This window comes from Nesoenas mayeri (genome assembly GCF_963082525.1).
Source record: "Nesoenas mayeri genome assembly, chromosome: 5".
In the NCBI taxonomy this organism is placed as follows: Eukaryota; Metazoa; Chordata; class Aves; order Columbiformes; family Columbidae; genus Nesoenas; species Nesoenas mayeri.
The window spans coordinates 24,942,072-25,011,038 of record NC_137548.1 but is presented as its reverse complement, the minus strand read 5'-3'; the positions used below and the strand labels follow the sequence as shown (position 1 = coordinate 25,011,038).

Genomic DNA, 68,967 nt, shown 5'->3' with positions numbered 1-68,967 from the left:
TAATAGAAAAGTTTAATGTAGTAGTTTTGTGTCTGACTAGACTTGTAGGCTTTCCTTGGCTCTGTGTCCAGCCCTTGGTGTGGAGAGTTGAGAAGGTGAATGGTGGTGTTGTTGCCTTCTCTCTGTGCTGGGGATGCTGGGCATGAGCAAGCCCTTACGCACAATCCATCATCCATGCTGTCCGCACCTACACACTGGGGCTTTAAGGCTCAATTCAGCAGAGCCAAAAATGCTCCTCTGTCCCACAGCTGAGTGCGCAAGATGCGGCAATTGTCAGGGTGTGCAAGGGGGATATGGCATCTCCTGGCATGGCTGTGCTCAGCCAGGGACCTGCTGTTCCTCACTTCTGCCTCCTGCCCCACTGAGCCGGCAGCTCCTTCTCTGCCTGAATGCAAACTCCTTCTCAGTGCCTTCTCAGCCAAGCTCCTTCTCTGCCTGAATGCAAACTTGAGGCACATGTTCCAAATTGCAGCTGAACTGCAAATCATCTCCCAGCACTGGCAATTACCCACTCTCCACATGCCTGCTGAATTGTATGCCTGAGCCCAGGACCATGCTGGAGCTTGGGCAGCTGCAACTGGCGAGACAGGGTGTAGCAAGATCTGAGCCCATTTAGCTTATCCTCATTAGTTTTTCTGAGCCCCCTCGGTGTGTTATAGTCACTCCCCTTTTCAGAGTACACCCTTCCACCTTCTCTGCGGATGAGCGAGATATTCTTGTGAGCAGCCCTTGTTTTTCTCCCGCTCAGGAGGAAGGCCATTACTGCAGCAGTCAGAGCAATCGAGACATTTGCTTCTGACTGTGAGGGATGCTCGGAGGAGTAGGACAGGTAAAGTCCCTCCAGCATCACTAGAGGTCTCTCTTCATCTGTATGTGCTTGTCTGCAGGGCAATGGGAGAAAAATACACTTGCTCAGAATAATTTCTTCATCTACTTCTTGACATGTCACAGCCTCATAGAGCACGCAAGCCCAGCAAAGTCATAGGGCTGAGTTGCGCTGACTTAGTTTCTTTGGATGTCAACTGCTCGAGAGTGTCTGTGTGGGACCTGCTTTCTGCTGCTTGGCCCTCCCAAGCTCCCATCTCCTCCCAGCACCCTGTTCAGCACTGCAGGGCTCTGTGGCTGCGTGGCATTGATGGCCCTTTGCCCTCAGCCTGCACAGGAACCTTCTCAGAAAGTGTCTTGCCAAAACCATGGCCTGAGCTTTTTAGGAGCTGGTCCTCTCCTGACTCCTTGTCCTCTGGCCAGGCTGTTGGCTGTGGGCCCCAGCTTGCCGCTCTGTGCCCATGCCTCTGCAACTCCTGTGTGCTTGATGGGTGGTGCAAAGTCCTCCAGCATCCCAGCAAAGAGCACCAGCAGCAAAACATTGATGCTGCTTTGGAGCTGACAGCAGTGGAAGGAGAGGAATGGTGTTACTGGTGCTAAGATTTTTGGAGGATTGGTTGTCTGTTCTCCCATGTGTCTCACTTCACTGGAGCAATGATTCTCAAGCAAAATCTTTCTCTGCAGGCTACCTGGAGCACAAGACCAGCTCAGGAGTTGGAGTATCCACATTTATGAGAAAGGCTTTTCCCAGGATATTGTGGCATCTTTTCCTCTTATGTTTTCCAGTGACAGGCAATGAGCCATAGCCTGGTGACTCCAGGCACAAGCACTTTCCTTTGATGTGAAGGCCTGGGCCCAGTGGCATGGTAGATGAAGCTTCACCTGCTTTTTCAACAGGACGAGGCAAGTTTGTTTCTGTACTGTGCTTTCTTTTCCCAATATGGTAGTACGCAGCAGCCATCACCACTGTGCATGCAATGTATCGCTGTCAGGACCCATCCAGCAGCCTCTGGCCTCAGGAGTGGTCCTGCAGGGTGGTTTTGTCCAGGAATGGAACTACCCAGCTCCTGTAGCTGGTCTGGCCTTGCAGGCACTGGAGCGGCCAGGAACAGCCTTGGGAGTGGGCAAGTGGACTCTGCATGGCTTCCACCTCATCCTGGCTGCCATGTTGAGCTTGCCATCCCTTGTGTAATAGCATTAGTAGCTGTAGCAAAGAGTGTTCTTCAACTTTTCCTAGCTCTGCCTGGCTCCTGTGCTCAGCTTCTTATGCAGGATTGGCCATTATTTTCTTCTATTCTGATGTATATTTATTTTTATAAGGTGAGAAGTGGGTGACATGTTTGTGATTATTAAGTAAGGCACTGATAGGAAGAGAGAGACTGAAAAGCCAGGCTGCTCCTCAGAGCTCTGACGATGCTCTCCCAGTCTCCTCTGAGCTATTTTCTGCTGCTGTAGCCCTCTCCACCAACACAGGCGTGCAGCTCTGAAATCCTAGGCTGAGCAGCCTCACCAGCAGCTGCCAACCTGACCTGCAGCCCTTGGTGACAGTGATTCAGTAAGGTGTGCCATGTGGATCTGGAAATCTAGTCCTGGTGATTGGAAGTGGTTTTTGAAGCATCCCTGCCAGGGCCTGGGAAGGTGGAAGTACCATTGACAAGAGGTCGTGTAGTCAGTTTGTACATAGCCAGAGGTACTTGGTCTGGGACACTGCTGACCTTTTGGAAGTCTTTTAGAGTAGATCCTTCTCTGGTTTTGCATTCATCAACTGCTCTCCCCTGATATATCCTTGCTAATCTTCCACTGAGCAGAAAGACGGGCAGTTCAGGACATGGCATATGAATGACTTGGGAAATGTGAATAAACAGCATGTCTGCAGCTTTCTTGTGATGCATCTGACTTCTGACCCCAGGAAGTCACTGGCTAAAAAGGCTGGTTCATTTGTCTGTTATTTCATTTTTTTCTATCTGCTCTGCTGTACTTGTCTCTCTTGCTGTACTAAACAACCAGCAAAACCAGTGAGGTTGTAATATCCCACACCAGGACTATTTTCTAAGAAGAGCTTACAGATGCCAGTCTCTCACAGATAATAATGGCGGTTGTACCTCATTCTGGTCATTCATGGTGAGGTCCTGCCAACTGCTTCTCCTGGCTACACAAGAATTATTTTTTTTCTTCTACCCCACTGCTAAATTTGCTAAATTGCCTGCCGCTGGCTTTGCTGCCTGCTGTGGGCTCTTCTGTGAAGAGCACTGCAAGATGAGATGGAGTTAGGTGTTCCTGAAAGCTGGAGTCCTGCGAGGGTGTGAACTGTTTGGGGTCCGATGATGACAGTGGTTTTAAAACCTGAAGGTGTGGAGAAATAATGCAATAGCTGAGGAGTGCTCCTCTGTGCTTGCTCCTGGAACAGTGGGGTGCAGTGGACCAGATTTGATCTTGCTGGGTCTCTGCAGCCCAGAGAACTGCTCTGAGACAGCAGCAGAGTGGATGTTGGGATGTGCTACTGTCATTTGTCTTTCTGTTATTTTTTTTTTTTCCTTGTATAATCTCTGTTTGAGGGAACTCCAAAGGAAGAAAGTGCTTCCCAGTGCAGCTTTTCTTCCACATATGTGTAGCCTTAGGTCAACGCTGGGCACATTTGCAGAACCAGCCAGCTTATTAAATGCTGAGAAAATAAACTAAATTGGCAGAACAGGGGGACATTGGTTTTGCAGGGCAAGAAATGTGAATAGAGGCTACTGCATCATTGCCAGTCTAAACATACCTCCAAAAGAACCACTGGCAAGCATCATGTCAGATTGTTTCCTTCCCTGTCTCAGAAATCCCACGCTTGGTGTTTGGCAACAGCAATGCAGGGTGAAAGACCGTACTTGGGATACAGAGATTATCTGAATTAGGTGCTTGGGAAACGGACAGCTTCTCCATGGCACAAAACCCAATACATACATTAACTGAGATCCAAAACCCAGAAAGGGGGGACACAAGGGATGCCACATCAGCTATTTTCAATGTGTTGCACTGGTATGCAAAACCTGAAATACATTTATCCTGTGACACTCATTGACCAGGGAACAGGAAAAAAGGAACAGATACATTATGAGCTGGTGGAGGAGGGGATTCTCACCCACAGACCAAGCATTTGCCTTCCTCCACCTGCTTTCAGTGCAGTGTGGTTTATGCACACGTGTGTTAATATACCTGTTACGCACAACAGAAGCAGAAAGAGTAACACCAGCTGTTGCTACTTGTTTCCATGGGGTTTAGGATTCCTAAAAGCCTGGCTGTGGATACATTTAACCCTACCTTTACATGTCTGCACATCTCAGAGATTATTGTAGAAGTTTGCAGGCACACAAGTATTTTATCTGCCTGCATTTCTGTCTGCTCATGTAAAATTGGTAGGTGCCTTGGTCTGTCCATGTACCTGTGTCTCTGCCTGGGGGTACAGTACAGTGCCATAACCAGGAATGTCCTGGAGCTGAAGATGCTGTAGTAATTACAGCAGATAAACTGCTCTGCTTGAGGGTTGCTCTCCCCACCGGGCTGCAAGGCAGGCAGCCTGGCTTCACCACCGAAGTCTATTCATTTTAATAAGAGGGACACCCTGTGTTATTAAGAAGAGTGTTTATTACTGTCGCTGCATGCTGACAGCAGCTTCCATCATCGTTAAAAGGCAGATGGGAGGAGGAGGTAGGGAGCTGTGTGCTCCTGTCTGGGAGGCAGGTGAGGAGGCAGGGGGCTGTGGGGCTTCCTCCTCAGCCCAGAGAGAAGCCACCTGTGGAGAGGAGGCCTTTGGGAAGGACGGAGAGGGACATGTGGTCCCTGCTCGCTCTCTTCTCCAAGGCTGAACAGCTTTACCTCTGGGTCCTGGTCTAGCTGAAGTCTCTTCTATGTGGAAGGCAGCCTTCTCTGCCTTGTGCTGTGCAGGGGCTGGGGGGCTGCAGGTGGAAATGGCGAAAAAAGAGGAGGGCACTTGCTGGAGGAGAAAGTATCAGGTACACGTGGGATGCTGCTGTGGCTGCGCTGAGCCCTGTGCTTGGTCCAAGAGCTGGTCTCAGCATCTCTTTTCTCCCCCTTGTTTAGCTGTAACAGCAGCACTGAGCTGTATGGGTTGTACAGTCCTACCTGGGGCACCTCACCTGGGACATGACTGGGGTCTCTTGGTGTACAAGAACAGGCCATGGGCCCAGTGCGTGGCACAGGCAGACATTCACCCACCACTGCCTGGACATGCCTCTCACTTTAGAAACTGGCATTTCTTAAAAATGAGGGGATATCTTCTGCAGCGTTGCAAGTTCTGTGAGTTTGTAGGTCTCAGGGTAGTGCAAGAGGAGATGGTCAAAGGTGATCCTTACAGCCAACATCAGTAGCTGGCCTTGCTGGTATTTTTGCTATGCAGATGAGACCTGAAGTCTAGAGGACACACTGCCAACACAGGACAGGAACAAAGCACCAGTAGAACTGTGCACAGTGCCTTCCTGCTCTGCCCACAGTGCTTTCACATTTCTGAGCACCTAAGACACGGTGGTTCCTAGATAAAGGTGTTTATGGAGCCAAATTCCCCCTCGTTACTGGGCTTCACCTTTCATGTGTTCAGTCAGAAACAACAGCACCCAAAGATGGAAATGGGCTTTACTACTTTGCTCCTTGAAGCACTAGGGAAAGTGATGTTTTCAGCTTTCAGCTGGATATCTGCAATTTCAGATATCGCCTGCAGTTTTTTAGACAAATGAAAGAAAATTTGCTCAAAATTTCAGTCTTCCTCCTTTCCCCTCTCCCTAATTTCTCCTCCAGTATATTCAAAACTGCCCCCAGTCCTTGCCTCTGAGCTTCCTTCTCCTTCCTACACCTTCTAGGTTAAAGCTTCTAGACTTGTCTGAGGGTGCAGTACTAGAGGAGTTATGGCACTACTGAGGACATGAGCTCTACCTTGCCACTTTCCCTCCTGAGAAATATACAGCTCAGGGGGACAAGATGACCTCTGGGGACTCTGGGTGGTGACTGTCATAGGATGGAGTTCATGACCCAGATGGGTCCTTTTGGTGCCCTTTGCCCACTGCAGCACCCACCATAGCAGGTATTAGTGGACCACACTCCTTCTTTTGCCCTGTACAGAAATAAAAGGTCTCTGCAGTCCCAAGAAGAGCAATTCTGTTGTAGTAGAGGAGTGATGGGGGACTGCTTCTTGGTGGAAACCCCAGGTGTTCTGTATCTTTATAATGGCATCACCTGACTAATGTACCAGTGATTTCATCGTACTAAGCAACATGTGAGTGCAAGGGAGCAGGTAGGAAGGAAATGTATGGCAGGGGAGTCTGTGAATGAGCAGAGGACTAGTGGAGAGCTTGGAGGAATGTGCCACCAGGGGAGAAACCTGTGTCTTGAACCAGCGGTGGGTACTCTGATGTGCAAATCCTGCCGCAGCCATGTTCACTCGAGATGGAGAAGTACAACACTGGGGTCCCCTGTCCTTGTTTTGTGTGACTTAGTGCTTTGCTCTGATGCCTCTGGTGGCTGGGGACTGCTCTGGCTGCTCCCCTGGCCCTAGCCCACCTCGTTGAGGCTCTCCAGCCATGCGTGACATTAAGGCTCCTCTAGGTCCCTGCAGGTTTCACAAGGTTGATTGGGACCAGCGCGTGTCACTCTCGGCCACTTCCTCATCACCATAACTCTGGGCTGAATAACAAGAGGCCAAGAATCTGCTAACGCAGGCCCCGGCAGAGTGCCCCATCACTCTCTTTTATTCGCCCTGGAGATTTATGCTGCCTATCTCCCTTCCCTTTGTCCACCAGCCTGGCCCTATAAGTCATGTCCCTGGGCTGACAGGTCACGTGGCCTGTGCCGCTGCCCTGTCAGGGTGACTGATGCCAGGGGGTGATTAAAAGAGAGGAGGGGTGAGAGGTCAGCAGCAGGCGGCATGATGCGAGTGGGGGATGCAATTATCACTCCCGTGACATACTGCTGGGGGCTTTCATGGATCGTCACCCGGGCTGGAGGTGTGGAGGGAGGTGCTGAAGCAGGGAAGGGGAGTGGATGGACACAAGGCAAGAGCGGGCAGTGAGGTTATGGGAGGCGAGGGCTTTCTGATTTTGAGAGAAACCAGTAAGTGTAAAGCCCAGTCTGGTGTCCAAACTAAACTTCTAGCCTTCAGAAAGCAAGAAGGGGCATTTGGAAAGATGCAGGGATCTGTGCTGGGATGAGGAAGCAGCCCTCTGGAGAGGCTTTTAGCCACTTTATAGTGTTACAAGTTCACTCTGCTGCTGCATCCCAACACTGACGACACAACACTGTCAAGAGTGCCTTCAGATATTAAAAAATGAGATAGGTATGTGTGCTCTGCTGGCGGTGATTTGACAGAGAAGTTGGCAATTTGAGAAGCTGGCAGGCTTAGTCACCCTGTGCTCTGTGCTGGCATTGCCTATTTCCCTCTGCAGTTCCCCTCTCTGGAGTTTTCTGTGACAAGATGAGGCTGCCTGGGTAAATATTCTGCCAGATACAGCTTGCATGGTGTATCTTTGAGTTTCCCCTTTCTGGCTGAAGGTGGAGGTGGGACGTTCAGTAGAGCAAAGAATGAGGAAAAAGTAAATGAAGACAGATTGAGAGGTAAATATCTGTATCCTGGAGAAGAGGATTTTGGATGGAACAGGAGGACAGCTGTCATATAGCCATATAAATGAGAGAAATAATTTAGATTCTGACAATGGGAAGATGAAGAATCCTGGCTGGCAGATAGGGGCTGGAGAGGCTAAGATGGTGTTGAGAAATATCTTAGCAGTGAGTGTAGTCATGAATCTGGTCAGGCTCCAGTGCTGCTGAGCCTTGGGGCAAGAGCTGAGGAGCTCCATGAAAACATTTGAGAGTTCACTGTTTCTGTGTCTGCTCTGACTTACCTAATTCCAGGGTATTAGAGTTTTCCCATGGATTCTGTTTGTGCCTTCCTAAGGCTTCGTTGCTTAAACTTGAATTTTCAGCTTACTGCTCTTGTAACTGGGAACCACTTCTTGAAGCTGTTCCCTAGGCTAGGACTAAGAGTGCCCAACCTCCAGTTTCCATGAGTATACATGGGAGCATTTCCAGTCCCTGTGTTTTCGGTGAGACACACATAGCATGGACCTTGGATGTGTGGGAAGGTGGTGAAGAACATGCAGTCCTGTGCTATTGTGCCCTCAGAATTGAGTGATGCAGGAATACCCCTCTAGAAAAGACAAGTGGTTCATCTAGTTCAATATCCAGCCTCTAACAGTGGCTGTCATGTGTCACAGGGCAAGTTAATGAAAAAGACAGATGTGTCCCACCACTAAGGTCTTCAAGGTCTTCCCCTGAACTTTTGTGGATGGAGGATGATGTGGACAGCTGTACCTAGTGCTACTTTGAGCTTTTGACAGTGCAGGGAACAGCAGCACTTCAGGTTCAAGGAGTAAATATGTAAGTCAGAGGAAGAGATGGAGCTTCTTGGTGATGCGTAGGCCAGGGATATACCTTGCTCATGGTCCCTCCTGGTTTTACTGAGAATGAATGATTGCATATAGCTGTCAGAGAACAAAAGCTACCTGAAATAAACAAAATGAAGCCAACCCAAAACAGACTAAACAAGAAGGAACCAGCCAACCTCAGTAGCTTCCCATATCATTACTATTTCCACACTGGTATGGCTCTAAGGGCAGCCAGAGAAATAATTTGTGGTTAAAGGAAAAATATCACTGAATAAACTAGAGCGAATATTATTCATGCATTCTGAATTAAAGGACAAGTGTATTCTAAACATTGTCTTTCTTACCAGCCCTGGACACAACTACTGTCACACCTCACTGAAGCTCAAGAGCTCAGAAGTTAGTTTATTATTAAAATACATAAACTTAAAAGGAATAGCAAAATTCAACAATATCTGCAGCAGACAATCTTCAGCCTCTAAATTATGCATCCTGGCCTTTAATGAAGAGAGAAAAGGACACACTCCTTTAAATTCTCAGCAGTGTCATGGTATGTGTATAATGGCTCTTCTCCTCTCTTCATTTTGTCATAGCCATGCTGGGAAGCATAGACAGAACTTAGCTAATGTCTCATACTGTCATTCACAAGCTAGTGTGGCCCCACTGCAGATTTTCAGCTAGCTCTTAATTTCTGGAAGGGACTAGGTGTTATGGGTAGTTCCTGTCATGTTAGCAGAATGTCATCAATGTATTTGCAGATTCAGAGAAAATACAGCAGGAAGTAAAGCTGAAAATTCATCTAATCCAGCCCAAAGATACCTATGTGATTCCTTTCAAATGATTGCCTAACTCAGTCCTTAAGAAAAATCATGGTGCTACCACAACCTGTATAATCAGATTACTTCAAGACTTTACTACACATAGAGCTAAAAAGCTGTCCAAGCTTTCTAAATTTCTCTTGATCCAGCTTAAGGTTACAATTTCTCCTCCTCTCCAAAGACCTTGACTCTTCAAAGCAGCCTGTATTTGAACATTGTTATCATGTCCTCTTCAGTCGTCTTCTTTTTTTTTTTTTTTTTTTTTTCCCGCTGTAGTCTAAACTAACTCAGTTACAGCCTTTTCCCTGCAGCCAGGTTTTTTTAGATCTCCAGTCATTCTTGCTTAACTTCCCTAGGTCTTTCTGGCTCATCCACTTTTTTTTCTCGAACTTCAGTGTCCAGAGAGGAACAACAAAGGGCCAAGAAGTCCATCTCAGGTCTTATTAATACTAAGGAGAATGCAAGGATTAGTTCTTGTGCCTTACAGGCTGTTCTCTTGTTTGTACAGCCCAGTATGCCGTTTGCCTTTTCACAACAGCTTGGCATGGGGATTTGTCTTGTAACTGACTGTTTCTCCCTACATCCATTTCTATAGTGCTACTACACACCTGATTCCTCTCCAGACCTGTGATTGTTCAGTCGATTATTCAGGCTCAGTTATACTGGACAGTATGCTGAGGGAGCTCTAGCCCATCTCAGTTATCACTTCTAAATGCAACACTTATGTGATGTGTCCCATGCCTCACTGGGAATCAGCCACAAAAGTTATTGAAAATTAGAAGGATGGGAACTGAAAAGGATGAACCTAACAAACACATTGTCCACTGAGTTACATCCTATTTGGTGATGCTGGAACTGTTGCCTTTTTTAAGTGTGGCTTTAAAATCTTGTCACTTGAAGTACTAGGGACTAAAACTGAATGTGATTGGGAAGACCAAGAGTGATGCAGAGTAGTAAGTTACTTGGATTAAAGAGAGCCGTGAGAATACATCCAAGATTTTTTGCAACTATTATCTCTAACAAAAAGTGGGATTCTTTTCCCTTGTATTCCTTTTTCATAAGGGTTATAATTAGTGGGTATTGGCAGAAAATGGTCAATGAACTGGAAATTTTAAATCAAGGATGAGTTCCAGGTGTGAAATCTGAGCATTTGTGTCACAAACCTTGATTGTAGAGCTGTTCTAGGATATTACAGCATATGGGCTGCAAAGAGCCCTTCGACGCCAAACAATTCAGTTATAATCTTCCACATGAAGTGCAAAATTCCTCTTTTCTTCTGTCTTCAAGTGCAGATTTATTCCTCAAAAATGTTTGGTGAATTCCAAACAGCAAATACACTTTAGAGAATTCAACTTGAACAAACAACCCACCAATGGAGAAACAGGCTAAATTTGGCAAATAGAGTATTTGCTAGATACTGCTTGCTTAATTTTGCAGGGGATTGGAAAGGACAAGCCAAAACAGCTGTTCGCAGTCTCTGCATGAGAGAAGCTTCCTTGAAGAAAGCATTAGGAGCTTGTTAATCTGGGACAGAAAATAGAAGAGAAAGGGAAGAATTTACTGATAAGCTCTGGCAGTGGTGATGGGAAGCAGGAGGATTTGGTGGTAAACAGAGGGACTGGATGAGGATGGGCAGGGAGAACAAGAGCAACAGATGGGAGTCAGAGATACCAGAGGGATGGGGAGCATGGGGGAGGGGAGTGAGTCAGGAGAAGACAGCGTGACTGTGTCTGATCTACACTGACGAGTACCAATGTTAACTGTCACCTCTCATCTCCAAACTAAATCACACCTGGAATTGGAGGCAGCGACGAGCTGATAGAGTCAGCCTTAGAGAGCCGACAAGTCAATCAGAGCGGAGACACGCGGAGGGGCCCCAGCTTTATAGGGCTTGGTGCCTTCATTCATCGTGGGATTTACACCTGTCAGGGTCCCTGCGGGGGGAGTGCACTGGGACTCACTTCAGCACCACTTAAAATGGGACAACAGACATGTTACTGCAATCACCCCCTGCTCTCTTTCCCTCCAGAGGGTGCGCTTTATATTACAGGGAGCTCAGCTGCCTTTGCTAGTAGCTTCTGAGGCTGAATGCACCTCCTGCCATGAGGGAAAGGACTGCCTGCTTTTCAGGACCAGGAGGGCTATTCCTCACACAACTGCAATGCCCCAGACCCAAGCATGAGTGAGGGCTGTGCAGTGCAGGGGGAAACGACAGGCTAACTGCTCACTAACCAAAAGGCTTCAGGAGCTATGTAGGCTGTGCAAACCCATCTCGTTATCTGAATCTGTCATGATATTTAATAGAAGAGGTCAGTGGAAGCCAGACCAAGAGATCAGCCTCCCTGTCTTCTACCCAGTTCTTCTCAAATACCTGCAGTGCTCTGTACAGACCCTCCTCTCCTTTCAAAAGAGCCCCCAGATCAGAACTCTTCCCTGCTGGCTAAATCCTGGGTACCAAAGCTTGTGATACAGGCTTTGAGCTGCCTGATCTCTTAATCCAGCTGTGTGTATTCATTTGAAACTGAAAGCAGCTCCTTTTTGTTGTGTGCTTCTCAGCATTAACTTCTCTTTGATGTAATTCTTGCTTCCCATGCTCTCTCCCTTCATGGGGAAGATTAGTGTGAAATTGGCCTGCTTCTCCAGAGACTGCAGTGTTAAGCCTCCAACATTTGGTCCTTATTGGAAATCCTTAACCCGCATTGAGAGGAGGGGGAGGAAGGGAAAGTGTAAGAGTCCCAGACTCAACTCTGCCAGGGTTTTGTTGCCTCCATTCCCTTCATTGTTTCGGGAGTGGGGACCATGAATGTTGAAGGAGGTAGGGATGTGCTCAGAGTATTTTAAAGCAGGCATAAAGGTAGCATACTAGCCACTAGGCGTATATCCACTTGGGTTGAGAAGAGAGGATGGCATTGTAGGGGTAATCAGAGGGGACTGTGAGCATTCAAATAGTATGCCCAGGCTGGTCAGAATTAAGCCATAAAATTGGTCATTGCTAATCTTCTTTGAAGAAATAGACTTGGAGATGGATTGCCTATGCCCATGTGGCAGGGATGGAGTGCAGAAGACAGAACTTCTTTCTTCTCCTGGGACAGATGTGGCTGCAGGGTTGCCCTGTGCTTTATCTGGAGTTTTTTCCCTCATGAGAAGAGTGATGGGCTCAGTGGGAATGAACTTCAGTGAGGTCCAGAACTGTAGTGCCTTAGACAACTTGCTTGTGAGGGTCACCCTTCCCCACAGTGCCAGAACAACATCCCTTGCTCTCCTTTTCACCCTGCTGCTTGTGTGCGCCCTTCCCAACATGTCTGCTCTCTGCTTGTCTTCTGTCATCCCACCATTATATGTTCTTCAACTTTACTCCACCAACCACTTCCACCAGCCCTTGAACCAGCTCCTGCTGTGTTCTCCTCTGCCAGCCTCTCCTGCCCACACTGTTCTTTCTGGTGGTTCTTCCCTATGTCCCGCACCCTTAGGTTCTGACACGTGCTGCATGCAAGCCCCACCATCCCCTCCTGTTTGGGCCTGCTCCATTGCCCTCCCCACAAACACAGTGCCGTTATCTCAGGGAAGGGACTTGAGCATCCCCCTTGGTTTAGCCTTGTGCTTCCTCTCGCTTGGTCACCCCCCTCCCTTACTCAGGTCTGCAAATCACTCCTTCCCGTGTCAGCCAGCAAATTGGTTTATCCTCCCCCCATCCCAGCTTTCATTACCTTGCCGAAATGAAGCGATATCTCCTCGACGGAGGCTTCCCGTCGCTGCAGCCAGTACCCAAATCATGAGAGCTGGCATAATAAATGAAGACAAAGTGCTGGCGGCCTGGGCCATCTCTCCCACTGCGCCACTAGCCGCTGCCAGCTTCATTATTCGCTTAAGTTGCCGGAGAAAATTACTTAACCCTGACCCGTGTATTAGGGCCCTGTATTAATGCTGCGACAGGCGTCTCTTACAGCAAAGAACAATTTATTAGAGCCGAAACAGGCTGCTTTTCTCTGTCATTTTTCCAATCTGAGCTTTGAACACACATCATTAAACTTGTCTGACTCTCTCCCCTTCTCCATCATTCCTTTTCTATTTTTTTAAACAGAAAGCGCTGTAGAGAATGGAGATTGTTCTGAACTCGCTGGGTGCCTCAGACTTTGTCCCCTCCTTTTTCCACCTATGCTCTTTCCTCCAAACGCACCCTGTGTTTCCAACTCTCTCTAATTCAGCCTTACTCTCCTTTTTTTTGTAGTCATGTTTCTGTTTTTTAAATACTTCCTCCTGAAATTCTCTCATATTCTCTCCCTGCAGCTCTGTTTGTTTGCTTGTCCCTCTTTGTACAGGTGTCATGCTCTCTTTCACTCTGAGTTTGGCTAATTTCCTCACTTTCTCTGTGCTGAACTGGGGGAGAGATGCTGGAAGTGCATGCTCCCTATGCCAGCACAGGGTCTGTCCCACCTTGCCCTGCACTGGGACTCCCTGGGACACCAGAGATTATCAGAGCATCTTGGAGTTGCCCTATGAACTGATTTTAAGCACTTTCACCCTCATGCCGTTCTCTTCAAGGGCTCCACCTAACCACTGTTTGGTGCTCTAGATCACCCAGCAGTGCCCAAGCACTGTGAGCAGCAGGAAGGGCTTCAGTGGGACTGACTGTTTGTGTGAGGGGGTTTTCTTCTTACTTGCTGAAATGCTCCCACATGCTTTGGTGGGGTTCAGTTATGGTCTTTTTTTATAGCTGACTCACTATAAGATCTACAGTAATATATGATAATACAGAAAGAGGTGGTCAAAATAATCATGCTGCCCCTTTTGAATCCCGTGCTGATGAACCAAAGATGTAGAGGCAAAGAGAAGTTAGATACAGGGTGATGGCCAAGAAAGTAATAATAAATAGGAACATCAGTCAGCTCAGTAACACTGAAGCCACATGTACTGTCTTGTTTGCTTTCCCACCTTCCCTTTGCTAATTTGCCTTTTTTCTCTCTCTGTTTGTATACCATCTATCAACTTCCATGTTGTTTTCTCACTGACCCATTTAATGAAGTGATTGTGTAGATCTTATATCACTGTAATATTTAAGTTCTGTCTCTTTCCCTTTTTCAGTGCTTTCCCTTGTTTGAAAAAACTAATCCTTTCTTCTCTTTCCCATCCGTCTTCTTGTGTTATCTCAGTCACTGTCCTTGGTTCACTGTCACTGCTTGGCTCTTTTTCCCCAAACACCTCCTCTTTCTGTTCCTTTTACATATTCCAGTTGTCCCCTTTCCCAGTCTCATTCCACTCTAGTCATTATAATTGACACCTCAGAGCCATCATTTGGGCTGGCTTTAGCGGGACACCGAGCACACAGCCTCTCCCCTTGTCTGCTTCCTGATGGGCTGCAGAGAGAGGGCAGGAGAAGCAGCCAGACAAGCTCTTCCTCAGACCTCATTGCTGCAGCCTTGCAAAGTTGGTGTCAGAGTACTGTCTGAGGAAGAAAATATAATAGCTAGTAGCAGAGACTTTTGCAAATGCCTGATCATTTTTGGTTTGAGAAGCAAGGCCTAGACTTCCCCACCTGGAAGTAATCTGGGCTGAGTGCAGAGCAGCAGCTCAGACTGGATATCCAAAGCTGGAGGCCATCACCTTACAGTAGCCTCTATGGAATCCAAGCTGCTTAAGGCTTGGTGAGAGGGTGTTTGTGTCCAGCTGCCCAGGACTGAGTGCTTAGTTCCTGGGTCAGGCTGCCTATCATGCTACTGTTTTTTTTTTCTCCAGAGCCCCTCTGAGCAGAGGTCAGATTAGCTGAAGGGTTGGCATGAAACCTATGTTGGCCTTACTGTCAATTAGATTATTATTATTAATATTATTATTAGTCTAGAGCTACCTATTAATACAGTATCTTTTTTTTTTTATTCCTTAGTTGACTAGTGACACTGGAAATTCAAGGCTAAGGCTTCAGCATCTTTAGAAGACAATGACATGGGTAACCCAGAATTTCAACACACAAACAATTTATTATGAGCATAGTTCTCTGTTTCCATTTTACTGACGATTTGCACAAGAAATCAGCAAGAAATGTACACTTTGTTGAAGAGGAAAGGCTAAATATAGAGTCTCACAAATCATTCTGGCTTCAAAGATTTTGAAATTTGGCCCTGGAACTACTCTTAACTGTCTATTAACAATTTGTTCTTTGCCAGTAATTTTCCCATGGGGATAAGTGAATGAAGAGAAATTGCTAAGCATTGAATGGATCTTGGTGAGCACTCTGCACTCCAGCTAGCTTTCCAAGAGATGGTATATTCCTGGACATGTCCTCTGCTTATCAGCAATGAAACTTGGTGCTAAAATGGGAGGCCTTGCCTTGTGTGGAGGGTCTGCTTCTGTCAGGATCTGCCAGAGGAGCTGCAGACTAGTAGAGTTCAACACACAGTCACAGATAGATGTGATTAGGGTAAGAAGAGGTAGGAGATCTGCCTGGGGTGGGAGTTAGGACATGTTGTTTGTGCTACTTATGTCAACCCCACACACTGTTACAGTGAGCACTTCTGTCTACCTTCACATTCTCCTGCATGATCTAGATGAAAAGTAGCCTATTTACCTTCTAAAAGTATTTATGTTTTCACATCAATTTCTTGCTAGTGTTGTGCTGGATTGAGTTTCCTGCAGTCTATAGAGTGAGACAACCTGCCCCTCATCCCAAGCCTAGAGGAATGGCTTTTGTCAAAGGAAGAGGTGACTCCAGTCTCCATAATTTTTTTCGAGCCGTGGCTGCTCAGCTGATGCTTTGACTTCTCTGTTGCAGCTTCTATTTCCAGTGTGGACCTTGCCGAAGACCCCTTTGTCATCTCAGAACAGGATTTTTGACAGTCTTAAGTACAGCATTGGCAATACACTACCAACACAAAAATCCTAACAACTAAGCAATTAACATTAACTATTGGAGTAATGGGTTAGATAGATTACTCTAATTTAGTAGAACCTTTATTATCTTCCTATCCACTGCAAATTTGTCTGGAATGCCAAAAAAAAAAAAAGTGAAGGGGGGGTGGGGGTGGTGGTTGCTTTTTGGTTTGGTTCGTGGGTTTTTTGTGTGTGTTGTGGTTTTTTTTTTTTTTTTTTTCATTGCATCATTCACATGCAAGGTAGGAGAAGTTCAACTTTTTATCCTAGTCCCATCCCATGGTGTTTATGTGGGCTGGATGAGTTTTCAAGGCTGCTTACCTTCCCGAAGGGGGAGAAAGTTATTTCTAGCAATGTCAGGAATCAAGGGGATTCTGTAGCTATTTGTCAGGGGAGTGACTATGAGCTGAAGGACAGCAAATTCATGAAGACATACACGTGGTGCATGAGATGGCTTGGGGGTTGGTGGGTTGTATCACAGCAGTGATACCTCTAAAATAGGGGAAATAGCTCAGGAGACACACAAGAAAAGACTGGTGCAAAAGCTGGATCAGAGTACAGTGAGGTAGTTTCAGTCTACTTGTACATAATTTCTGTGAGTGAGACAAGGTCCTAATTTTTAGCTACTTGAAGAGTCAGCTAATGAGAGGCAGGTCTGGGAGAGAGGTGAACACTTTCCTGGATCTTTTGCTGTCGGGGAAAGGTATTTGAGGTGAGTTGTCAGCTGGGCCCTTAGGAGCTCAGCAACTCCAGTGGGCTTTTGGTTATGAGTGTGCAGGCTCTGCCACCACATAGAACATCTCTCCAGCTGCTAAACCTGCTGACCTTTGAACTTCTTAATGGCTTTTTCCTGAGATGTGGATAGGGGGTCAGTACAGCTGACAGGGAGAAGAGGGACAGAGGAGATGGCAGGGTGGGTGAGAGGGGATGGTTGGTTAGTTGCTCTTAGCTGCTCTTCTGCTGGGAGTCCCTCCCGAATTCCCTGCCACTCTCCTGCTTAGCCTGATAGCTCCTCCAAGTTCTCTAATCACCTTCTTGCTGTAATGAGCCTCTCATCTCACTGATGGAAATCAGGGTATTTGGTTATGAAAGGGACACTGTTAATAACACGATCTCTCTCTTCTCTACTCCATCCCCCACTCCCCCCGTTAGCCCCCCTCCCAGCTCTCCACACAATTCTCTCAATTAACGATAGGCAGAAATTAATTTTTCCACTGGACTGAAACAATTGCTTGGCGGAGGATTGCCAGCTCTGTTCCAGATAGGGACCTTTCCCAGCAGGGCCCAGAGAAAGGAGGAGAGACCGAGGTGATAAGCAGGGCCCTATCAGCAGTCACAGGACGCAGTAATACAAATGTTATCCTTAGAAATGTATTTAAAGAGGATATGTTTATAATTCGAAGGGGATTGTCAGGCTGCTTCCCTCCCCCTCTCCGCAGATCCACACTGCTGCCTTCTTCCTTACCATGAAGTGCTTTCAACCCTCCAAAAGGCTTGGCAATGTCAGCACCTCAGCTCCCCTGGCCATGGCTCAGGGTCGGAGGAGGGGGTGCCTGGGTGCAGTGCTGGGAATGACCAGTTCTACTTAGGTCTTGAGCAACAAGAGGCGAGGATCAGGAAAATATGCTGTGCAGAAAGTGAGCAGTGGTAGGAGGAGTGAGCACATGGATTTCAGGGAGGAGGGCCCTAGCTGCAGGCTGGTCTGGAGGGCAGAGGGAGGTTAAGTGCAGCCTGGGGCAGGGATCTGGCTGCTGTTGCATGCCGCTGTGTTCCAGCAGCACTTGTGACTCAGAAAACGCTGTCCTCTTGGTTGCTTTCTAAAGCTACACATTCATAGATCCCACGTGCATATTAGCTCCACATATAAACCTGCTGCTCCAACAAATGTGTCCTGGCTGAAACATCCAGCAAGTAGAGCACCTTTGCCTTCCCTCAAATAAGGAATTACAATGCATCTAATGAGGCCTTCTGGCAAGCCCTGCTTGCCTACTTTACACAGAGCTGTAATATGCCCTGCAGTCTCACGTAAGACCTGCTGCTCTGCTGTGTACCAGTTGATCTCGCTGCAACAGGCAGATAATCTCAAGATGCAGGAACAGCAGGAGAGGAGCAAGAGACTCCAAAGAGGACTTTCAGGGAGAAAATACTGTGATCATTATAACTGCAAAAGGCATCATTCCAGCCTCCTTGAGGCTTCACCAGTCCTTGAGGGTGATCCCCACATTTGGCTGTGCTGACTTGCTCTGAGGCCTATAGAGTTTGAAATACCACTTGCTCTTGCTGAGAGCAAGCAAGCACTAAGTTCCTGCCACCTGACATTAACATCCACAATGTTCCAGTCATCACTAGCATCTCTGGGGCCACGACCCAGACCCATGACCATGACTCTGCTGCTATGGCAAATGTATTTATTTGCTGAACATGAAAGCATCCTCAGGGGATTTAGCTGTTCTGGGTGGCTCGGCAGCCGCTGTTGTTACACCAGCAATGGCAGGTGAACAGGCACTGTAATAAGAACCCAGGCCATTCCACTCCTACAGAAGTCCTTGATCTATTGCCAAATAAAGCAAATTATCAAATAAAACATCTTATGTAAGACATGAGTAGCTTCATGACCAGCCTTTCACTTGCAAAACTAAGAAGATTCATGTGATTTCTTTAGTGGTTGTTCAGTTCCTGCCTTGCATGCACTCGGTTTCTCTTTTTATTTAGTTCGTGCTTCCTTGTTACAGCATTATTAACATCCTGCTTACTATATTTAATTGTCCTTTCCATGGAAGAATGCAAGTAAAAGTGTTTTCTCTTCATGTAAAAAAATTCTTTCCTAAGGAGCTCTGCATCTGTAATGCCTTGTCTCTCACCTGTCACAGTAATAATGTTTATGTTGCCTCACACCTATATTTACAGTATCCTCAGGAGTTTGATTTGGCTGTATCAGCAGAAGTGGCACCTTGTCACAAGTCCTGACCATGGTCACTGGTCACTGACCCTGCCTATGGTCATTGCTTAGCCAACTTCTAGGAGATACCAAGTTCCTGTGAATCCTGACTGAGGTAGAATCTGAGTCTCTATTCAGTGCTCAGCACTTAATACTGGAAGGAGAGTGGCCTTTGGATGCACCAGATTACACAAATCTCCTGGTTCTCCTCACTTCATCTCATTCTGTTTCCACCACGCAGATTTTGTTCCTCCTCTGCCAGAGGTGTGAAGGCAGGCAGCAGTCCCAGAAGGCGCAGAGCATCTCTATGACTAGTGTGGCAGCAAGGGTGAAGGAGAGGAATTGATAGACCCTGCTGGCCTGCCAGTGTGGGGGAGCAGTGTTAGACCAGAGATGATCTGATTCACTGAGTTCTAAAGAGAAGATGCATGTTTTAAAATACAAAATTCATTTATTACTGTTAACTGAAAACCTCTTCCATTTGCTGTATGCTAGTGAAGTATTTTGACCTGATGCAGAGATGCTGTGGGCAAACAATAAGCTCACATTTAATGGGAGTAGCTGACCCACTGGGAAATGCAACATTTATAGACAGGCTAGTGTCACTTTCTATATTACTTCAAGTTCAAAGCTAGAAAGTTCTTTTAGACATCTCCCTGCAGTCATTGGAAATTAAGCACAGGTCTTTCACAGGACACTGAAACCTGTTTATTTGGACTATGAGAAAAGCACAGGTCTTTCACAGGACACTGAAACCTGTTTATTTGGACTATGAGAAATCCTTCAAAGTCCATATTAAATTAACACCAAAGGTGCTGGCAGCAGATTACTCATAGGAACATAAATGTAGGCTTGAGTTTCATTTCACCCTCAAAGACGCTTGAGAATCAGAGCATATTAGGGAAACACCAGCTGATGCTTGTAGAATGGTACCGAGAAATAAACTGACCCTCTCTGCCCCACAGCCACTGGCAAGAGTCCAGTTGTTGGACTGAGAAAGAGCATTAACTGTAGAGAAAAAAAAATCTACTACCATGGTCTGTAAAAGAATGCAGACAGGATATCTGCCCTGCAAATGACATCAAAGAAGCAGCATATGAAAACATAAAATTTCATTTTTTTCTGTTTCCCTATTCCTGCCCTAATTGCCTCAGCAGCTTGGTTTCTTGCTGAGTTCCCAGCACTGCTGTACAAGGTGCCTCAGATCAATGCACAGCAATAGTGATGTTGTTGTAAGATCTGTCACAGGTGAGCATGTCGGGACTCATGCTTCCAGGGCCATGGGAGTCACTGATTTGAACTGTGGCTAGCTTCTTTGGCAACACCCACGGAATGACACCGGGGTGTGAAGCTAGGATGGGACCACCCTGCGAGGGAAGGCCACAGAGCTGTCTCTGCAGTTGACTGATAAGCTTGAGATCCTGCTTTGAAGTTTCTGTGTTCTCCTTATGCTGTTTGCTCCCTTCCCTCAGAATCTCCCACTGTTGCCAACCTGGCACTTCTCAGTGAGGTTGTGGATCCACCTGTCCTGGTGACAGTAACATTCATCCTTTTTTCCTCATATCTGGTAGCACTAAAATATTCTTACTCGGGCAGTGGCATGCCTGGCTACCCAGAAAGGGCTGAGGCTACCTTTAGAAGGCAAGATCAGTTGTGTGGCCTTTACTATTAGGGGTTTCCATGAAGCCAGTGGTACAGAAAGCTAGGAAGAGAAGCTAAGGTCTGTAAGCATATTGCAGCACTGTCCACCCTAACCATGTTCCTGAGGCTGGTATTCACTGACTGTATCCCCATGCACATGGCCACAGCCTGGATGACAGCCTCCTTCCCTCCCTGCTGTCTTCATCCAGCCTTTGTCGCTGGGCTGCCCATGCTGAGCCAGCCTGTCAGCAGGCACCTCACACAGATGTCCACGTTGGTAGACTGGCACTTCCAGACGGGAGCAATCCAAGGCACAGACTGTGCCAGCTGCCTGGTGGAGGAACCAGGAAGGGTCTTGTCACGTGCAGAGCCTCCCAGATGCTATTTGTTTCCACATTCAGGTGCTGTCTAAGCTTGGACAGTGTTGGCAGTTGGAAAACTGAGCTTTGAAGGTGTCTGAGGGAGAGTTCTTATGAGGTGAGCATACACACCCTGTTAGTCACACCGAGACACTGGATATATTTTGGCAAAGACAAGCAGAGAAAGTCTTTCCCTCTGAGCCAGGGTACAGCCCACCAAACCCACACAGCTTGACCAAACTGACAGCCTGAGACTTTCCAGTTGGCAACCCACAGCTTGACAGATGAAGTCTTCAGAAACTCCTTCCGGGTGGTAGGATGGGAAGGAAACGTAGCGGTGCAGCCTTGTCCACCATGCACTTCTTCACTCCCTCCCTTTCAGCCCTGTCCTTTCTCAATACCCAGGAAAGATTAACTCCTCTCCGCGCGCCAGAGAAAGTTATTATCATTAATGAAGAATTAAAAGGGAGCGATTAATAAAGGGCCCTTATCTGGCAGCGAGGAGGAGGCTGGACAATGGGAGGAAGACTGAGAAAATGAAAAACAATAAATACGAACTGTAAAAGGAGGCGAGCGCTGCTCCCACTTGTTAGATCGCAGCTGCATCTCCTGAGGGGGGAAGGCTCCAAATTGCTAATTACTGCCTCTGAAAAGACCTCGCTCTGATATGTTTTCTGCTGAAAGGTTCCCATTAATGAAGCAGCGATGATGCCATTTCCCTTTGACTTGCCTTCAATTCCCTCCCTGAGCTTCCTCCCAAGCCGGGAACAATGAGGCCCTGGGAGCTGGCGGCTCCCACAGGCCTCTCAGAGACTGGGCCGGGGGCAGCCGAGTGAGGGGAGCCGAGCCGGCTGTGAAATATGGAGGGGGGAGATAAGGCAAAGACAGAGGAAAGAGGCTCACTCCCAGGAGCCCAGGGAAAATTTGCAGTTATTATGAAGGAGATGAGACAGATTAAAAGCCCTTGTGTTCTGCGCTGCCCTTTTATTTAGTGGCTTCATCTCTGAGATGAAAGAAGTTGGAAATGACTTTCTCTGCGTTTTGCTGCAAGAAGCTTCACGGCACATTTTTTGACTTTATTCCTCCCTTTGTTTCTTGTCCCCTTTCTGTCTCTCTCTTTTTCCTTTTAACCCCTGGAAGGTTTTGCTGAGAAGCACCGTGGGACTAGGCAGAACATTTGCTGGGGCAGAGCAACGACTCCTCCACTTTCCCCATCCTCCCGGGCCGTGCCTCTCCCTCTGCCCGCGGGAGAGGGAGCTGGGAAAGGCACCGCAACAACACGCTGCAAGCGTCCAGCCAGCCTTCCTCTCCTGCTCACCTCAGAAATGTCCCGCACCCCTAACATCTCCTCTCCCACCTCCAGGTCCAACAGCGGTTCAGCACTGGTGACCACAGACTCTGGGCAGGGAAAAGAAACCTGTATGTACAGGTTATATCCAGTGATGGATAACAATCCAGTCGGGATAAGAGCCACTGAATATTCTCTATCCCTAGAGCATTTCATGAGCAAAACTAGTGCTGAGAAGACGGGACAGTTACCGTTGTCCACGCAGGGTGCCTGCAAACTGCACAGAGAACAAATAAATTGCCAGGGACGCAGGATGAAGTTGAATGAAGATGAGGATTCCAAATTCATGGTCACTGGCCCACTCCAAAGTGAACGTTGTAAGACACAACAGAAATACCATAAACTGCTTGAAAACAGATTAACCAAACTGTCCCATTGTATTTCTCTGATTTCTGTTCCAATTTTTCTGATTTTTCTCTGTACACATTAGCGCTCCATTGCTGCAGTTCTTGAGACTCTTCTAATTGCAAAAGCAGCTTCTACCCTATCTTTTGCTTTTGCTTTACCAGAAAATCACCTCCCTTCCCCCCAAATCTGCTGCCTTTACTCAGGCCAAATGCTGCCAACATCTGTGGAAGTTCAGTTTGAACTGCTGGAAATGGCTAAAAAAAATGGACAGGTGAAGTAAAAATTATACCATTTGCAAAACAGTTTGTTGACCAACAGAAACAGCAGAGAACTATTTGGGAAAACGAAGGGAAAACAAGAGAAATTAGAATGGCCATCCGCTGCCATCTCCCCAGGACTTCTGAACACAGATTTTCTTGTACACAATCGTTTGGTTTGTTATCCTGCCTGGAACAGCCGCCAGTACCGAGTGCTTGAAATGAAGAGGTAAGAAGCTCTGAAGTGGATGTTTACAGAATAACCTTCCCATCAGGGGAGTTTCTCTCTAACCCAGACATTTTGTAGCTATTTTATATCCGTAACCATGAAAAAGGATTGCAGCACTGAAACAGGATTAGATTTTAGGAGGGATTGGCTCTCAGATCTGACAGTAAAAAGAAAACTCCTGTATTGGAAATAGGAAACTGGCAGGGAAAACAAAATATTGCAGGCAAATTGGGGGAGTTTCTGCCATTGAAGGGGTTAAAAAGACAAAAGAACAGAATTATACAGACAAATTGGTACGGAGAAAATAACTTAAATGAAGTCAGTTATTGGGAATGGGATAAAAATGGTCTAGCTAATGGCTGTTTTTATTCTTTTAATATTTCTTTTCCAAGGAAATTTCTCAGAGAACTAAGAGCTAATGAAAATGTTAACATGACAGCTCAGATCGACAGAAAGGACTGGTTAGAGAAACGGTATGTAGAAAGGTCAGTGAACTGAAACGATGACTGTCCTATTGGGGTGTAGGAATCAATGGCAAACCCAAGGATTCTCTTGTTTGTTGAAGTATCTCGACAGACTAGGGAGGGTGCCAGAGGACTGAGGAAAATCAAGTGCCGTACCAGTGTTTTGCAGGAGGGAGCAGAGAGGAAGCAGTGATCTTGGTAATTATTACCCTTTCAGAGTAACTTCTGCTCTTAGTGACATGATGGAGTAAACAGAGGCAGAAAAAAATGCAAAAATACAAAGGATGAGAAATCTATGAGTAATAAGCTGCAGCATAGGTTTATAGAGAAAAAAGTCACATCAGAGAAACGTGATTATCTGACTGAATTTACAAAATTAGTCAAGACAATGCCATGAACACAATATAACTGGACTTCGGCAAACCCTTTGATATACTGCCTTGCAAAATGTTACTTGAAAAATGAGCTTGAATATGAATGCAGTTACCTAGGTTAAAAAGGAACAAAAAACAAAACACGAAAAATCCTACAAAAACCTAACCACAAACTAACAAAAAACAACATGAAAGCTGAGAAATAACAGGGAATGCTAAGCAAAACGGGATGGTGGCAGGGTCACATCTGGCTTTATTCTGATGGCTGCCAGTGATGTGTAAGATGATAGGAAAAAAGGCGCAAAGCTTAAGGAGAGGGGAATAACCCAGAGAGGTTTAATTTAGGAGATGACTAATTTCCATCCTGATATATGCGATTAGTGTGCCAGCAGCGAAATGGAGGAGTTTGTGTACCGAGTTTATTGGTTGCCTATTAAAAAATGATATAACCAAGCAACTAAAGAGTAAACGTATGGCAAGAGTCGCCCCGTTAGCAGGTAAATGATCTGTAATGGCTCCAACGGCGGCATCAACCACAGCCGAAACCGGCGTAGGAGCGATTAAAACCCTAGGAGCCCCGGGGCCCGGCCTAAGGGGCGGGTGTGAAGGCGACGGGCGCAGAGCGGTGCCCCGGCAGCGAGGCCGCTCCGCCGCGCAACCCCCGCCCCCGCCGCCAGACCCGCCCCGCAGGCGGGGCGGGCGGAGAGGAAGTGGCCCGGGGAGGCCGGAAGCGCCGGTGACGAGGGGGCTGGCGGAGCGGGGCGCCGGACGGTGAGCGGGGTCGGGGTGAGGCCCGGCGGGCCCGTGGCGGAGGAGGGCGACCCGGACAAGGCTTCCCGGTAGGGCCCGGGGGTTGTCCGGCGGGGCACGGGCTTCTCCTCAGAGGAAGGGGTCGGTGTGGCCGGGTGCGTGAGGGCGCTCGGATTAAGGGAGGCGGCCTGCGGCAGCAGGTGCTTCACCGGCATAGGGGTGCGGGTGTTTCTGAGCCTGGTAGGAGTTGGGGAGAGAAATTCCCTGTCGGCAAGGCAGGAGTGGGGAGAGGGAGGTTGTGAGGTGGGGGATTTGGGATTAGCTGCCTGACAGCCCCGACGGTGGGAGGTTTTGGCAGTGGGAGCTGGGGCTCGGTCTCATACACCCAGTTCCAAGGAGCACAGGGTCCTGCGCGCTTTGTTTTGCTGTTGAAGTGATGCTGGCTCACAAGCTACCTCTTTTGCCCTCTGTTTTACTCTTCACTTTGCTGCTTGTCTACTTTTTGGAGGATTCAATCTGTTTGCTGAGCAGACTAATGTGTCTCTGTGGCTTACCAACACCAGGTAGTGAACTAGTTGCAGGCTCTCATACTCTTAAGATGTGCAATAGAGCATGTTGCTTTAATGCAAAAGATTCAACCGTAAGGCCTTTTCAGACACAGAGCACTTAACTGCTGCAGTAGTGACATCTCTGCTACCACGGTTAGAAGAGGGATTTAACCTTTGCAAAAGGAAGGAGTAAAGGTTAGCCCAAGAAGTGGAAGTTGTCCTGCATTGGGTTCTCCCAGGCAACTCTAAAATACATGTGTAACTTGGTTAATGTTACAAAGTCTATAGCCTATTGTAGTCTAGTGATGTATTGGTAGCGGCATTTATGTCTGTTGCTAATTGTTGTCATTTTTAGTAGCATTGCCAATGGATGAACTGGTGCATGACTTGGCCTCAGCCTTAGAGCAGACTTCAGAACAAAACAAGCTGGATGAGCTATGGGAAGAGATGGCCCTAAGCCCACGGCAGCAGCGGCGTCAGCTTCGTAAGAGACGGGGTCGTAAAAGACGTTCAGACTTCACGCATCAGGCAGAGCATGCCTGCTGCTACAGTGAGGCCTCTGAGTCAAGCTTGGACGAAGCTGTCAAGGATTGCCGCGAGGTGCTGACAGCCAATTTCAGTGACTCTGATGACATGGCAGTGGTCAAACGACACCCAGCTCTCAGTGCCACCTTGAGGAGCAAGCAACACTCGTGGCATGAGTCAGACTCCTTTACAGAGAACGCACCCTGTCGACCTCTCAGACGCCGACGGAAAGTCAAACGTGTGACATCAGAGGTGGCTGCCAGTCTCCAGCAAAAGCTCAGGGTGTCAGAGTGGAACTATGAGAGGGGCTGCAGGTTCAAGTCAGCCAAGAAACAGTGTCTTTCGCGCTGGAAGGAAAATGCCCCTTGGACATCATCCAGTCATGGCCTTCGTGAATCAGGGGAGAACAGGCCCTTCCTCAGCAAAGGGGGAAGGAAGGAGCGGATGGAGTGTGAAGCTGATGAACAGAAACAGGGCTCAGATGAAAACATGTCGGAATGGTGAGATCTCAGTTTCTTCCCTGTTCTAGTCAGATGGCTGCTTTGCTTGCAGCTGCTTGTAAATCCTGTGCCTTGCTTTTAGAAGTTCTTATCAAATTATTTGGTGCGGTTCTCTTTTTGAAAAGAAATAGCTCAGAAACTTCTAAGCTGTAGATTTTTTCCAAGTCTTTCCTCTCAGTGCTGTACTGATGACCCAAAACACTTCCTTGAAAAGCTGGCAAGCTGATATGTTTCTGGCTTCTGTTACACAAGGAGCCCTCTGAAATGTCTGGCCCTTCAGCTGCAAAGTGCATGCTTGTGGCCTGAGGCTTGGAGTGCAAATCCACTGCTGGCACTTGCTTTGCATGGCTGATATGAACTGATCTCAGTTTCTTGTTTTCAGAATTTACCATAAGTAGTAATAGAGAACAGATCAAATCTCCCATCATGTCTCCTAGCCCTCTGTGCAGGTACTGTGTGAACCTCAGTCAAAGCATCTCTTCTCTGGATCTGGAATAGCATCCTGAAAGGCTAGCTAGGGGAAAATGTACCTAGACGATAAAGAAGTTGGTGGAAACTGAATTACTACTTACAGAATAAGCTTGTGCAAACGGTGGAGTCTGCCATGTCTTTGTGTCCAGTTTTGGAGAACTTTGATTTGTGGCAGAATCTCTTACAAGAGATAAGAACAAGCAGTGTAAATGTCATGGTCCAAGTTTGTTTGTGTGTCAGTATTGGGAAGTTTTCCCCTTGAATATGGCTTTTATTCTCTCTACAGAAGGTTTGGTGTTATGAAACTGCTTCCGTACGAAGAGATTTTTCAGGTTAGAAAAGAAACAAGTGCTGAGAATCAAATGGAGGAGTTTTCTTAATGAATGGCCTACAGAAAGTGATAGGGCTGTTTACTTGCTAATTATAATTATGTAAGAAGCAGGAGACATTGAGGAAACATTAAAAAAATATATTTTTTCATAAAACCTGAGGTTTGGAACTCTGCTGTGGGACATTCTGGAGGTCCAAAATTTAAATGCATCCAAAAAGGAGATGTAGAGCATAGATTTATCAGGGGCTGTTAAGCATTTCAGTCCAGATAGAAGATCTGACTCAGGAAGCCTTTAAACTGGTGACTGCTAGAAGTTGGAGGAATATACAAAGGAAACAATCAGTCTGTATTTGTCATGTTCTCATTCTTTCTTCATGCATCCACTGTAACAGGCACTATCAGGTAGAGGACAGTGGATTTGGAGAGTATAATTGTTTGATCCAGTATAATTGTTCATACATTAAGGTTTGTTTAAGTGTGCTGGCTTTCTAGCTCCTGCAGTTTGTTAGAGTGGATGGGTGGCACTTGGTTATTGAGGGCTTTGTGGATAATAGCTGGAAGGACACATTTCTCAGTGGTATTTTCTGGGAGACTGTGGAAAGCATAGGCTGTAGTACATCCTCACTGTCCTGATCCAGGGGACCACTGTTGCATTGTTGCATTTTTTACTGAATCAGTGTGGTTTGCACGTAACTGTTAGAGGGTGGAAGTAGCAAAAAAGTGGTCATTTGCTGGTAGTCCGTGAAAGGGAATGTACTGAGTAGCCCCTGCATGTTGCATATCAGTGGCGATGGACTGAGAGATACCCTTACTTGATGTGGCAGTGATGGACAGTCTTCCTTGAGGTTTTTTTTCCAGCAGTCAGTGTCTGTTCCATCATGTCAAACTTGAACTTAAACCAACAGGCTTTCATCCAGTCTTTATTTGTGCCAGCCTTTGAAAGAGTAAATAAACATCTTCATCTGGACTGTTACTTGAGGACCATGCTGGGAAATCACTTTGTTCTGTCTCAGTTGTCCCTTGCTCTCAAACTAGTTATTGTGCAAGTGTCTGCATCAAATGACAATTACCATCTGCTGCCAAATCCTGGGGATTCTCTTTGGAAAGCCAGGGGTTGGAATATTTGACCTCTCCAACACCACATGTGTGATCTGTGCTGTGGCTCACTAGGGAGGGTCAAAGTTGGAGGGAGAAATTCATAAAGCCTCTTGACTGCAGAGTATCCCTCACGGCAGTGAATGATCATGCTTTGGTCTCTAAATATAGTGTTTGACTACCAGCAGCAGAATGAAACTGGCTGTGCTTACCTCACTCTTGCTCTGCTCTAGCTGTTTTTTCTGCCACTGTAAGAGAAGTACTTTGCACAGATGTCTAACAAAGGCACATCCTGAGGAAGGGAGAAGAAGACTGGATGCCTAAGAGAGCGAATGGTATGGTTGTCATCAGACAAGCTGGTGGGATGGAGAGTGACCAATACAGCATGTGGGACTTGGAAGCAGTCTGTGATGATCTAGTGGTTTATGAAACACTTGGGTACTCAATTGGTTTCACTACTGTTTACTTATCTAGCAGTGAGGAGTGTCACAAAACTAAGTGGTTTTAGACAAACTAAGTTGTATATTCAGAACAGATTTTTTTTTTTGTTTGTTTTGTTTTTTTTTTGTTTGTTTGTTTTTTTTACAACTTTTTTCCTCCCCTCCAGTGACACTTGCTTTTCTTTGTTATGTAGGAATGAATCTCTGTAAATATTAAAGCATGCGGCATTTCCTCTGCTTTCTAGAAGTCTACTTATACTAAGTCAGATCAAAAACCTAGTGTATTCGGTAGATAAACTCCCATTCATTGAGGAAGCTTTGGATATAGATACTTAATGAGGAGGTAGTTTGTATAGTTTGCGTGTGGGACTGCACCCACTCTTTTCCTGGAGGCAGATGTGCTGCAGTATTGTGATTCAAAGTGTGTGTAAAATTAAATCTTTGAAATTGTTTCCCAAACATAGCAAGAGATGAACACAAATTGAGAGAAGGAAGGATGTGCAGGAACATGATGAGGGAACAATGATGGTTCTAAGTTGGGTAATGACATGACTCAAATCCTGATATATAAGTGATTGTGGAAAAAACAGTGAAAGCAAGTGGACTTAGTTTAAGTAGCCATTTGTATATTTGTACAAAAGTAACAATTAACTTCTAAGACTGTTAGAAGTAACATGCCTTTCTGTCCCTTAATGCTTTGAGATTCCTTGTAGCCATAATAAAGCAAAGGCAAATTATATATAGAATGCTGAAGTTCTTTCTCTTGCTGGTCTAAGCTGAGTACTCCCAGAATGGTCTGGGTTTGGCTTGAGGGCTGAACAAACCATGGTCCAAGAACTGTCTGAAAAATCTCTTTGATATGCTTACTAGTGAGAGATGTGCACTTTGTCTACTCTTAAGTGCCCTAACTCTTAATGTGACTTTTTCAAACTGGAGATTGTACTGACCCACCAATGCTGTGTGTCGTCACTGGCTTGGTGCAGATGTATTTGTTGTGGTTTAACCTGGATAGGCAGCTAAGCCCCACAAAGCTGCTCACTCATTCCTTCCCAGTAGTACGAGGGAGAGAACTGGAAAAGTGAGAAAACTCGTGAGTTGAGATAAAGTCAGTTTAATAGGTAAAGCAAAAGCCATGTGTGCTAGCAAAGCGAAATAGGAATTCATTCACTGCTTCCCACGGGCAGGCAGATATTTAGTCATTTCTGGGAAAGCAGGGCTCTATCATGCATAATGGTTACTTGGGAAGACAAATGCCGTAACCCCAAATGTCCCCGATTCCTCCTTCTTTCCCCCAGCTTATATTGCTGAGCCTGACCTTACATGGTGTGGGATATCCCCCTGATCATCTGGGATCAGCTGTCCCGTCTGTGTCCCCTCCCAGCTTCTTGTGCACCCCCAGCCTTCTCATTGGCATGGCAGCATGAGAAACAGAGATGGCCTTGGCAGTGTTTAAGCACTGTTCAGCAATAACTAAAACATCAGTGTGTTATCAACAGTATTTTGGTCATAAATCCAAAACATAGTACCATAGAGCTACTATGAGGAAAATTTAACTCTGTCCCAGCGCAAACCAGTACAGTATTCTGGCCTGGGGGTGTGACCAGTGTTCATTCTGAGTATGCAGTGCAGTACAGTCGCTTTACCCTTTGGAAGGGAGCTGTTTCAATGACAGCCCACAGTGGCAGTCAAGAGCATGGCTAAGCTGATGAATTGGAGGCCAGTCTTTCTGTAAAGAAAAAATTCCTCTCTCTTGGAAGGCAAGTGACAAAGACAGAGTGTTCAGCTTCCCCTCCTTATGCAGCTCAGCCTGACCTTCTGCAGCCCCTTGGTGCCTCTTGTTTTCTTATTTTTATAGAAAATCAATATCCCTCCTGACACAAACAATAGCTCAGGCGAAAGAATAAATGGGGGAAACCTGAGATCTCTGTCCATCACCTCTCACTTTAACTCCCCCAAACTATTTAATTATAAGCATGCTTTGCTCCAGGTGTTTGCAACAGTGAAACTGCTAAATGAGGACCATTTTAGCCAAAGATTGGGTGATCAATAACACTCTATAGCAGTAGCTTGTTGGATCAATAGCATTCATTATTTCATGGTTAAGGTAAGTAGCCTCCTTTGCAAGTGGAGGTCATTAATCAGTGCTTACTGGACCTGCAGAAAGGCTTGTGTAGGAGTCTAGTTTGTGTTCAGCCCTGAAGTGTAAAAGGGGTGGTAGAGAGGATGAGATCTGTGGAAGTTTGTTCTGGCAAAGCACTGGCAGTAACGTGTACTATAAGGAACTAGAGAGCTCTAAGTGCAGCAGCATGGCTGAAGTACCGTTAATATGGTCTGGGATCTTGACTTAATGCCTTTTCCTTTCTCAGGCACCTTTCCTCTGAGGATGCTAAAACTGTTATGAAGCAGTTACTCAATCCTCGCATCTGCTGCTCGTGAGGACTATTAATCTAGGCTTTCAAAAGGGAAAGCAGACACAGTAAGAGATTTGTCCAGGGTCATACACTGAGTTGGTAGGAGAGCTAGGAATGAAACAAATGACTTGTGGTTCTCAGTCCTTGCCCTTAATTGCTATGGTGTATTTGTGGGAGGGTGAATGGATGGCCAAACTTTGTAATGGAGTGATTTGGAATTTGATATTAACTTGTGTACTGGAATATGGGAATGATGTACAGACTGTTTATCCCCTAAGTTTAAACGGCCTTTATACAATGATGAAGATGCAGAGTTCAGAGATATTCAGCATGATGAGTTGATTTGGTTATACTTTATAGACTACATTTTCTAAGACCAATAATATGCTCACGAAACGAAGTTTTATTATGTGCCTGCAATTCTTTGCAGTGACACATCTTGTGATCCCTCATCCTTCAGCCCTTTGAATCAAGGGGTATCCAGTTGATACTGGTTTCTAGTATGATCCAATTTCCCTGGAAAAAAGAGACCCAGAGATGCTTTCTGACAGCAGCACACCATAATTGCAGATTGGGCCTAGTGCTGAGTTATACGTGACATTCGTATCTAAGGCCTTAGTGCTAAGGGGATAGGCAGTAAGCAGTTTCTGCTTGTTCTGATATCTCTGAGCTAAATCAGAGAAGTATTGCGTGAAGTGTCCAGGGATTGATTTAATATCAGCATTAAAGCCATGCTTGGGACTGACCAGAGCATGTAGTTTTGCTACATATATTCACGCAGCTTTACAGTCAATTAATACCTTTCTGCACATTAATGTCTAGTTTAACTCTTTGGTTCAGGAATAAAGTCGCCTATAACTGTTTCAGCAAATGCAAAGTGTGCTGTAATGAGGTTGCAATCATCAGCAGCAAGTCATGCTGTGCTAAGGTATTTAGCTGAAGAGCTGTGAATGTAGCAGCTGCCCTTCCCTCCAAATGAAATAAAAGTTGCTGTAGATTGAAGGGGTTTTTGTACCCGTATAACATTTTTGAGAAAAAGGAATCTGAAGTAGAGAAGAACTTTACAGGGTTCTCAGTAGCTGTTAAGTGACCCAAGGACAGAGTTTTTAACTGCACTTAATTTCCTACTGAGTATTCAAGACAATGTCATAGTTAGATTATTAATTCTAGTACCCGAGGCAAGTGCCATTGTATTAATTACTTTTTGATAACTTAGAACTAGACTAGATGCAGGTTTCTACTCTTTTCAAGTGATACAGCATTGCTAGGTCTTAACAGAAAGCAATTATGTGCTGTGCCAGAGCCAGCCATGTGTCTGAAATGCATGTGAGATATGTAACGCATTTGGAGCTCAGAGAAGCTAGTAAAATGTAATAAAGTGGTTTATGTTTTGTATCTGCTACAATTGTAACAGTGTTTGTTTCTTTGTTTTTTGTTCCAGTGAAACCAGCAGTGTATGCAGCAGCAGTGATACTGGCCTGTTCACCAATGATGAGGGCCGTCAAGGTAACAACTGTCCTGTGATTTTCCTTATCTGTTGCTGGGGAATTTATTTTAATTTCTTTGCAAATACAAAGAAAGACCTGTGTTTGAAGAGGGACAGAGAGGGCTAGAAGTTAAAAAATGAGCTGAGAGCTACAAAGGTGTGATTTTGATAACAGTATGCTCATCCTGCTGAAATACTTTGCATGTCAGATCCATAAGATTTGAAATGTGAGACACTATTATTATGGAAAGGCACAGAAATACAAAAGGAATTTTAGACCTCTCCATCATGAAAGAGCAAAGCTTGTCATTTATTTCTATAGGTGTTTTAATTCTTCTCTACATACTATTAGTGCCTGAATCTGTTAGTCATTTTCTTTATGGGTGGGAAGAGATGATGGGGAAAAACACCACTTAGTATTGACAAGTCATCTAATGGCCTGTGCAAAGAAGACAATGGTAATATGTGAGAAGTTTTATTTCTTTAAGTATGCATTCCTCACTTGCTCTTGTGTGCATTAATTAAGCCTAGCATTTTTAATGGCTGTTGTAAAAATGGTTTCTTAGGCCATTTAAATGTGGAGTCTAATCTGGTTTTATTTATCCGCGTCCAGTTTATGGGAGATACGGCAGAAGTAAGTGTGAAAGAGGTTGCGGTAGGCACATAGGCACTCAGGGCTGTTATGTTTGGAGCAGGTTGAATGTGACCCTAGAGACCTTTAATTTCATGCAACTTCTGGTGGTGTGCACTCCGATTCTGTCACATTTCACGAGCTAAGATTTGGATGAGATCTCTTCTGGGAATATGTGAGTGCTGAAGGAAGTAGTATCAGTAAGTTGGTAGGAAACGCTGCTTCCCCTGGCTTGTTACTGACCCAGGTATCTGTGTGTGAGGCAACTTGATGTTAGCAAATATGCTTAATATTTTCCGATGATCTGTTAGGCTGTAGTGATCTGCTGTGATCTTAGGATCTTACTTTCCCTAGGTGTAGGAATTTAAAATATTACCTTTGACTTTTGCTGAAAAAATAACTGTTTGCAGTCTCCCATCCTTAAAAAGCAACAGAAAAGTCAAATCTTCTGTCCTCTCTTTTTGCTGATGCTTGTTCTAGGGGAGCTGAAATTAGTGAGCACTTGCGTTTCAGATGATGAAGCAGGGTGGTGACGGAAGTGTTGAATTTTTACTTTATCACCCAAGGCAAGATTGACGTAGACTGGATAAATATATATATATATATATATATATATATACTTGTCTATATACTTGCCCTATATACTTGCCCTGGTTTTATATCCTGTTTTAGACATAACTTTTTGGCTGCTACTAGAAGTAGCATACATGGGTTAAACTACAACACTGGCCAAGATGATTTAGCTTACAGTTATGTTAAAAAGGCTTTAAAAATGTTGTGCTTTCAGATTAAATAAGAGACATATTCCTTAACTATTTTAGACAATTCCAAATCATAAAGCAAACAATAACAGCTCCCCAGTTCAGTCAGATGGAGAGAGCACAAAACTTTTTTCTTTGTCACAGATCATCACCTTAGAAATATTTTTCTAGTACAATTCCAAACTGAATAATGGGAAATTTAGGATAGCAGTGTACTTAAATTGAATGTATTTTGTTGGGTTTTTTTTTGTTTGTTTTGTCCTTCCCCCCCAGCTTCTTTTGAGGTTATGTCGTGTACTATTCTTGCTGTTGCTAATTAAATAGGTTGTCTTTGTAATTCCAGGTACTAGTGCACTTTTGTGAGCAGAGGATGATCCTAGTTTATAAACTGATTATAAGCTTTTTTTGTTAAATGCATTGGGACCTCTCACAGTGAAAGTTACTGTGGTATTAGCATATGATCCTGATAGTTGAAGTTTGTCTCATGAAAGTAGTGATTTGAGATATGACAGTGCACTGTGCTTGTAGATCCAAAGCCCTAGAGATATTTTTGCACAATTTATGATAACTTAGAAGAATTATCCAACATTACTTGTTTTTAAATGACTTAAAGGTGGACAGGGATATTTATGTTTTAAAATATATTTGTCACAAGCATGCTACATCAACTGACATATCACAGAAATAAAAAGCAGTGTCAGAGCTTAGAGATGAAGTGTTCTGACTGTCCTACCTGTTGCTGATTAGCATTGGTTTTGGGTGTTGCTTCTTCTGGTATGTGCAAGATTGCAGCATGGGATGGGGTTGTGCTTTTTGGTTGTTGTTGTGGTTGGTTTGTTTTGGTGGGTTTTTTGTTTGTTTGGTTATGTGTTGTTGTTGTTGTGTGCATTGCTTTTGTTTTGTTTTTCCTGGCAAGATGTCTGGGCAAGCATAATGGGTTTTAGTCAATGATAATGTAACTTGGTGAGGAAAGGAGAATAAGTGGAGATGCTTGAGTTGAGACTTAATGGCAGGCAAATGACAGTTTAGCCTAAGTCAGGTGTGTTAGGTTTTTAAAGCAAGGTGAAATGCCATGCAATTGCACAAGACTGTTAATTGAGTTACTGAAAAGCAAGGTGTGCCATCCTCCTGCTTTTCTTTTAGGCTGCTCGTGTGCTACTGCTCTCAGAGGATTCCTGGCCAAGCAGATTTACCATGAATGGTGTCTGATGCAATTCAGTTTCAGACTACAACTGCATTAATTACAGTGACCCTGCTTTATGGAGACTTTGGTCATGACTTCAGTAGCTGCTGCTCTAATTTTACAAAGAGTTTGTTGTTTCAAGAGATTATAAGAAATTTGGACTGAGGCAGACTTCCAACATGGTTAGTACTTACACTCAGAGTGACCATTTCTAATAGTTGTGTGTTTTCCTCTTAGCTGCTATCTTAGGAGACTAGGGACCTTTCTCATCAGTGAGTATGCTTCTTTTGCTTACTCTGTGAGCCTGTTCTTCTCCTGTTGTGAAGTGTCTCCTGTGACAGCTTATAACACGTGTGAAATGATTGACTTCTACCTCTTTCACAGTAATTACTTGAGAGAAAGAGTTCTGCATAAGACATCACACAACATTGAACTAAGGTTGATGAGATGCAGTCACAACAGAGTGCTAAAGCTGCCCTAGGCAGGTCTATAAAGAGGGCTTTGTTCCAGAGGGAAATTCTGTAGACTGATGAGTTGGATTGTTTAAAGCATTTAGTGAGGCCCCATAGTTACTGCAGATCATTGAAACAGAATGCAAATATAAGACTCTTCAGGAAGGAATTCAAAATGAGATTTTGGTTGTTTCACATCCAGAAATGCCTACCTGTACTGTTTTGTGGGACTGTCATGGGGCACATTTATGTTACTTGTGGCTAATTTCATGCTATTTCTTTAGGAGATGATGAGCAAAGTGATTGGTTTTATGAAGGAGAATGTGTTCCAGGATTCACTGTCCCCAACCTTCTTCCCAAGTGGGGAGCTGACCACCGATCTGAAGTGGAGCGGATTGACTCAGGCCTGGACAAGCTCTCAGATTCCACGTTCCTGTTGCCCTCACGGCCAGCTCAGAAAGGTGAGGTCCCCAAGGAATGCCCTGTGTTCGAGAACTTTTGATGTGATGGCAAGAGTAGATTCTGTTCATAGGTGCTGCAATTTCAACTGGTGTGAATGATCTGGTTTTTTTAATGATTCAGTTAAAAATAACTGCGCTAGTGGAGAGGATACTAAAATACTCATACCAGCTGCCCACATTCTTGAGTCTTTTTTGTTTTTTAATAGGGATTTTATGTGATTTGTGCATTAATGGGCATATCTGCCTCTTACAGATTGAGGAAAAAAGAGACAGAGGATCTGATCTGACCACTGAACTAACTATTCTTCCTGGTGGTTTTGTTGTGAAAAATCTTTTGTATTCGTTACTCAGTTTTTTCTGGGTTTGGTTTTCAGGATTTCATGCTCGCCTGAATCGCCTTCCAGGAGCTACTGCCCGTTGTCTCCGAAAAGGTCGGAGGAGGCTTGTTGGCAAGGTATTCCCTTTTGCAAGATAATAATTTAGTATTTCCAATGCTGATCAGTCCTGATGTACTATCCTAAGATACCATGTGAAATCTTTTCTGCAGGAAGGGGCCCTTTTCATTTTTTGTTTCAGGTTTTGTTTGATTTGTGTAACTGCTTTGACTGTCAGAAGTTGATTAAGTGACTAAGTGGATTTTAAGGTAGGTTTGGAGTGGCAAAGACAGTTGATCAGTGATAAAAGCAGTATGAAAGGAGGTCTGAAGATGAATGACAGGGAGAATAAACATGAAGAAGATTTAGACAGAATGTAGGGGAAAATGACAATGGCATGAGACTTGTGCATGCTCATAATCTGAGACTACAAGGGCAGAGAAGTGACTCAAAGGTGAAGGAAGACCAAATTTTAGATAGGGAAGCAGACCGATATGAGTGTCAGCGAAGGAGGGTGGTTTTAACAGTTGCATTTTTAGTGGAGAGACAGAAGAATAAAGGGGTATATGCAATAATGTAGACAAAATTACCCAAAAGCCATTGACTAGGCTTATTACGCGTAGGAAAAACAACAAACAAAATATTACTCCTATTTCTGAGGGAATAAGCAGTACCTTGCAGGTGCCTGTCTAAAAGAGGGAGGAATATACCTGGTCAGGTTCGGATCTTGGAGTGTTGAGTGCTGTTGTCTCTTGTAAAAGATGTTTGTGAGAAGAAAGGTATTAGCTGTGTTTGGCTTTACTTTTATTGCAATGTGCTCAGTGCTTGTGAAAATATTGGCATATATTATGAGCTGGCTGGCTTTAGAGAGTTTGTTAGTAAGGTGTGTTAGAGGGGCCTGGGTTGTAGAGGAGTGCGACTTCTTCCTTCTGTTCAGTCACACTTGAAAGATCCTTGTTTGCCCCTTCTTTCTTCTAGTCACCTTGTGTAGCAGTAACCAGCATTTAAGATATGAACCCTCAGCTGGCAGGACACTGGATTTAGGTAGAGTTCCTCAGGCCACCTGCAAGTGGCTTGGCCTGTTGGCAGCACCTCTAATGATCTGAGTGGGAAGGATAATATTTACTTGTTTAATTCATCTTCATCACCTTAAAGGGATCTTTGTCATTTGCAGCAGAGGTCACTGCTCCCCCTTCCCCATCTCTCTCTAAATTGTAATCATAAATAATGAGTTTCATTCAGAGCTCCCCGCCAGCGAGCTGCTAATTACCAAAAGTACGGCTTGTAATTTACACAGTAATAAACCGTAAATTTAAACATTACGGCACTTTAAGTTAATTTTCCTGCTGTAACAAATAGCCCATCTTTCACCCCTGCTGCAACCTTACAACTCCCCCCAAACTTTGAGTGTGTTTTACCTATATATCTGGCAAAAGCTGTGAAGAATCTTACCTGTGAAAGGCTTCTATCCTCATCTGCAGACCCTTACAACAGAGTATATTTCTTTCTTGGTGGTAGTTGCTATGCAGATATGAACAGGTCATGTTTCAGACCGTGTGTGTATGCCAGCATCAAGCACATATACAGGGTAGTGTCTTGCAGGGAGAAATGTGCTGCCAGAGCGAGTTGTGTGCAGTAGCATCCATGGTCAAAGTTGACCCTTCGGTCATGAGCCCATCTATATGTTGCATCCCTTTCTTGATGAACTGAGTTGTCTTGGCCCCCTGAATTATAAATAATTCACCCCTATGTTGCCAGTCCAAATCTACCTGAGCTACTTTAATCCTAGCCGTCTGATCCACCTACCTATTGTTTTGATGTTCTTCAGTGGCTTGACTCTTGGGTACGTGAACATATATGTGACGTACTTTTCCGACCAGGTTCTCTATCTGAGCAGCAATATCTTGCCATAATTCAGCAGCCCAGATGGCTTTGCCTCTGTGCTGCCAGTTGCTTTGCTCCCATTACTGTAGGCACCCCCACAGAGCATTTGCCACCATCCATGAGTTGGTAAAAAGATAAAAGTACTGGCCTTTTTTCTTGCTCAGCAATATATAAAGCCAGCTGGATGGCTTTCGCCTCTGCAAATTGACTTGATTCATCTTCAACAGCTTGTGTGACTTGTTGTCACAGCTTTCCACCTTCCATGTTTTCCTACAATATGACAGGACCTATCAGTGAACGGGGCATATTGCTTTTCATTTTCTTGTAGTTTGAAGCCCCTTCAGCATGCATGACCTCCTCTTCTGGTGATATTCCAAAATGTTTGCCTTCTGGCCAGTCCATGATCACTTCCAAGATTCCTGGGTGACTGAGGTTTCCCATTCGATTTTATTGTGTGATCAGTGTGACCCACTTACTCCATGTAGCATCAGTTGCATGGTTTGTAGAGAGGAGACCCTCACTTTGAACATCCAGCACAGCACTGGCAGTTGAGGTGCCAGGAGGAGCTGTGCTTCAATACCAACCACTTTCAATGCAGCTTGAGCCCCTTCATATCCTGCCAGTATCTCCTTTTCAGTCAGAGTATAGTGGGCTTTGGATCCTCTTTATCCCTGACTTCAAAACCTCAGGGGCTGACCTCAAGTCTCCAATGATGCTTTCTGCCATAGACTCCAGGTAGGGTGATTCTCCCTAGCTGTGGTGTAGAGCACATTTTTTTACATCTTTTCCTGCCTGGATTGACCCGAGGGCTACTGCATGAACTATCTCCTGTTTAGTTTGTTCAAAGGCTTGTCATTGCTCAGGTCCCTATTTGAAATAGTTCTTCAGCTGAGTCGCTTGAGAGCGTTTACAATCAGGCTGTAATTTGGAATATGCATTCTCCAAAAATCCACAACACCCAAGAAAGCTTCTTTTTCCTTTTTGCTAGTCAGTGGGGACATAGCTGCTATTTTGTTGATCACATCCATTGGGATCTGACGATGCCCATCTTGCCGTTTTATTCCTAGAAACTGGATCTCTTGTGCAGGTCCCTTGACGTTTGTTTTATGTCAAAACCAGCTTTCAGGAGGATTTGAACTATTTTCTTCTCTCTCTTGATAACGTCTGCTGTGTTGCCCCATACAATGATATTGTCCATGCATTGCAGGTGGTCTGGAGCTGCACCCTGTTCCAGTGCAGTCTGGATCAGTCCATGGCAGATGGGAGGGCTGTGTTTCTACCTCTGGGGCAGCTGATTCCAGCAGTACTGGACACCCCTTCAAGTGAAAGTGAACTGTGGCCTGCACTCTGCTGCCAAAGGCACTGAGAAGAATGCATGAGCGATACTGGTTGTGGGATAACACTTGGCTGTCTTCAACTCCAGTTTGTATTGAAGCTCTAGCATGTCTGGCATGGCAGCACTCAGTGGCAGCGTGACTGCATTCAGTGATAGTTTGCTGTTAGTCACCAACCTCTACAAGTTTTCCTGTTGGCCATATGGGACTGTTAAAGGGTTAGGGAGTCTTACCAGTCACTCCTTCACTCTCCAGTTGACATATTGCTGTGTGGATGGGAATCAGGGAGTCTTGGTTGGTGCAATATTGCTGCTGGTGCAACATTGTGGTAGCACTTTGCACCTGTTGTTCTTTGACCCTCGGCAGCCCTACAAAAGAAGGGTCCTCCGAGAGACCAGCCAAGGTAGACAGCTGTTTAATTTCCTCTGTCTCCAAGGCTACTACATCTAAAGCTCACCAGCACCCTTTCAGGTGCATGAAATATAATTTCCCGAGGTAGTCTTTGCCAAGGATGCCTGTGGCTTCTGGACCAGTCACAATGGGGGCCTTTTGCAACTCTTTCCCGCTTGGACTTACTTCAACTTCCAATACAGTTAGCTGTTGGGATCCCTCTGTTACTCCTGAAATACAGATGGGTTCTGCCCTGTTATAGCTTTATGGCACTAGGGTACATTGGGCATCAGTGTCCACTAGAGCCTTACACTCTTGGTTTGATGTGTCAGGCCATCGAATCCACACAGTCCAATAAACCTGCTTATCCTTTTCCTCCACCTGAATGGAACCAGGGCCCTCTGGGCCTGGTTACAGTATTTGTTACTGGCTTCTTGTAAAAATGAAAAAGAAGTCCTTTCAAGAGGATTAGACATAAGATCAGCCCTTCTACTCTGTCTGAGGAGCTGCCTGCTGGAAACTGGAGCAGCATCCCCTTTTGTCATTGTTTTTCCTTGCAATTCACATACCCATGCCTCCAGTGTTGAGGTAGATTTTTTCCATTCCACTTCCTCATGTCCTCTCCATGGTCACACAGATAAAACCACAGAGTGCCTTATGGTGTGTATCCTTTATATCCTCTCTCTTGAGCCAAGGAATACTTACTTCTAATATAATAGCTGAGATACTGGTTCATACAGGTGGGGAGCAGAACTTACCCTTGAATTTCTAGAACTCTCAGGACAGTTTCTCAGCTAGCACGTCTGGCAATTTCTCCATAGCAGAGACGTAGGCTCACAGGGAGGAAGAGAGATTTCCTTTGTATTGCTGGAGTTGGCCAGCCAATCCATCCCATTTGTACCTCGCCTTCTTTCCAGGACATTACTGCCCATGAGTTAATACACAATGATGCTGCAACCCGTAGAAACTTCCACCACATGGGTTGTGTCCATTGGACTTCATCTGAATCTGTGAGTAACTGCTCATTATTCAGATCATTATAAGTTACGTCCAGCACAGCTAATTCCCTCAGGCACTGGATACCTTTCTCCACGGTGGTCCACTTGCCTGGGTGACATGCAACATCATCCTTCAAGGGGCAGCTTTCCTTCACACCTGACAGAAGTAGCTTCCAGAGGCTGAGGGCTTGTGGCTTTTTCCCAATTGCCTTGTCAATGCTTCCTTCCCTAGACAGAGGTCCAGCTGTTTGACTTCCCTACCCTCTAATTCCAAATTACTGTCCCTGTTATCCCAGCACTGGAGCAGCCGGGTAACAATGTGCTTGCCTGAATGGTGGCTGAAATGTTTTCATGTATCTTGCAGCTCACTCAGGGGTAGGGATGGGGCAATTATTTCTGATTCTGCCTCTTCCTCCTGTTCTTATGATGGCTCTGGTTCATCATCATCCCTCACTAAGTGAACTTTTTGTTTTGTATATTTCTTCTTCTGTATAGAGAGACTGATACTGGCACAGGTTGGTTCTCTAGTTCAGCTGCAGTGCCTTTCCCCAGGATTTGAGGAGCCACAGTGCCTGTTGCCAAGGTTGGGGTAGCTGCAGTGCTTGGCATGAGGGTGGGAGTAGCTGCAGTGTCTGTTGGCCTGCTTTCCTTCTCTTCCCCCTGAGGGTGCTGCATAATATTGAGCACTGTTTGGTAGATACAGGTCAGGGCCCAGGATAATGTGGTAAGTTGTGCCTCTTTGGAATAGCCACAGCATTTTCCTTTTAAAAATTCTGTCACTTCATTGGGGTCCTGTAGTTGTTCAGGAGTCAAGTTCCACACCATTGGAGGCGAGAAGCTCTGTAGATACCTGCCCATATTGTCCATCATGCTGTGCCACCCATGACTATCCAGCCTCAGGGCAGATATCTGGGTGGTATTCTTAAAAAATCTTTTTGTAACTCCAGGTAGTACGTGAAACACATTCAGGAGACATAGCAGTAAGAGCATGCTGGCTTGAACATCCCAAGGATGTTCAAAAATCTCAAAAACTGTTGTACCCAGCCTGAAGGAGAAAGTAGAAGTGAAAGAAGGGGAAAGTATCACCTCCATCTTCCCCATAGGTTGTCTGAGATTACTAATCAATTCCAAGAGAAGGCACCTGAGGTACAGAAGTGACAGTGATGCTGTGTACAAAGACCAGCTTACTTTCATGGCCAGTGATGTTATCATAAGGCAACATTACACAGGACAGCAAAATGGTAATCCTGATCCTTCTCCCAGAGGTGAGAAACAGCACTGCAGGGAATACACAGAACATGTAAGAACTTATATAACACAACCATGTGGAGAAACAAAACAACATTATGAGAAGTGACTATTTAACTAATATAATAAATGCATGTAACAAATTTGTTTTAACACACTCTGATCAGATCTGTTGTTATCTCAGCCTTTTGTGCCCCATGTTGGGCACCAAAACAGAACTGTTGTAGTTTAGCTCCAGCTGGCTGCTTGCTCTCTCCTCCCTGCCCCTGGTGGGTTGGGAAGGAGAAAACTCATAGGTTGGGATAAAAACAGTTTAGCAGAACAGTATAGGAAAAGATTAACAACATTAATAACAATAAAAGATTTACAAAGTGATGGATACACAATGCAATCATTCACCATCCAGAAAACCAATACACAGCCTGCTCCTGAGCAGCAGTTGCCTCCCACAGCCAGCTCCCCCAGTTATATACTAAGTATGATGTCTTATGGTATCAAATACCCCTTTGGCTAGTTTGGGTCAGCTGTCCTGGCTGTGTCCCTTCTCAGCTTCCTGTGAAAATTAACTGTATCCCATCTGAGCCTAGGACAGTGGGACAGTGTGATGTCCTGTCTGTCAGCCTGTTTCTGGCCCAGCTGACTTTGTACTAGTCCAGTCCTTGTTGCACCCTTGTGCAAGCAAATGTAATCACTAAAATAATAAAAACCAAACCCCACAAGTAAAACTGAATGATTTTCTGCCATTGTAATTTGTTAAATTGGCTGGGTTGAGGGTTCTGAAAGGAGAAGGTGAATATGTTTATCTGAGAGTGGGCTGGGAAGGAAAGGGTACGGCCCAGGGGGATGAGATTTGTTCTTACGGGTAGCAGCAAACTATCATGTCTGCTCACTATGTGAGTCTACAACCTTTTGTCTGTCTTTGTGTTTCAGGAGACCTCCATGAGCACTCTGGGCACCGAGAGGCTAGGTCGTATTGTTAGTGATCCACGCCAGAAAGAGTAAGGCCCTTAACAGCTGTTGTGTAGAACTTTGGGAGGGAAGGGAGAACTACTGAGTCCTCTTCCCTCCTGGGACTGAAGGGAATGAAGAGCCAGATTATAACTTAAGTGTGCAGTGACCTGTGGAATGAGAGACAGTCCTCTACTGGTGGCTTCTCTGTTTACTTATTTGCAACTGCTGACTTCCATTTTGTTATAAGGCTGCCACAGTGTGTGGACGCTGTTCAAATGCCTTTGGGTTACAGTCAGCTTTGTCTTTCCACCTCCCTTATAATGTGCTATTGCAATAACTGCAGATGTTATACACAGTATGAGAAGACTGAGCCCTATATGTTAGTTAATTAAAAAGCTTCTGTGTGGAGTCATGCTACGGACACACACCCAGACTGCAGAAATCATGCTGACAAGGCAGCCGCGAAATTGCTTTCTGTTTCTTTCCTGTTCCTTCTCTTTGTCCAATTAGTGTATTTAAATTGTAGTCAGCACCAGAACTTCTCATGGTGCCTATCCTTTGGCATCCCTCTAATGCTGTTCTAGTTGGGCAATGGATAGGTAAGGATGGCACCTCTTGACTGTAGTGCAGTAGCTGCCTTAACCAGCTGTTAGTATCCAGTTTTCTAACTTGGATCTGAAATGTGTTGCTTTTCATATCGGTCTTGCTGATGTTTAATCTTTTTCCTTCTCCCTCCATCTTTGTTCTTCTCTTCCCCTTCTCTCCTTACCCCCAACCCTCCCTTTTGTCTTCCCCTGTGTTTGTTCCTTCCTTGGCATTGCTCCCACCTGTCCTTCTGAGTGCCTCCTTCCAGTTTTTGGTTACCATCCATGGGGAAGAGAGATCGCAATCAGGTAAGCTGACTCTGCTCTACCTTTTTTTTTTTTTTTTTTTGGTTTCCTTCTCTAGAAAGAACAAAGTGCCAGCTTCTGATTTTCCTTATGGTGTGGCCTGTGCACATGAGGTAAGATGGCCCTGTCCCTTCTCACCTTGGTAACTGATGTCTTCTGGGCTTTGAACACAATCCATGTCTCCGGCATTATGTTATTTAAACTGATAAGCTCTGTATTTCAGGTTAGTGTAGGCCTTCCTCTCTGACAGTGAGTGGGAGGGAAAATGACTCTTGACAGGATCTTTGGCCTTGCAAGTTTCCATATAAATTGGGAGAGTTTCCTCTTTTTAAATGCTTTGTTTTGCCATGTTTGGCTCAGGCCAAACTGATAGCCTCATCAATAGAGAAGGGAAAAAATGGTAAGTAGAAAGTAACGATTGTAGTTAAGTAGCAGCCATCACAGGAAACTGTAAGAGGTGATAAGCAAGAGAAACAGGCATTCTTATAACTGACACTCTTATGTATACACTTTTACTTTCTTTGATAAGCCTTTTGTAGCTTCAGTGCTAGGAGGCATTTTTACTTTAGATATAAGAGCTTGAGTTCTTGATAGCAGAAAGCAAAAAGGATCTTCCATTTGAGCACTCACATTTTAAGATTGTTCCTAGCCATGCACGCTCCTTTCTGTTTACTTGCAAGTTGTTTTTCGGTTGGTGAGCAGTAGGACTGAAGTCTGTTATACCCTTCAGGTGACTAAAACTACATATATGGCGAGAAATAATTTTCAGGCCTTTGTGCAATTGTGTATTTTCTGTTAATGAGAACATTTCACATACCACTTTTCTATTGCTAGAGATAAGAATGATTACTACATAAGCTTTAAAATGGACAAAATAAATTTTGTTTTTCTTAAATGAACTTGAATCAACTACAGAGGGTTACTGGTGCTTCTCCCCTACTGTGCAGCTGCAGTGTTACTTCATTGACAGTAAACTAATAGGCCAGTGGAAGGAGGAGCTCCCTGATAGCAGCAGCTTTGTGGTGCATAGTGCCTCTTCTTTCTCAGAAAGGTTGAAGGCAAAGGCCTAGTACAGAGTTCTAGAGTTGCAAATGGCTTTTATGATGAGTTCTGCTACAGCTGTGGATTATTCATTTGTCTTTATTGAAAAATGCATCAATAATTCTAGTAACACAAGAAAAGTGTTCTGGAGATGGCTGTAGCACTTTGCAAAGCACGTGGAAATGAATTTCCTCTTTGTGATGTGAATTATAAATAAAGAGGAGATGCTGAATTGAAGTGTAACTCACATACCACAGAGAAACTACCAGTCTAAACCTTAGATTTGCATATTGAGCAAAGTTTGGTCCATGCATTGATTGACTAGATTGTTCCATTTCTGTCTGACCTTTAAAAAAATCTGAAGAGTTGTGTCTTCTGCACAGGTTTGGTGCCTTCTGTTTCATGTATGTCTAACAAGGGATCTGAGATATGCCTGACCCCAGTGTTTCAGAAACTTGGTTTAAAGTAGTTTTCAAAAAAAGCTTGTGAGGTGGGTTGGCAGTGGGAGGAGCAACTCACTTGTTGTGGCATGAATTGAGAGCTCATTATGAACTGAACCTGGTAGGGCCTGAGTCTTCTAGAGGTCTGTTTCAGTGATACATGTGACCATAGGGAATATTTGAACCGCTCTGTAGGAAGTTCTGTTCTTGCACCATTCATAACAGTGACTTTTCTCTGTACAATGTGAAAGTAGACAAGAGATTTCCCAAAAAGGTTGCAGGCTTTTTGCTCATGGTATGCAGAAGTAGAGCTCTTTAAGTATGCTCTTACTTAACCAGCATTTTTAATAATGTGAGTTGAAAGAGGAGTATGCTTTTGTTAGGCTGTCTGTTGTGAGAAGATGGTTATGAGATTTGTCGTTGCACCCTGTGCTAGTCTTTTGTCTGAAGAGACAGTCAGTTCTCACCTAGTCTTACCCCTTGATGTGTCAGAAAGTTCTCCTTATACTGTATGAACAGCTGTAGGGAATGTATCTGAGAAGCTGTATCTGGAGACTGTTTCTTTTAATGCTTCGCTTAAATAAATCTCTTGACTTTCCAGTTCAATCCGTTATCTCCTCTGTACTCTCTGGATGTGCTTGCTGATGCTTCCCACCGAAGATGCTCACCAGCACACTGCACTGCCAGGTAATGCCCTTGCTCTGTTCTGTTGGGGTTATCTTGCTTCCTTCCCATGGTTATCTTCAGTAGTACTATGTGGTCTGAACAATACTCACAGACCTGAAAGTTAATGCGCTTTTCCCTAGGAGGCCTGCATTCAAACTTAGCATAAAACATACTGATGCAGATTATTTGAGTATCTCAATATACTAAAAGCTTAGAGTATGTGAAACAGTGTATGATAGACAGGCAAAACTTGCTGTCCTTTTAGAAATAAATGTGATCTGTTCTGAATTGTGCAGTGAGTTGCTGTTGTATGGATACAAATGGGCATAGTATTGTTGCCCACTATTAAAATTGGAGTAAGATGAGAGGGAAAGTGCTGATGGGCTTGTGTGGGTAACATGCTGAGACATTTTGGTATCTTGAGTGCCTAAAATAGACCCTCTGAGCAGATTCAGAACTCACCTGAAGTGACCTCTGATGGTGTGATACCTCTCTCTGTTGCTGTAGCTGAAATTTAGATCTGATCTGGCCAAATGGTGAGGTGCATTTGAGTCTGCATAGCTGAGGTTAATATGCTGTTCAGGCCCCTTCTGCTGACTAAGATTAAATTAAATTCAAGTGTTGGCCTTGGAGGTGACTCCTCTTCTTATGCTGCAGGTGACTATCTAAAGGTAAGGTGCCCTTGAGCTCTTCACCCATGCAAGGAGACAAAGCCTTGCCTGGGACACAATTCTGCTTATGTGCTTGTACAAGAGACCAAATCTGAAAGAAATGTCTGGACTTTAGCTTCATGGCTTTCTTTCCCTTGTTAATTAGCAAATAGAGCATGAAAAATGTACTGAGGTTGTATGTGTCTGAACGAAAGCTTGGCACCCACCCAGCAAAGCCTCTCCTCCCACTGGCTTCTGCAGGGAATTTTGTGATGTTGTACCATGACCTCATGCTGCTGTAGCCAGCATATTAAAGCTGGAAAGGGGGAGGGAAGAAGAAATCTGCTCTTAAACATTCAACTGGATGAGAATAAAAAGAATTCAGAAGATTGTGCATCAGCAGATTGGTTTGTTTCTGTGCTATTGCACTGCTCCATGGATGTTTTGTGCCCATGAAGCAAGGTTGATTGGTCTCTTTGTTTACAGCTAGGATGGCCCTTCTTCTGCCTTGAGTACTTTACTTAGTGTTCCACAGAAGTTTGTCTTCCAGAAAGTAAAGCTAGACAAATCCTGCTCACAAATTCAAACAGGGCAAAGTCTCTACCTTTATGATGATGAGTGTAGGCCCTTTCCGAAGCTACTGGTTATTGCAAGGTATTTCTGAACCTGGAGGGACCATGTTTGCTTGCTTTTGCTGAATATTTAGTCTAGTTAAGCGATGAATATGTGCTTGGTTCCTTCCTCTAATGCATTGCTGATTGGTGTTCTGACAAACATATCCCCAGTGAATTGTTGCTCAATATTGGCAGAGAAGTTGTCCTATCCCAGAGGCAGCTGTGCTTTTAAGTGCCTGTAGTTTGAGAAAGTAGTTCCTATTTTAGTGTCAAATGTGCTCATAAGTCTTTATAGGATGAAATATGGAAAGAATGAATCCAGTATGTGGCAAAGACTGAACTCTTCAGTGCAAGGTGCCTGCTTTATGTAAAGATGCTGCCAAGGGCACAGAAGGAATTGTTCCTTCACAGAAGCACTTTCTTGACAATGGTTGTTCTTTAGGTGCTTCAAGTGCTAAGCCTATTAGTAGTCCATTTTCTTACAGGAGGTTCAGGTGATCTCTGTAAGTGCTGTTCAGACATAGCCCCAGTTAACATCTTCCTTGTTTGCCACAGGTGGAGTCAATTCCAGTAATTTGTGCTTTAATAAGCTCCTAACAGCTTGCACCTTATCCTCGAGAAACTCTACTCAGAAATTTGTCAGAATGGTGTGCTTTGGGGGGAAGTTAATCCCCTGAGAATGAGATGAAATGCATTAGAGAAGAAACTGTCTTGATGTTGCAGACATCCAATTTCTTCAACCTGATGTCCACTGTGCCATGTAAAATTACCTCTCTCTGCTTAGTTTCTGCTGTCACAAAGTTGTCCAATGGAGTATAGTTACCAGGTGGAGTCTTTTCTCTCCCATGGTAATGCTTTGTCTCAGGGGTAGATTTTGGTGCAGTTCATCTGGAGGACTGGTAACCCAGTGCTTCATTTAAGCAGAGCTGAAGGCTAGAATACTGAGCATAATTTGGGATGTTCAAAAAAGGCTTTTCAGTGTCAAGGAGGAGGTTTTATGTGGAGGGTTCCTTGGGAAGTCTTATTTGAAAGGCTGTATAAATTGTACACTACCAAGATTACCGTTCTTGCTTTATGTCTGTGATGAGAAGAGATTTCATTCAAAGTGTATGCACAGCACTGGGAATTTCACACCCATCATGAGAAGCAGTTATGTGTGTGTGGTGACTGTTATCATTAGCGGTATAATTTTATTTTGTGAAGTGAGGAGAGTTTCCTGCTTTCTTGCAGTTCTCCCGAGGGATGGCTGGTGTATTAATTTGCTGTATTGCCTCCTGGCTGTTCCCAGGCTGTTTTTCCTCTTCATCATGGAATTTTTAATGGCCCTGCTGCCTCTCGGGAGGCATACAAGGAAGAGTACCTCAGGGATCTCTTCCTTTTTCACATGCCTATAATTACTCTCCTTTAAGAGCACAAAGTGTTTGCTAATCATGTCTTGTCTGTTAAGGTTTCGGCTTGACGATGCAGGCTGTTAAAAGCAAGCAAGTAGAGACTTGCATGGACAGCCCAAGTGAACCTTCCCCTCTCTCCCCTTTGCACTTTGCCTTTCTGGGAGAATGGAGTTGTCTGAACAGAATTTTGCTCTGGAACTCCTTTCACTTAAGAGGATTTTGTACAGGCTCAAGTGGAATATCTTGTTAGATTTTGGTTATTTGGTGGCTCTGTCAGCTGGAAGATGTTATAGGTTGTTGACTAGTGGAATGTTAATCCCTTGAGGCAGTGTAAGAGTTTCAGGAGAGCCTAGAGCCAATGTTCCCTTCAATTTGAGTTTGAATAGCAAGTAGAATAAGAGAGGAGGGTTGTCCATAATGCCATTTATTGTTTGCCTAGCCTTGAAAATAGGATTATGGGTGAAAAGCTCGATTAAATGGTCCCACTGGAGGTCATAGAAAAAGTGGACCTCAAATGGAAAGTAGGTGTTGAAGGTGGAGATTCAAAGAATGATGTTAGAGAGATTTCTGACCAGTACAGATGAACTGAAGTTTTGGTTAATATAAACTGTAAACCTAGAGTTTAATTTGGTTTAGAAGCAAGTCTTTCACCTTGCCTGGAACATGGAATAAAGATCTAAAGGGATGAGTGATCATCTTCTAGTAAACTGCCAGTTGCTCCATACCCTGGTTTTGGTGGTGCTGTTAGAGTGAAAAAGCTTGGATGTCTCTAATTCTAGTTCCAGCTGTGGAAATATGTTCATCAAAGTATATCTTGTTCCTTCTCTTCTGTATCTTTGCAGAGAACCTGACATCTCTGCGTCTTGCCTAAGCATATGGAGGTGTAGGGATTGCCTGCAATGTCAAGCCTTTCCTGAGGCAGCTGGAGGAGTGAACGGGTGCTCACAATTTCATGCTGTCTTGCTTGACCAGGACAGTATCCTGCTCACTCCACACAACCTATCCATGCATCTTCATTGGAACTGCCTTTATGTAAAAATGTGTGCTGTCAACTGCTTTAGACATCTTTCTTCCTAGTTTTTTAAAAACTATATTTCCATTTAGCTGGAGCACTTTCATGTCTTCCTTTGCTAAAGCCTGGCTAATATTGCAGTTGGGGACATAGCTGAATTCTTCTGACAGGCATACAATGAACAGCAGCTATCAACCTAGTGTCACATGCAGTTGTCTGAGGCTTAATGCTCCCATTTTGGTGAATTCTATTTCTCTGGAGTGAAAAGTAAATTCCTGTTGGCTTTAGAATTTTGTTTACTTGCTATTACTTTCTTCACCTATAAAGCATGTTGCCATTATCAAATTTCTGTACTCAGCAGATCTGGCAAATATTAGGACTCTTTCTGGCACAGACATTGTGTGATTCAGTATGAAAATAGAGAATGCAGTATATGGGATCACATTGTCTCTGCCAGAATGCTTACCTGGAAAACTGAAAGCAAATGTGTTCATTTGCATTTGCCACACACAGACTTTTAGGAATGGAATTGCTATGTCATTAGACTGTTTACTCGGGGAGCAGGCTGTTACTACATGAAGACCTATGAAATTCAGATAATTTAGGAAGTGAGCTAATGTGTTAGTGATTTTGGAATCTGCAAATGTTCTCTAGAAGCTATCCCATGAGGCTCTGCAGGGCAGAGGGGACTGCTATGCACAGGAAGTATCTGCAGTGCAGTGAAATAGCAAGAAACATGTGCATGCATGGAAGCTTTGCATGCAGATTGGAAGAGCAATTTGTATTGATTTACACCTATAATGTGCAGATCAGACTTTGGTGCCCAGTTGGCTTTATAGTCAAAGAGAAGAAGGAACTCTGCTTTTACTATTAATTTTGTCAAGCCACCATCAACAGCCTCAGGTGACACCTCAGGGCTTAAAGAGAGAGCCTTTTATTTGGCCTGTGTTTTCTAGGAATATAGCATCATAGCAGCAACAGCTGAGTTGTGTGGGGTGTTGGTAGCAGTATCCTTGTTAGAAGGCTGTGTCTGTTGAACGTTTACTTTAACATGAGGATAATAGCATCCCTTGTTTGTATGACAGTAGATTAATGGCTGCCTCTCACTACATAACCCCAGTGCTTTGCTTCCTCCAAGGATAGGGTTAGAAAAAGATTGTCAGCAGAGAAGCTGGATGATGTGAGATTACAGCGAGAGGCACATACCTCCAAATGTGTGATGTGGCTCCTGCCTCTGAGAAGACCCCAGGCTGTCACAGGTAGCTCCATGGGGTCTTCTCAGAGACCTCCATTGTGAGACTGAGGTGGTTTTGTACCCCAAATTTTGAGAGAGTGGACACCACTTTACAATCTAGACTTTTCTTCACAGATAGTGAAGGCTTCAGGCGCCTGGTGCTGTTCAGTAAGGTTCTTTGTGGGCTGGTGTCTGCTTATGCTCTCTATTGCCTCCCACAGATTGTACTGCCAGTCCAAATTTTCTGTTGAAACCCTGTGATATATGTAAAATAGTGGCAAGCTCCTGTGACTCTATAGTCCAGCACATGGTCACCTTGAAATGTAGGAGTGAGATAGGAGTCCAGTGTATGCAATTATAGTTCATTTAAAAATATATAAATAAAGTCATAGAACACATATGTGGAAAAGAAAAGAAAGGAAGTGTTACCTCTGGCAAATTAGAGACAGCAATGCATCTCAGCTTTCTGCATAGCAAAGCCCACTTTTTCACCACTGTGACCTGCATGCAGATGCATGTATCTTAAGTACTGTTAAGAAGACAACAGAAAGCCGTATTTCCTGGATAATTCCTTTAGCTTGTGATTTAAAAAAACAAACAAACAAAACTCTGTCAGAAAGACACTGCAGACTTTTTTCATATAAAACCATTTTTTTCTAAAAGTATGTTATTTTTCATTCACTTAACTCCTGGCAGTGAGAGGCTGCAGTGTGAGTTGGATATATTGCAGCCAGCAGTGTATCTGCACTTTGGATCCTGCGTTTTCTCTCCAGGTGTGTTCTGCTTTTTCTTTTCCCAGGTTAGAATTTTGGTCCTCTCTAGACTGTAAACTAGATTTTCACAGCAGTCTCTTGTTACCTGGCAGATCCAACTGTGACTGAGCACTGTGACTTTTTTTAATGATTAGCCAGCCATAGTCCAAATGTGACCAGGTAATTATTTTCTTATTACTGTTTGTGCAGTGTTGAAGCAAGTATAGAAACCTAGCGGAAGAGGTTGAAAGCCACTAAGGATAGAGTAAGTACCGTTCTAGTCTCTCAGTTTAGGCCCAGATCTTTCATCCCACAAAGCTCTGTGCCTCAGACTTCTTCACAGAGAGGCTTGTGACAACACACGAATGTGCATTTTCTGTCAGCCTTTCATCTCAACCCTGTTCTTTTCTACTTCAGAGTTATTTTTAAACTGTTCAGAAGAGTTGCTAAAATTCACCTTTGGCAGAAAAAAAACAATTCATGGTTGCAGCCTGTCAGGGAGTTTTTCACAGTTTCTGGTTCAGCCTGTCCACTGCAATGTTTTATGCTGAGCATACCCATGATCTGACTTTTCCTGGTTGTGGTGTTTCTAGGAGTCTGCTGTTAAGCTGGGATCCAGCAATTCTATTCTTTTACCAATATAGTAGCTGTATGTGAGCTAACTTTTAGAAATTTAGATTGAAAAGTGTAATATCTACCAAAATATGCGTACTCCATAAATTATACCTCAGAAGCCCTTTTGGTCCATTTCTCAATGAGGATTATCATCCCTGCGTGCATTCTTCTGCTCCTCTCTCAAGGTACTTAAAGCCTGGAGATTCCCTGTATGCAGATTTATGGTGCCTGTAAAGTGCACCAGCCACTTGAAACTGACGCTTTTACCACCAGGTCAGTCAGAGCCAGTGAGTAATCAATAGGTTCCTGATTTACTAACTGAAGCGTGGGTGATCAATAAGGGATAAACCTGAATGAAATACATGTTAGAGAGACAATTTATGACCTCTGAGCCTTTGTGTGTTAGAGACAGGGCTGCTAAATGCAGCATCCTTGTTATTAGTCTCCAGCTGGAGTATGATTTGCCTTTACTTTCACTACAAGAAGGGATTTTGAGATTCTCATATTCCGTTTTCTTTTTTCTTTCCTCCTTTTTTTTTTTTTTAACCCCCTGGGTAATCGTGAGGTTAGGTTACATGCGTGTGAGCATGGAGCTGAGAGCCAGGAGCTCTTCTTTGAAATCCAACATTTGTGAACTGGGAAAAATAGCATAAAATCTCTTGGAAATGGTCATGTGTACTTCTTTCTTAGTGATTCTCCACCAAGGATCTGCTGACTGATGTTGGTGTAAGATCATAAAATTAAAAAGGGAACGTTATTATTATGTGATAAAATGAATTGGATTATTATATGTAATTAGTCATTTAGTTAATAATCTCATACTATGTCACTGATGCAACATAAAAAAACTGAAGTTCCACTTGATTGAGACTGTCTTTTCCTTGCGCTACGTGTGCCTAGATGTTTCAGAATATGTGGTAAATCTGTGCTAAAATACTATATAACCACTACCATAGTCATGTACAAAAGCAGTTTTTAGCATATGCGAAGTCGCTTAGAGGTTAGTCACTTATGTGTAGGAACACAAGATCTGCGTATGCAGTCTCTAGGTGTGCTGGTGTTTTTGAAAGCCTTCACTTTATGTTTTCAGGAGACTTCTGTGTCTGGTTATATTAATATGCATTCCAAGATTTGAAAAGTTTGCTGTCAATGAAACTTAGCATAACTTAATTTCTGAAACTATTTCTTAGTGTCAGATTTAAATGGCAGATCTTGTAAATTGATTGTAGAACTTCTGAATTTTAGTTGAGAAGATGGAACAGTAGATATTTCTTGTTTCATGGTTCTGCATTTCTTGCAGGTAAGTAGGTAGACCCAACAGCATTCAAACAATTTATAATTTTGGTTGGCATAGGAATTTTTTTGTGCTCCATACACTGTTCTGTATAACTACAACAACACGTTTTGGTTTTGCATAAATTCAGTGTCTAAAATGGTATCTATTATAAATATGCTGCTTTTTTTAAAGTAGATTTTGGCCTGGAAATATGAAGCCATGAACTTTTCCTTTTGTTATCTGTAAAATATTTCAGTACTTGATAAATGTGTTCGTTAACTTTCAGGATTTTTTAAAAAATCAAAATAATAAGCTTTTAACCACTTATTCATCAAAATTTATATGGTTCCAATCTTTACACCATATAAGCACCTCACAATCTTTAGTGGGTTTTATTTGCCCTGGCATTCTGAATTTTGCACTTTGGATCTGATGCAGAGAGTGACCAAGGAACTTGCCAAAGAAACTCTGTTACCTCAGACAAAGCAGGGATTTGAACGCAACATCATTGCTAAATTATGTATTTGTATTCATTATGGACTGTATTTGAGAAAGTTTTCTGGTCTGCTGCCAAGACTGGCTTTGCTGAATGAAACTTCTTCCTATGTCTAGAACTTGGAGGACTGCTCAGTTCAAACCAGTACTAATAATGCAGGTTGCTTCTTAATTGGCAAGTGGTTAAACTGGAGTGGTCATCAGTAGGCATCTGACTTGATCATTGATATGACTGGGACAGATTTTGCCTTTCAGCCAGTTTACAGGTGCAGCAAGGCTGTATAACTATAAACCAGATTCAGCTGTTTTCACAGCACTTTGATAAGGGAATTATGATTTTGAAAATGCATGAGACAGTTTGGCATTCCTAACTTTGTGAACTTACTACTGTAGTGGAAACAATATGCGTGGATGTTTGAAATGTAGGTACATTCTACGATGACTACAGTACTAAATAGGTTGCAATATAATTTCTGAGTAAGGCAGAAGATATCACCTTATATCATTAAAGAGCAATCTTGCAAACATTTGTTATGCTTGTACAGAAGTAATGGTAGGACATGTGTTGTATCACTGCTTGATCACATCTTATACAACGAGTTACTTTAAACTTAATACAAAACTAGTTCTTTTAAAGCAGGGGTGTCAAAGTCGTTTTCACTGGGGGCTGCATCAGCCACGCGGTTACCTTCAAAGGGCCAAATGTAATCTTAGGACTGTGTAAATGTATAAAATTACACTGCTTTAAAGGCTAAGAAATAATTATTCTTCTGAGCAGTTTATGTGCATGAGCTCTTAAAAAAACTGGGAATATAACAGTATATTAACAAAGAATGTGAACCAGACTTCCCTGAGAAGGTATTTATTTGTGTCACCTACTAGTTAAGAAGTGGATGGGAAGGTGGGAGTTGGAGGGAGATTTGCCATAGTCTTACAGGAAGGTAATACTTGGAACAGAGTTTAATTTGATTTAATTTCTCTATAGGCAAGCAAATGTACACCTGGGACCACCATGTTCAAGGGACATCAAGAGGAAACGAAAGCCAGCTGCAGCCTCCATGTCCAGCCCAACATCAGGTAACCTGAATTTATCTGTGTGCTTGTATTTCTAGTTGTGTCCCTCTTGATTAATGTGCCAGAGTCACAGTAGTCAAAACCAGCATTATCTACATTAGAAACTAATGAAACATGTGTGAGAGAAATAATATCATGTGCTTTTGCATAGCATCAAAAGCTGCCTACTAAACAATCTTTGATGATACAGCTGTGGTAAGTTAATATAATTTACAATGTTTCGCTGTACCGGGGGTAATAATCTGCTTCTTCTTAAGGTGTTCTTTCCATAGTTCCTAAATTAGTACATAGTAATAAAGAGATTATCAGTATACACAAAGTGTTCCTTCAGTGTTGGCTGACATTAGCTGGTGGCTCTGGTGCCCTTTTTCAGGATGTTTCTAGACACTTTCACAAGAGTGGAAATCTGGCAATTTTTGTGTCATCCCTGGCTGAGACCTGTGACTTGTCTTACTCTTGTGGATGAAAATAGTAATTTTTTTCTCACACTGGGGATCACAGAATGTTAGTGATTGGAAGGGACCTCGAAAGATCATCCAGTCCAATCCCCAGCCAGAGCAGGAACACCTAGATGAGGTTACACAGGAACATGTCCAGGCAGGTTTTGAATGTCTGCAGCGAAGGAGATTCCACAACCCCCCTGGGCAGCCTGTTCCAGTGCTCTGTCACCCTCACTGAGAAGAAGTTTCTTCTCAAATTTAAGTGGAACCTTTTGTGTTCCAGTTTGAACCCATTACCCCTTGTCCTATCATTGGTTGACACCGACAAGAGCCTGGCTCCATCCTCAAGACACTGGGATGTACTGATTAAAGTGCTGGTTTATTTTCATGTGGCATATTTCTAGAAAGTGATTGATTACCCATCAGAATCTGAAAAAAAAATTCATCTGCAGAACACAGAGGGTTTAGAAGGCATTTTCTGGCCTTTCACCATACCCCCTCTTGAAATATTTTGCCTACTAGCAAGCAACCCATGTTCTTCCAACTAGCTTATTAAAAAAACGTTGTAATGCAGTAACAGGGTGGTGGGTAATCTGATGTGAAAAATGGTAATGTGAAAACAGTGGTGATGAAAACTGATGATGAATAGGAGGAATGAAGTTCAGATTTCTTCCTCGGGCTGGTGGATAGACAGTAGAATAATGGAGTAGGGAAGAAAGTTGTGCTAGCTCTCCAGGCCACAGGTCTGGATTACAGACTGTCTGAAAGGTCCTGTATTAAAAAAAGTAAGAGAAAATAATATTAAATTAATAATATAATGATTCAGGCTTCTGTAGTGAAAGACTTAGTGAAATTATCTGTCTGTAGCCACAGAATTTTAGTTCTGGGATGCTAGGTATTCTTGGTATGAATGCTGGTGTCTCACTGCCCCCTGTTACCTACCTGCCCATTTATTTATTGTTCAGAGGGTATTCCGTACAGCATTGCTGGTCGCTTTCTATAGGGAGAGTTTCTGTTTCTATGCCTACAGCTTTCAAAATACTATGTAATTTGTACTTACTTGGCTGGGCAAATTGTTAAATCTTCATCTGTCTTCATCTGAAATGTAACTCAGTATTGGAAAATAGCACAGAGGTTTGAAAGGTGTGGTTTTGTTGTTTTGATTTTTTTTTTTTTATTCGATTGTTTTGTTTTTTGTTTTTGTGTTGTGTGAGGTTTTGTGTGTGTGTGTCTGTGTTTTTGGTTTTTTTATCCCTAGGGATGAGGGCAAGGAAATCAGATATATATTACAAAAAAAGGAAGGAGATTATAGTTACTAGAATCCAGACAGGATACTTGTGCTGGTCATCAAGAGAAGTGCTGCAAGGTCTTTAATGGTCAGAAATGGTAAAGATCTTTTCCTTAGCCACTGTTTAGAAATATCTCCAACAAAGTTAACAGCTGTGGGTGGGATTTGCTACAATACTGAGCTGCGGAAAGAACATTTTGTGATTGGGTAACTGAAACTGACTTTCTACAGCAGTCTCCCAGTTGCAGCTGGAGCACAACATGGGCATGTAACTGAGAAACTTCTGAAAACTCTCTCCAAGGTGATGTGCTGTGGAATTACTAATGCCTATAGAAATACATAGGATTACTCTGCAATAATGTAGAGTTAACTGAAGACTCTTGTGCTTGTTAGACATTGATGAGATAGATACAGATTTTTCTCCCTTGACATGCATTTACTCACTCCTATGTAAATGTTTTATACTGGGGTTCCCCTGTACCTGAGGAATCATGGCAGCCTCATTTTCTCACTACAGAGGCATTTTATGTTTGTGGTATTTTACTGCAAAAGATCCAACACAGGTAAACCAGAACAGCCTGTCACCTGTAGGCACTCAGAGTGCTGGATTTCTTCACCTTTAAATAGCTCCTTAGTTGAGTCCAACTGCTTTCGTCTCACTTGTTGACCAGGTCCTGCTTCAGTGATCTCCTTTTTTGCAACCCGAGTGCCCCATGGAGGTGAAGGACACAGCCTGAGCTGGCTCCATCAGTCAGCAGAACAAATGGACTTGCTCTGCCGAACATCGGGCCATCTCAGATTCCACCTCTTTTATAGAGATGAGTGATGAAGAGGGGCTCGTTCCGCTTTGCCGCTGTATTAATACACATCAGGGGCCAGCTCCCGGCACTAAATCACGCTGCTGCATACATCTGTTATCGGACTCCTCACCAGTGTGATGAACAAGACTGCAGATAGAGGCTTCCTCATGTCATTCTTTATAGGATTTTCCTAAAAGAATAAATAGCTCAAATCTCTGCCAACACTCTCCCCTGTCATTGTGATGAATTTAGCTTCTTTCTTAAACATGCAGCTACAAATCTTCCTCTGTTGCCTCACCCCCCATTCCATCCACAGAAAGTTTTGGCTTGAATTTGCCTGAAATCAGGAAATGCTAATAAACGGCTTATGAGATGTGGATGCTGCCTCCCTTCTAGCTGTAGGAATGAGAGAAGGGAGCTAGAGATACTGCTTATTGGGAAGCCAAGCAAACTAAGTTTATTCCATGTCTTCTCACGTACTCTCGTGAATGTTTATGGATTCTAGTAAAACATCTTTTGTCAGAGATTCTTGTATGAACATCCAAAACCAGGCATTACTAGAGTGGAAGTGCGTGGGTCTCCATTGTATTGTCATGGGATTAAACTTCTGGTATTAGTCCTGCCCTTTGAAGCTAACTGACCTAAATACCATAACTGAACTATCTGTTTGAAGAATAGCATTTTGGAAAAAGGCTTGGCTGTTGAGAACAACAAAAAGTGGTTGGAAAACTCAGAATTCATTTGCACTTCAGGAAGTGACTGTTGTCAGAATTAAGTTGGGCAAACTTATCCAAATGTTGAGAGAGCTTGAAAATGAAAGTTAGTGCTTTCCACACTACACAATTGAGCAGTGTGTGAGCCCTAAAGCAGGAGGCTTTTACCAGGTAAGAACAAAAGTCTGGCTGGTGTAGTTTGGCAGTAAAATCGGGGAGAAGTAAGACTGGTTGGATTAGACCAGAACTTCATCCAACTCAGTGACCAACAGCCAGTGCCCAGGGAGGAAGAAAGTCTGTAGTGATAAAGGTCCTTTGAACTTTCAGTGATCTAACACTTAAGGGCTTCGAAAGGCACAGAGGTGTCCTTGTGTTTAGTTACTTTCCATTGCAGTGCAATAGATGCGGAATAATGTCCTTGGTGGCACAGTAGAACCTGTCTGAGAAATATGATATAAAATGTTATTCTTCTGGTAGTTATTCTCTGGTTTGAAAGGGATCAAATGAAGACTGTGGTCCCTGTCTTCTATTTGGCCACAAATATAGATGTTTGTGAAATGAATGGTGAAAAATTGTCCAGCTTTACATTCATGTTTTTAATGTTTATGTGGTCCAGTCCCCTATATATGTAGCAGTGCACATGGTAACTGGCATCCTATTCAGGTATTATGGTGAGTTTGGGGTAAAAATCTGCATAAATAGACTTCTGGTTACCTTGGCATGTATTCACATTTGGCTTGTGAAAATAATAATTCCTAAAAGGTGCCAGTTAGCAGTCTCTGAAACTGCTAGTGAGAGAACAGTCTGATGAGTAGTAGCAATTTGGTGAGTTTTTCTTCTCCTCTTTCTTGCTTTGTCATGGCGTGATGGTACCCAGGAGCAAGCAGCCTGTTTCAGTCCTTGCTTTTTTTCTTTTTATGAGCAAAGATGGAGAGCCTGAGCGGGGAGGCTGCTAGCAAAGGGCCCATAGTGTAGTATTGGTGGTGATTCCTAGTTTAAGGACTTTGATGTAGATTTTTTGCCTCTTTCATATGACCTTCAGATGGAAGAAGTGGATGGGCTAGATGTAAAATATACAATGTAATGTTATCAGCTGTGTTGTTGTGGTGGTATGGGAATGACTCACTGTTTTGGATGTACAGAAGCAGGATTTTTGGGGTTCCCAGATCTACTGAGTGCAGAACTTCAAGCACTGAACCAGCTTTTTATTTAAACTTCAAAGCAATCAGTCCTCTAGTTGAGGCTTGTTATGGCTTCTTTATCCTCATCCACTACAGAGCAGCAGAAGCAACTTGTAATAAAAACACACAAACAACTATTGCCTGTTGTGAGAATACAATGAGAGATTTTTTTTGTACTGAAGCAGTTACTTGTTCAAAAAATTCTGGTTGCCCCAAAGACTTGTGTGGCAATTACTCTTTTTTATCCAGCCCTCTTCTGCTTGTGAAGGTCAAGCGATTAGTGATACTGAGAAGGGAAGCAAACTCCCTTATCTCCAGGCTTTTGACAATCTTTCTGGAATTTTGGGTGACTTTTGGGTTGAGCTATGGATCTGCACATCTCTCTTGCTAATTATAGCCTGTCCCATTTTGAAGCCATAGTTGTATTGAGAAAATGAGAATGTATTCCAACCTAGCTTAGCAAGTAGCTTCTTATAATATGGTGATTTACTATATTGGATATATGTGGAGGTTCTTACTGAGTAAGGACGAATGGGATGTTTTCCTCTTTATCTGACATTTGCAACCTGAAATTTGCTGAGCCTTTGGGGACTTCAAAATTCTTAGATACAGGGTTAGTTGAGTCTTTGCGAAGAGATCATGTTATCTTCAGTTCAGTGATTATGAATTGATTCGGTTTAAGTATGGGACAACTAAAGCTCTTGATTTTCAACGGGAACTTTGAGTAAGGGATCTAGTTAGTGGGCTGGGAACTTGGGAGTTCCAAATGTAAGACTTATTAGGCAAAGTTGTTAGTGCTGTCAAGAACCTATACTTCAAAGGAATTTCATGGGGGAACTTTTAGGAACTTAGTAAATAACACCTTCATATAAGAAATTATATATTGAGGCATTTGCCATGAGGTCCCTTGTTCTAACCTTTTTATTGTCCTTCTCTCTTCCTCTGTTCCCCCTTTCCTGCAATTTTTTATTCCAGCAACTTCATCTGTCCACATGGATGCAGCAGAGTCAGAGCTACCAGCAGCACCATCCCTGAGATCCCAGAACTCTGAGTGGACAGGGAAGCCACCAGCAGCTGAGAAAGCCACTATTGCTGCCTCCAGTAACTTTTTTAAAATGCCACCAGAGAAGAGCCCTGGATACGGCTGAAAGAACACATTGCAACTGTAAAAGCTTGCTGGATTTTGGAAGTGTTTGACTCTGGTGTGTGTCTTCTCCAAACATCTTGTTTGGCAGTAGCAATATCTTCAGTATTGGTGCATGATGCGTGCCATCATCCAGACTGATCTGCGTGCCCCGCATACTTAAATCATGTTTGTGAATCTGTGTTTTAAAAAAGGTAATCAGTGTTGGGACCGCAGTGGTTTTTTTAAAAATGTTCTTGTTATTGCTGTATTTATTATGCATTCATCTCCTTCCCTGATGCCCTGATGTGCTGGGTCATGTACAGATTCTTTTGGGTTTTCAGATCTTTATTCATGTCCTGGACATGTTGCTTGTTTGTGCATTTGGTGTTTTTGGGGTGAAAGTCCTCCTGCCGCTCAGGGAGGCAAAACACTCCCCCTGCTTTCTTCCAGGCCAGAAGGATTTCTTGGCTGGGGAATGAGGGGGGAATGCAAACAAGTTGAAACACAGAACCTGAATTCTGTATTAGCAGAATGCTTTCAGGCCATGTGCTAATGGACTCGAATCATGTTGCTTCCAGCAAAGCAAATACAGTGCTTGTCCATTCGGCAGTTGCCATTGGCTCACTGGTAGCATGACCCACTAGACTTTTTTCTTTCTCCCTTATTCTGAATGTATTTGGTCTTGCTTGTGTATTGCATGTTCTTTCCTAAATGTCCTACTGGATAAGGATTTGGGGAGAACTACTTGGACATAAGTGTGCAAGCTGGTGTCCTGAAAGGAACCTGGATCTGTGAATATCCTTGAAGTATGGCAGATGATATACAAAACTTCAGTTTCTTGGTGTATAAATTAAAAAATGACAGTGTTTCTAAAGGATGCTTGCCATTGAAGTTAAAGTGCCATTGAACAAAAAGCCATTTAAAATATAACCTGAGTTCAGGGCATTCTGGGTATCAATCAGACCACTTCTGTCTCATGGTTTCCCTCCCTTGAAGAAGTATTGTCTGCTATATCTGCTGGAGGCGTCTCCACCTACAGATGATTGTACTTTACTCTGCAACATACACAAAAGAGATTCTCTGCTCTTCATAGCACTTCCACTTGGTCCCCTGTTATGTCTATGTTGCAAATATATGCATAGTGTTTTTTTTTCTCTCTTTTCTTGAATTCTTGATCACACTTCAGTTACTTTTCTTGAATTACTCTGTCTAGAGCTTATTTTGGGGTATGTTTTTAGAATATATACCTGTATAGCGTATGTCAAGGAACAGGTGACCTCACGGCTGCTTAAGTCCTTTAAAAACAGGATATACTTGTATGCATAAAACTCCTTTCGCTTTCCTCACCGGATGGAACTTTCCAGACAGGACGGTTTAAGCTTGTGAAATTCATTTTGAATGTTGCAGTTAGTGCGGTTAGCACTTTTAAATAGATAGCAAAATTTACATGTTTTTAGTGGTTTTGCAGTGTTCTGTACTCTGTTATAAATCAAATAGCTGATGGACAGATTTGATTGTGAGGATATAAAACAGTGATTTATATTTAACTGTGTATTAAAATGTTAAATGGTCATAACATACAGAAAACACAAATTGAATGACTCACTAAATCACGATTGACAAATACAGTTACGTTACAGACACATTGCCCATGTCTGATCCCTTAATACCTACTTATTCTTGGGGAGAGACCCAAATTGGATTTATATTTCGCAGCCCAAGCAGACTGTCTTATCTGTCCATGTAAATCCCTCTCAAAACCTTTTTTTTTTTTTTGCTGGTACATTTTAGTACTATTTAGAACAGGGAAAGCCTTTTTACCTTGCTGATGGACTCCAGAGGTCAGTTTGGTTTATGGGGCAAGCTGCAAGGGTTTTGTGGAGAGTGTTCCTGTTTTTAAAGTGGTCATTGGATTGTCTTATTTTGAAGTTATTATGAGCAGTGGTGCTTAAGAGCACAGGAAGCTCAGCACTAGCGGCCTGTAATCTAGAACGCACAGAGAGCAGGTAAACCTGAAGAGCAGTAGCTTGACTGGCTAGTGCTCGTGAACACAGTGAAGGGAAAAGGTGGTCACATTCTCCTGACAATCTGCAGATAAATTTTAGGATTGAAAGCCTTGTAACCTAACTTGCAGGCTGGTTTAGTGACAGGGAGTGGTTCCTTGAAAGAGCATTTGCGCAATTGAGTATTTTCAGTCCCATGAAGGTCCTTCACAACCTCTGTTGGTTTGAGTCTGTTCAACAGACTTACTCAGATTACTGAATGTTCAGCTAAAATTTTAAATTTTGACTTTTGTGTTCCCCTTTTGAAAACCAATTCTGATACATCTTGCTACATTCTGAGTATTGTTCAGGGTCATTCTGTTTCTTCTGTCATGTCAGGACAGTTTTAAAACTTATATAAGAAAGGTATTTGAGGTGTTAGTGATCAACAGCCTTCATCTCGCTCACTGCAGCAGAGGGGGTGTTGCCAGACTTCACATGATTTTTCTCTGGGGGTAGGGAAAGATAACTTATCAGATTTTCCTATTGAGGTCAGTAGCACTGTTCATTTGGTTAAGCCCTTACTTAGGTTGTAAGCTCCTAGGAGGTTTTCCTTGCCTTTAAAGGTTGAATGTACCTGTGGCAGTACTGAAGAGTAACTGTGGCAGACCTTGTCTTGGTGAGCCACACTTCTTGCTGTAGCAGCTATCTGGAAGTGCCAGGAGACTAAAGTTCTTGCAGCTGCCCTGTCTTTTCTGTTTTTATGTTAGAAAGTCAGGCTCTCAACCAAATTTGATTCTCCTGAGTGATAGACAAGCCAAATTAATCATATATCTTGTTATTCCAGGGTATTTAGCAAAATTCATCTTCAGACTTCAGTAGCTTGATGCAGATTTGAATATTTGCAGCATTCTTAGATGAGTGAACTGGGTACGTTGTTTTGTCTCTTTTCCTCTAAAGCAGATTCCTTAGAACTCATGCTGTACTTGCACAATACCCTCACTGAAGGACACAGTGCTTCAGGTGTTGATTGCTTGAGTAGAAAGGAATAATACCCTGTTTCACTGGAAATAAGCCCTAGCATGATTTTTCAGGATTTTTGAGGATGCTTGAAATATAAGCCCTACTCCAAAAAGAAGCCCTAGTTACAGTTCATTTTAAAAGCCAATTTTAAATAGTGTCCAGACAGCTATACATGTAAAAATGTAAGCATCTTTTGGAGCAAAAATTAAAATAAGACCCTGTCTTATTTTCAGGGAAACAGGGTAGTGGTAATGTGCCTTGATTTGGTAGCAGTGCTTCTCCTATTATGTGATTATTGCTTCAAAGAGACACATATCTGAGGAAGCTCCCTCATATTCCACTTCTTGTCCACCAGGACTCCCCGGTCTTTTTCTAGGTTTGTCTTCTCTCCTCGTCCTTGTGGGAGACTTCAGCTTCACAGGTATCAACTGGGAGTACCATATTGCTGTCACAAGCAAGTCTGGGAAATTCCTGAAGTATGTTGAAGATAATTGCTTGTCACAAGTACTCAGTGAGCCAAGTAGGTAAGATGCCCTCCTAGAGTTGTTTTTTGTGAATAGAGGAGGACTTGGTACTGTCTTGATCACAGTAATCACAAAATTGTTCAGTTAAAAATTTTTGATGTAAGGAGAAAAATTGGTAGCAGAGTTGCTACCCTGGATTTCAAGAGAGCTAGCTTGAAGCTGGTCAGTGAGCTAGTTAGTGGTGTCTTCTGGGAATCTGCTTTTGAGGCCTTAGGGGTCCATATGTGCTGGTCACCTTTTAAGAACCACCAAAAAAGCACAAGAGCAGGCAATCCATTTGTGTTGAAAAATCAGTCAGTGCAGAAGACCATTTTGTCTGAACAGGGAAGTCCTCTTTGAATGCGGGGGGAAATAGAAATTGTATGATCTCTGGAGGCAAGGTCAGGCTTTGCAGGAAGATTACAGAGCTGTGGTTCACATGTGCAGGGAGAAGACACAGAAGGCTAAAGCTTAGGAGTTGAAACTCACCAGTATTGTGTCAGACAACAAGAAAGACTTTTTGAAGTACATTAATAGCAAGAGGACGTCTGAGGAAAACATTGGACCAATAGTTGTTGAAGATGGTCACCAGACAAATCAGGTTGAACAAAAAGTGGAGGCATTAAATTTTTATTTTTTTACCGAGGTCTCTAATAATACTGATAGACCCCTGCATGATCCTCTGAGTTGGACAACCATGACTGTGGGAACAGTGGCTTTCCATTTGTGGACACTGAAATTGTAAGCTGAATGTTCACAAGTCCATGGGGCCTGATGGGGTTCATCCCAGAGTACTGAAGGAGCTGGTGGATATTACAGCAGGATCCCTCTCAGTTGTCTGCCAAAGGTCTTGGGAGTCTAGGGAAATCCCTGCTGACTGGAAGCTAGCCAATATTATTACAGTTATCCAGAAGGGTGTGAGGGAAGACCCAGGAAACTACAGACCTGTTAGTCTAACCTGAGTACCTGGAAAAATTATGGAGGAGATCATACAGGGTGCTCTTAAAGGCATTTGAAGGACAATGCACTCATCAGGCACAGTCAACATGGGTTCACGAAGGGCAAGTCCTGTTTAAGTAATTTGACATCCTTCTGTGGTAAGGTCATCCCCCTAGGGGTTGAAGGGAAAGTGGAAGATGTAGTTTTTATGGATTTTAGTAAGGTTTTTGATACTGTCCCTCACAGCATCCTTCTGGACAAGTTGGCCAACTGTGAGATGAACTGGTATGCAGTGCGCTGGGTGAAGAACTGGCTAAACAGTGGGGCTCAAAGGGTTGTGGTGAATGGGGCTACATCTGGCTGGAAACCAGTCACCAGCAGTGTTCTCAGGGCGCAATACTAGGGACAGTTTTGTTCAGTATTTTTATCAATGATTTGGATGCAGGAGTTGACTGCACCATTGGCAAGTTTGCTGATGATGCTAAACTGGGAGGTGCCATTCACCCTCAAGGGACAAGAGTCTTTGCAGAGGAATCTAGATAGAGTGGAGCATTAGGCCATCATCAGTGGCATGAAATTTAACAAGAACAAATGCCTGATTCTGCACCTGGGATGGAGTAATGCTGGACACAAGTATAAATTAAGAGAAGAGTGGCTGGAGAGCAGCCCTACAGAAAAGGACCTTGGGGTGCTGGTTGGCAGCAGCTCCATAGGAGTCAGCAGTGTGTGCACTGGCAACCAGGAGGGCAAACTGCACACTGGGGTGCACCAACCACAGCAGAACCAGCTGGTCAGAAGAGATTATTATCCTGCTGCATTTAGTGTTGGTGTGGCCTCACCTTGAGTACTGCGTGCAGTTCTGGGTCTCACAGTCTGAGAAGGATGTGAAGATCTTTGAATGCATTCAGAGGGGGGCAACAAAGCTGGTATTGTGGCTGGAAGTCATGTCCTATGTGGGCTTTGGGGTTTTCTGGTTTGCAGAAAAGGAGACTGAGGGGTGATGTCATTGTTCTCTACATCCTCATGAGGAGGCGAGGTGGAGGTGCTGAGCTCTTCTCCCTGGTAATCCAGTGACAGGACGTGTGGGAATCATTCAAAGCTGTGTCAGGGGAAGTTCAGACTTAACATTAGGAAACACTTCTATATAGAGAGGGTGGCCAAACACTGGAACAAGCTTCTTAGGGAGGCGATTGTTGCCCCAAGCCTGTCAGTGTTTGAGGCATTTGGACAATGCCCTTAATAAAATACTTAAACTTTTGGAGAGCCTTTGCAGTTGGACTAGATGATTGTTGTAGGTCCCTTCCAACTGAGCTACTGTATTCTATCCTGTTCTATTCATGAACTTCATGAGGTTTCTGTCTTTTCATTCCTCCAATCTGTCAGGGTCCCTCTAGTTGGTACTCCTGCCTTCCAGCATATCGGTGGCTCCCCTCCCCAACATGCCATTATCGCTGACCTTGCTGAGGATATGTTCTGTCTCCTTCTACTAGGTCACTAATGATCACTTAATCGTGTTGATCCCAGTGTTGTCTTTGGAGGCATGCTTTTTGTAACTGGCCATCATGCAGGTTTCGAACCATTGATCATTATTCTTTGAACCTGACAGTTCAGCCAGTTTCTCACTGACATTTCTTACTGGACAGCATCCAGTCCAAAGCTCCCTCATTTGGCTAGAAGGATTCTGTGAGAGCATCATGAGGCTTGCTGAAGTCAAATGTAAACAGCATCCACTGCCTTCTACACATCCACAGAGCCTGTCATTTCATCACACAAGGCAGTCAGGTTCATAGGCATGATCTTCCTTCATTTAATCTGGCTGCCTGTTCCAAGTCAACTTCTTGTTCTTTGGGTGTCTGGAAATGGCTTCCAGAACTTGCTCCATAAGGTTACAAGGGATTTAGCTAGGGCTGACTAGCCCGTCATTCACCAGATCTCTCTTCCTGCTTTTTTAGAAAGGTAACGTGATACATACACCTTCCTCTCACTGAGGACCTCATGCGCTTGTCACAATTCTTCATAGATGACAGAGATCAGTCTTATGATGACATACTTTTGAAAACAGGGCTTTATTTATGTACAGGGAGAAGATGGACATTCAGTGAAAGAGAGATCGAGAGCTCAAAGGAGCACATTTAGTAGTTGTTCTTTACACATTTCCAGTAGTTCGAGTGAGGCTTTATGCCCAGTTTGGTAGGTACTGGAGAAGTGCGAATTAAAATAATGTAGTTTCTGGCCTCATGGATTTGTGGTTTTAAGATAAAGAGTGAAGAAGGCAACAAAACAGTAGCTGGAGAGAAATTCGTAAGAGGCTGTGGCTAGTGCTACTGGATGATAGATTAGCTTCATGATCGTGTCATGCAGAGGTGTGTCCTGCCAGCGGTCCTGAATAATGACATTGAGAGGGTTAGTGCTGTCCTTGGAATTGTAGAAGCCCATGCTATGACTTTGTGGCTGTTGCAGAGACCTGCTCAGTGGGCAGAGTGTGAGAAGGGAAATTGGAGGAAGGGCAACAAGAAGGGTGATTGAGTGCTTCTCTTATTATAACCCTTTCTCTGCTGAAGGGAGAAGATGCTGCAGAAAACAATGTGTATGCCTGGATATTGAAAAGGAATTATGTAAAGTGAATAAGAACTTTGCTTTGTTGTCTTGAGGAAGTTTTGCAACCAGAGAACATTTCAGTGAAGCAAAAGTGCAGGAAATGACCAGTCATTTTTTGAGAAAACTTATTTTAATAGTCTGTTGGGAGACTACCAAGGAGGATAAACTTCTGTTCTCATTGTGGTGCTGTTTGTGTTTTGTGCTTGAGACAACATGCTTTTACCAAGTACAAGGACTGAACTCAGCACAGAGAACATAAGGTCTTAATTATGCCAAAGCATCTTATTCTTAAGAAAGTAAACTGTGCCGTAGGCAAGTGCAGGGACACTAAATGGTGACCAGGGCATGGCTGGCCCTTAATCAGGTGACATACAGATTTATGTTGTGGAGACAGAGGGAAACTTCAACACCCTTCTCCACTTTAATGTGGGTAAAATGCCTCCCAACTGCAAACCTGGCTGTTGGTGTGGCTCCAGAGAGTTGATAAAGAATTCTTGTACCAACTCAAAGAACCGGTAAAAGTGGAAATGCACTGGCACAGCCTGTTATATCAGAGAAAGATACAAAATATACCTGCAGACTATAATCTGAAAAAGTATTGCTGATCCCTGTGTGTATGACCCAGAGTATTCATCGTCTTAAAGCAGAGCTGCCAGTATTATGAAGGGTGATCAGGGTTTTGCAAAACTGCCTTCCTTTCTGTGTAACCTCTGAAGGAAACTGGATGAACAGCATAAGAATGGCTGCACTGGGTCAGACCAAAGGTCTGTCTGACTCAGGATTCTGTCTCTCACAGTGGCTGGGTTTGGATGTCTAGGGGGTACTGTAAGGATGACATAGTTAATAGAGTGATACTTTCCTTTTACATGGTCTTAGCCCAGTGTCCTGTCTCAAAAAGGTTAACAAATTTGTTCTTCAAGGCTGGAGAAAACTTTTGTGAACCTTGTGGCTATAGTATTTATCCTGGAACTCCATTTAATTATACTTTAGAAGGACATGTAATCTGACTTGAAAAACATCAAGTAAGGGTTAGCTCATCTTTCTTGGTAATCAGTTTCCTTATTGATTACCCTCTTTATAAGGAAATTGCATCTTCTCTTGGAATAGGTTT

General features: G+C 43.7%; 1 protein-coding gene across 12 annotated transcripts; it reads left to right on the top strand.

The window, feature by feature from the left end:
* The first annotated feature begins 24,612 nt into the window (after positions 1-24,612).
* Positions 24,613-62,418, top strand: GPATCH2L (G-patch domain containing 2 like). 12 transcript variants are annotated; one of them, XM_080345665.1, is made up of 11 exons: positions 24,615-24,728; positions 25,543-26,212; positions 32,402-32,466; positions 35,758-35,934; positions 36,309-36,388; positions 43,093-43,160; positions 44,062-44,116; positions 46,086-46,171; positions 55,175-55,266; positions 57,223-57,292; positions 60,661-60,687. In XM_080345665.1, exons 2-10 carry the CDS (start codon positions 25,554-25,556, stop codon positions 57,261-57,263), a joined length of 1,323 nt encoding a protein of 440 aa, XP_080201791.1. In that variant the 5' UTR covers positions 24,615-24,728; positions 25,543-25,553; the 3' UTR covers positions 57,264-57,292; positions 60,661-60,687. The 12 variants fall into 12 exon arrangements, with proteins under 12 accessions (XP_080201786.1, XP_080201787.1, XP_080201791.1 ...); XM_080345660.1 differs by lacking the exon at positions 57,223-57,292 and having other exon boundaries at positions 24,613-24,660; positions 60,661-62,418; XM_080345661.1 differs by lacking the exon at positions 57,223-57,292 and having other exon boundaries at positions 24,614-24,675; positions 25,546-26,212; positions 60,661-62,418.
* The last annotated feature ends 6,549 nt before the right edge of the window (positions 62,419-68,967 follow it).

Excerpts from the sequence above, each read along its gene's own strand:
- GPATCH2L (XM_080345660.1), top strand. The coding sequence starts at position 25,554 with ATGGATGAACTGGTGCATGACTTGGCCTCAGCCTTAGAGCAGACTTCA. Across the intron at positions 46,172-55,174 it reads CCAGCACACTGCACTGCCAG|GCAAGCAAATGTACACCTGG; the intron begins GTAATGCCCTTG and ends ATTTCTCTATAG. Across the intron at positions 55,267-60,660 it reads CATGTCCAGCCCAACATCAG|CAACTTCATCTGTCCACATG; the intron begins GTAACCTGAATT and ends TTTTTATTCCAG.